Source organism: Oncorhynchus kisutch, linkage group LG5, assembly GCF_002021735.2.
Source record: "Oncorhynchus kisutch isolate 150728-3 linkage group LG5, Okis_V2, whole genome shotgun sequence".
NCBI lineage: Eukaryota > Metazoa > Chordata > Actinopteri > Salmoniformes > Salmonidae > Oncorhynchus > Oncorhynchus kisutch.
The window spans coordinates 5416100-5472944 of NC_034178.2; the positions used below are offsets into that span (position 1 = coordinate 5416100).

General features: G+C 43.7%; 5 protein-coding genes across 7 annotated transcripts in view; 3 read left to right on the top strand and 2 right to left on the bottom strand.

Moving 5' to 3' along the window:
* Window positions 1–1411, top strand: part of LOC109890084 (guanine nucleotide-binding protein G(I)/G(S)/G(O) subunit gamma-7) — a 7740-nt gene extending 6329 nt beyond the window's left edge. The window contains exon 4 of the mRNA XM_020482035.2: window positions 1–1411. This exon is cut by the window's left edge and continues 2689 nt beyond it. The gene's annotated coding sequence lies outside the window, so the exon portion shown is untranslated.
* A 353-nt stretch (window positions 1412–1764) lies between these two features.
* Window positions 1765–10105, top strand: LOC109890376 (interferon-induced protein 44-like). Its single transcript, XM_031824238.1, has 9 exons — window positions 1765–2024; window positions 2242–2347; window positions 2515–2904; window positions 3066–3120; window positions 3282–3477; window positions 5071–5223; window positions 5454–5625; window positions 8482–8582; window positions 9147–10105. Exons 1-9 carry the CDS (start codon window positions 1884–1886, stop codon window positions 9330–9332), a joined length of 1500 nt encoding a protein of 499 aa, XP_031680098.1. The 5' UTR covers window positions 1765–1883; the 3' UTR covers window positions 9333–10105.
* An 8137-nt stretch (window positions 10106–18242) lies between these two features.
* LOC109890085 (cocaine- and amphetamine-regulated transcript protein-like) lies at window positions 18243–19645 on the top strand. The gene is made up of 3 exons (XM_020482036.2): window positions 18243–18468; window positions 18628–18711; window positions 19046–19645. The coding sequence occupies exons 1-3, from the start codon at window positions 18337–18339 to the stop codon at window positions 19151–19153; spliced, it is 324 nt and encodes a 107-aa protein (XP_020337625.1). The 5' UTR covers window positions 18243–18336; the 3' UTR covers window positions 19154–19645.
* A 5826-nt stretch (window positions 19646–25471) lies between these two features.
* LOC109890377 (rab GTPase-activating protein 1-like) lies at window positions 25472–38383 on the bottom strand. The gene is made up of 8 exons (XM_031823872.1): window positions 37461–38383; window positions 33690–33761; window positions 33248–33358; window positions 27847–27951; window positions 27309–27392; window positions 27031–27102; window positions 26598–26864; window positions 25472–26384 (listed from the first exon to the last, which is right to left on the bottom strand). Exons 1-8 carry the CDS (start codon window positions 37569–37571, stop codon window positions 26160–26162), a joined length of 1047 nt encoding a protein of 348 aa, XP_031679732.1. The 5' UTR covers window positions 37572–38383; the 3' UTR covers window positions 25472–26159.
* Window positions 38384–42130: 3747 nt separating this feature from the next.
* Window positions 42131–51157, bottom strand: LOC109890553 (protein FAM163A-like). 3 transcript variants are annotated; one of them, XR_004209935.1, is made up of 8 exons: window positions 49833–51157; window positions 49310–49376; window positions 45151–45201; window positions 44725–44826; window positions 44479–44499; window positions 44255–44375; window positions 43937–44122; window positions 42131–43802 (listed from the first exon to the last, which is right to left on the bottom strand). XR_004209935.1 is itself a non-coding variant. In XM_020482477.2 (7 exons), exons 5-7 carry the CDS (start codon window positions 44345–44347, stop codon window positions 43527–43529), a joined length of 555 nt encoding a protein of 184 aa, XP_020338066.1. In that variant the 5' UTR covers window positions 44348–44375; window positions 44479–44499; window positions 44725–44826; window positions 49310–49376; window positions 50071–51145; the 3' UTR covers window positions 42131–43526. The 3 variants fall into 3 exon arrangements, 2 of the variants coding, with proteins under 2 accessions (XP_020338066.1, XP_020338065.1); XM_020482477.2 differs by lacking the exon at window positions 45151–45201 and having other exon boundaries at window positions 50071–51145; XM_020482476.2 differs by lacking the exon at window positions 45151–45201 and having other exon boundaries at window positions 49833–51145.
* Window positions 51158–56845: the final 5688 nt, after the last annotated feature.

Consider the following 56845-nt stretch of genomic DNA (forward strand, 5'->3'; position numbering starts at 1 on the left):
CTCTCTCTCTCTCTCTCTCTCTCTCTCTCTCTCTCTCTCTCTCTCTCTCTCTCTCTCTCTCTCTCTCTCTCTCTCTCTCTCACACACACACACACACACACACACACACAGTTTCCTAATGTCTTTTACAATTGATTATCTGAGGGACAATCTTACTATTTCTTAATTCATTCATTCCATGGACAGTTATTTTTGATTGATTGATTGTTTGATTGATGGTTTGCCTTGTTGTGGTGTATTGTGTTGTATGCTGGTTAGGACCAGGAGTTTTACCTGGTCAAGTCACATGGTCAGGAACAACATTCTAGCCCTAGACTTGAGAATAGTTGAGAGTATTTGAGTGAACAGTCTTAAAAGAGGACACAAAGCTCTAGAATGGAAGTCTTGTGGTGCTCCCATTCCCACATCATTCACTATAGCTGATCTAGGTCAGTTTCAAGTTTTCTCCCCCTAAAGATTGTCAGGATTTGGGGAATGGAATCTGATCCTAGATCTTACCCAGAAGAACGCTAGAACCCTAAAACTAATTTCTGTCCCTAGACACTGGTCTCGGGTCAGTTTTACCTGGACTCATCAATGTGTTTTTCTCTCCTGTGTATGCATATACAGTATGTATCTCTGGTAACACTTTGTTTTACAGTCTCCTTTAACTTGGTATTTGCTTATAAATAACATGGTAAAAACATGTGTTTCGTTGCAAGCGAAGACTATTTGGTCCCAGGTTGAAAGTCCCCATTGTTACCACAATGTGTTCCTTCCGGCTGGGACAGGACTGTAAAGTCAAGCGTTACCGTATCTTTTTGCCTTGATTAATTGTGAATGATCAGTTATAGATTATGAAGGAAATGTAATATCTATTTTTTTGTATCTGGTCGCTCTGATGTGCCATAACTCATGTTTTCTTGCACACTGTTCATATTTTACAGTTAAATACTTTACTGTTAAGACTTTACTGTTCATATTTTACAGTTAAATACTTTACTGTTAAGACTTTACTGTTCATATTTTACAGTTAAATACTTTACTGTTAAGACTTTACTGTTCATATTTTACAGTTAAATACTTTACTGTTAAGACTTTACTGTTCATATTTTACAGTTAAATACTTTACTGTTCATATTTTACAGTTAAATACTTTACTGTTAAGACTTTACTGTTCATATTTTACACTTAAATACTTTACTGTTCATATTTTACAGTTAAATATTTTACTGTTAAGACTTTACTGTTCATATTTTACAGTTAAATACTTTACTGTTAATATTTTACAGTTAAATACTTTACTGTTCATATTTTACAGTTAAATACTTTCCTGTTAAGAATTTACTGTTCATATTTTTGTGGATATTGCTGTTAAAAAAAGATGATATTGAAAAGTAGACAACAGTAATAAAAAATATGATAATAACGCCTGTGTTGTTCTGACCTGCTCCTTATCTTCTTACACACACACACACACACACACACACACACACACACACACACACACACACACACACACACACACACACACACACACACACACACACACACACACACACACACACACACACACACACACAAAATAAACCAGGTAATTTGAAAGTGACCATAGAAGCTTCTCTAGCCTCAGATAGAATTTCAACTCATTGTCAATGAAATAGCATTATGTTTTGTTTCTAAGCCATCTTATACCCTACTGTAGAAGCCCCCGATTTCCTGACATGACTTGTGGAGGGAAGACTACAGGCCGTGTAAGGTGCAGTCCCTCCCCCGGGGCTGTACGTTGTAGTATGCTGCTAAAATAACCGCACCCACCTGGCGTGCCAGCAGAGCTCTATTAATCTCACACTACCCGTCCTTTCCCGTATTTGAGTAAAAGCAGGTTGAGCGAGTCAAAGTACATGTCTATTTTAAGAAAAGATAAGCCACACCTACTGTACGCCTGTTTTATGGTGGCGCAGCAACGACCTGGATTTTGTGGTCGAGTATGTTGTGATTTGCATTATAAGGAGTTATATTTCCACGATCATCAGTTACAAACGGTAAGAACTTCATCACCATCATGACAAGTCTAAAGAAAGCGCATCAAATAAGCAATTCTAACATATCTGTGGGGCAGCGTCTGTGGAAGTATGACAGGTTGTTGTCTTCTCTTTATATGCCTTTCGCTCTTTCCTCGGTGCGTGTCTATACAGCGAGGTGAGGTTCATCAGTATGATGTGTTTCTGTTACTATTTATTGCTGGTCTTTCTACCTCAGTTCCTTGGTGATGTCATGAGTGTTGTGAAGTCCAGTCTGTCAGTTGGACAGGAGAAGAAGCTGCTGTCTCTGTTCGGTCATGTCAGACTCCACCTGCTCTACAAAGGTTTGTCGGAACAATGGACTTCATTTTAATGGAATCTTTATTTTTATGATATTTTATGGGATGAATTTTATTCTCGGGCCAGATACCTGCAATGCAGGCAGAACAAAGCGATTGGTTCAGTAAAAGGTAATAAAGTACTTTTCTGTTATATTTTGTTCTGCTCAAAGCCAGTGTCCATGGCTACATGAATATAGCCTTCCACAGCCGCTGTGATGGCCAGGGACCCACCGTACTTGTGGCCTACAACAAGGCTGGGTTTGTTTTCGGAGGTTACATCAGTAAGGACTACGCCCAGACTGGACAGGTGATCAACGATGATAAGGCCTTTCTCTACAGCATCACTGACCAGAGAGAAAAGCCACTGCGTGTGTCCAGTACCAATGGCCAGTATGGTTTCACAGATGGAGTCTATGGTCTTAATGTTGGTGCCATGTGGTTTCTTAATAATAGCACCGCTACAGTTCAAATTGTTGCAGGGAACTGCTACACCTTTGAAGCAGAAGAGATGCATGGCAATGACCTGCAGCTGACAGAGTGTGAGGTGTACAGAGTGGAAGGTGAGTGGTCCTTTATAGCCCCTACTCCCTAGGCATTACTGAAACGATTGGATACATGTTACCAATATGGCAAAATATTCTGACCAGTCAGAAGGCCAGGTTAAGCAATTAGTGTATTGATTAAATCCGATTGTTTTGTTGTTTGTCTCAATTTCTGGCAGAGTGTGTAGGCCTTCTGGAGACTCCTTGGAGGAAAATTGACTTGGAAGGATATGGGTATGTTAAATCTCAAAAGCGGTACAAAAATCATAATACTATGCAACTAGTGATGCATCTAGTACCACTTCTGCTGTTCCAGTGAACAGACTTAAATTAAATTAATTAAGTCTGTCACCCATCTCTCTCTTCCTTTCTCCATCCATCTCTATCATTAACAGCACCAAGGAACGCCTGATGGACTATATCAAGAACTATAAGCCTGAGGTAAAGTCTGTGGTCCAGGTCAGAGTTCTGCTGGTGGGTCCGGTCGGGGCCGGCAAGTCCAGCTTCTTCAACTCCATCAACTCTGTCTTCAAAGGACATGTTACCGGGCAGGCTAACACCGGCAGCGCTGGCACCAGCCTCACCACACAGGTACAGTACTGTGTTTGTGCACGCATGATTGTGTGTGGCTTAAAGATACAGGCCGGGATCTTAAAGGGCAATGCCGCCACTTTTCACACCATATTCATTATCTCCAGCACCATATCAGTGTCTACTTATGGGAAAACGGCGTGTTTCTATAATCTATGGTTAAAAAGATAAAAGAAATGTTCTAAAAAAAATACTTCTCTGTGATGAGTTTTGTGTTTGAGTTTCGTGTATGAGTTTTGTGTATGAGTTTTGTGTATGAGTTTTGTGTATGAGTTTTGTGTTTGAGTTTTGTGTATGAGTTTTGTGTATGAGTTTTGTGTTTGAGTTTTGTGTATGAGTTTTGTGTATGAGTTTTGTGTTTGAGTTTTGTGTATGAGTTTTGTGTATGAGTTTTGTGTTTGAGTTTTGTGTATGAGTTTTGTGTATGAGTTTTGTGTATGAGTTTTGTGTATGAGTTTTGTGTTTGAGTTTTGTGTATGAAAATCACTGTTTATTTTTTATATTTTTTACTTTTGATGATGTCATTGGGTAGAACTTTAATTTATAATTTTTTTGTTTTTTTTTATAGAATTTTAAAACATACACTCTATCTGCAGTGAAGCTGCTCGACATTTACATTACGTAAATGGAGCAACCAGGGTCAAGGACCCCGTCCAAGGGCACATCGACAGATCTCCCACCAAGTCGAATCAGAGACCCGAACCAATGACCTCTAGGTCATCGGCCCAAGATCCCAACTCCCAGGCCACAAACCATCCAAGATCCCCCCCATAGTTCTCCCGAGAGCTACCCCTCAAACATCCAAGACCCCCCCCCCCACCCCTACACTGTCCCCTCCCGAAACCCACCCCGACCAACGTCCCCCTCCAACCGAAAACCACCACCCAACCAACAAAAGAGAAAAAACTATTAAAACAGACAACAATTATATAGAACGAGTATACATTTTTAACTTTATATTTTTTTCTACAAAACAAAGAAATGTGTTGTTTTCACATTGCGCTGGAGATAATGAACATGAGGTTGAAAAGTCATGGAATTGCCCTTTAAGCACTTACAAAACATATTGTACAAAATGGAATCCATAACATATCATACGAAATGGAATCCATAACATATCCTACGAAATGGAATCCATAACATATCATACGAAATGGAATCCATAACATATCCTACGAAATGGAATCCATAACATATCATACGAAATGGAATCCATAACATATCATACGAAATGGAATCCATAACATATCCTACGAAATGGAATCCATAACATATCCTACGAAATGGAATCCATAACATATCCTACGAAATGGAATCCATAACATATCATACGAAATGGAATCCATAACATATCCTACGAAATGGAATCCATAACATATCCTACGAAATGGAATCCATAACATATCCTACGAAATGGAATCCATAACATATCTTACGAAATGGATGATGTAGTACACAATTGCACCTAATGTTCGGGGACCCGTTTTGGCTCGTGAGCACCACTTTCAAAACTACTGGCTGAAATTAGACAAAACCTCTGGAGCTCACTATTGTACAGGACTTGACATTCTAACTCTATCTCTCTCTCTGTAGTTCCGTACCTACAGCATCAAGGCAGAGCAGGGTGGGAAGGCTCTCCCTCTGGTCCTGTGTGACACCATGGGTCTGGAGGAAGGACCCAGCGCAGGGCTGGATATAGACGACATCAACAGTATCCTGAAGGGTCACGTACAGGACCGGTACCAGGTGAGTAAAACTGGCAAATGATAGCAGTGGGGGAAGATACATTTCTATTCATTCTATCACCAAGAGGATTTCATGTGTTTGATACCAATCATTCCAGTCATTACAATGAGCCTGTCCTCTGACTTAAAGTAGCACCAGCCTCACGGTAGGGAAAGCATGTGCTTGATAGTACAGTAGCAGAAGCAGTAGTATATATATCTTGGGGCCTGATGTCCTGTTTCTCTCCCCAGTTCAACCCGTCCATGTCTGTCCAGACGGATGGTGTTGGGTTCTGTAAGTCGCCCAGCCTGAAGGACACGATCCACTGTGTGGTCTACGTACTGGATGCCTGCAAGGTCACTCTGCTCTCTGCTAAAATGGTGGACAAGCTCGCCGCCATCCGCAAGGGGATCAACAAGCTGGGTAAGGAAGGAAATGAGTGTGCGTGTGTGTTTACGTGTCTGTGCGTGTCTGTGTGTGTGTGTTAACATGTGTGTGTTGTGCAAGGTTGGGGAGTAACAGATTACATGTATTCCGTTACATGTAAGGGATTACAAAAACAGCTAACTGTAATCTGTTACATTACCAGCAAAAATATTGTAATCAGATTACAGATACTTTTGAAAACTAGATGATTACTTCAATGATTACTTTTACATTCAGAAAGGATGTTTGCGAAAAAAATATATTATACTCCTCTCTGTTTTCTCAATGACATTCAAATCAGCATTGAAAAAAGGCGCAAGTTTAAGTCTGTTCCACCTGAGCAAGTCTGACCATAAATCAGAGACCACTATGATGACACACCAAATGGGTTTGATGGATCACGGGATAAGAGCAAGAATTGGCTTTTCTAGGCTACAGTCCAAGCTGTGTCTTCCAATGGTGAGGCTGCTGTCGGCATCCAAAGATTATCCAACTTGAATAAACACTTGGAGGTCAGGACGACAGCAGTGGTGTAGTCTACTGCATACGGATATAACTTATTATTGATATCTACATAGCACATTGGTGTGAATCACACTGCTGCTCTCTCATTTAGCTATTTGCGCCTGACGTGTTGTGGTTGTTGTGGATGGCTGTTCACAAATCTAAACGTATTTTTGAACCCAAAAATTGTTGAATTCAAGAAGTTTAAGCTGCCTACCCATTCATTGTTTTTGAAACCAGTGGACAGCCAGTGAAAAATGTGCTCTTGCAACAGCTGCATAGTGCGGATCCCAGCCTATGGAACAACAGCTGCATAGTGCGGATCCCAGCCTATGGAACAACAGCTGCATAGTGCGGATCCCAGCCTATGGAACAACAGCTGCATAGTGCGGATCCCAGCCTATGGAACAACAGCTGCATAGTGCGGATCCCAGCCTATGGAACAACAGCTGCATAGTGCGGATTCCAGCCTATGGAACAACAGCTGCATAGTGCGGATCCCAGTCTATGGAATAACAGCTGCATAGTGCGGATCCCAGCCTATGGAACAACAGCTGCATAGTGCGGATCCCAGCCTATGGAATAACAGCTGCATAGTGCGGATCCCAGCCTATGGAACAACAGCTGCATAGTGCGGATCCCAGCCTATGGAACAACAGCTGCATAGTGCGGATCCCAGCCTATGGAACAACAGCTGCATAGTGCGGATCCCAGCCTATGGAACAACAGCTGCATAGTGCGGATCCCAGCCTATGGAACAACAGCTGCATAGTGCGGATCCCAGCCTATGGAACAACAGCTGCATAGTGTGGATCCCAGCCTATGGAACAACAGCTGCATAGTGCGGATCCCAGCCTATGGAACAACAGCTGAATAGTGCGGATCCCAGCCTATGGAACAACAGCTGCATAGTGCGGATCCCAGCCTATGGAATAACAGCTGCATAGTGCGGATCCCAGCCTATGGAACAACAGCTGCATAGTGTGGATCCCAGCCTATGGAACAACAGCTGCATAGTGCGGATCCCAGCCTATGGAACAACAGCTGCATAGTGCGGATCCCAGCCTATGGAACAACAGCTGCATAGTGCGGATCCCAGCCTATGGAACAACAGCTGCATAGTGCGGATCCCAGCCTATGGAACAACAGCTGCATAGTGCGGATCCCAGCCTATGGAACAACAGCTGCATAGTGCGGATCCCAGCCTATGGAACAACAGCTGCATAGTGCGGATCCCAGCCTATGGAACAACAGCTGCATAGTGCGGATCCCAGCCTATGGAACAACAGCTGCATAGTGCGGATCCCAGCCTATGGAACAACAGCTGCATAGTGCGGATCCCAGCCTATGGAATAACAGCTGCATAGTGCGGATCCCAGCCTATGGAACAACAGCTGAATAGTGCGGATCCCAGCCTATGGAACAACAGCTGCATAGTGCGGATCCCAGCCTATGGAACAACAGCTGCATAGTGCGGATCCCAGCCTATGGAACAACAGCTGCATAGTGCGGATCCCAGCCTATGGAACAACAGCTGCATAGTGCGGATCCCAGCCTATGGAACAACAGCTGCATAGTGCGGATCCCAGCCTATGGAACAACAGCTGCATAGTGCGGATCCCAGCCTATGGAACAACAGCTGCATAGTGCGGATCCCAGCCTATGGAACAACAGCTGCATAGTGCGGATCCCAGCCTATGGAACAACAGCTGCATAGTGCGGATCCCAGCCTATGGAACAACAGCTGCATAGTGCGGATCCCAGCCTATGGAACAACAGCTGCATAGTGCGGATCCCAGCCTATGGAACAACAGCTGCATAGTGCGGATCCCAGCCTATGGAACAACAGCTGCATAGTGCGGATCCCAGCCTATGGAATAAAAGTGGAGCTTTTATTGCTTAATCTAATTCATGCTGATAAAAAATGAACACATGCTCAAACTCGTATGTATTTGATAGACTTAAAGGGGGAATCTGTAGTTGCTACATCCATTTTTGGACTTATAAATTATATACATATTAATGTAAAGATATCATTTAATCATATTATTATATGTAGTAGAAAGCGATTGGTTAGAAGAAGCCTACACAACCAACCCATAAAGTAAAATGTAACATCCATATATGGCCAGCAAACTTTAACATTGATTTATCCTGCAATTGTTGTCGTTCAATTGGTAACATACATTTTTGTCTTCTTCTAATGCCTCTTAAGGGAAAAGTCATTTAAAAGTAACGCAATGTAATTTGAGTAATCCAAAAGTTACATTACTGATTACAATTTTGGACAAGTAACTATCGGATTACATTTAGAAAGTAACCTACCCAACCCTGGTGTTGTGTCACTAGGTGTTGCCCAGCTGGTCCTGCTTACTAAGGTGGATGAGGCCTGTCCTCTAGTGAGAGAAGACCTGACCAACATCTACCTCAGCCACTACATAGAGAGGATGGTGAGTGCATGGCTGAGTCTGGAACCCTATTCTCACATAGTACACCATGTTTATTTAAATACAACCGTGTGTGTGTGTGTGTGTGTGTGTGTGTGTGTGTGTGTGTGTGTGTGTGTGTGTGTGTGTGTGTGTGTGTTTCAGACCCGCGGGGTGAGTGTGTGTCTGGATGTGTCTGGGTGTGTGTGTGTGTTTGTTTCAGACCCGTGAGGTGAGTGTGTGTCTGGGTGTGTGTGTGTGTGTGTGTGTGTGTGTGTGTGTGTGTGTGTGTGTGTGTGTGTGTGTGTGTGTGTGTGTGTGTGTGTGTTTCAGACCCGCGAGGTGAGTGTGTGTCTGGATGTGTCTGGGTGTGTGTGTGTGTGTGTTTGTTTCAGACCCGTGGGGTGAGTGTGTGTCTGGGTGTGTGTGTGTGTGTGTGTGTGTTTGTTTCAGACCCGTGAGGTGTGTGTGTGTGTGTTTCAGACACGTGAGGTGAGTGTGTGTCTGGGTGTGTCCCAGTCCTGTGTCCCAGTCCTGTGTCCTGCCAGTGAAGAACTACAGTCGTGTGTGTGTGTGTGTTTGTTTCAGACCCGTGAGGTGAGTGTGTGTCTGGGTGTGTCCCAGTCCTGTGTCCTGCCAGTGAAGAACTACAGTCGTGAGTTTGAGCTGGACGTCCACACAGACATCCTCCTGCTCACTGCCGTGGTCCAGATGCTTCGCTACTCTAACAACTACTTTGATGACATCTATCAGGATGGAGAACAGTCTGAGTGACTAGGTGTGTGTGTGTGATACTGATCTGAAGTCAGTTTTGGGTTTACCTTCTAGTGGGTACGCTTAGGATTAAGGGGAATACACTGATCCTGGATGTGTTAAAATAGCAACTTTTAGTTATGGCTTTATAAACATTTTTATCTTAATTCTCTGAGGCGATTCCATTCTGACTTTTCCCAGTTACGATTTACACTGAGTATAGCAAACATTAGGAACACCTTGCTAATATTGATGTCGTTTGCGTGGAGGACTTTTCTTGATACACACGGGAAACTGAGTGTGAAAAACGCAGCAGTGTTTCAGTTCTTGACACAAACCGGTGTACCTGCCACTTAGTACCATACCCTGTTCAAAGGCACTTCAGTCTTTTGTCTTGCCCCTTCACAATCTGAATGGCTCACATACACAATACATGTCTTAAGGTTTAACAATCTATCTTTAACCTGTGTCCTCCCCTTCATCGGCAAAGATTGAAGTGGATTTAACAAGTGACATCAATAAGGGATCATGGCTTTCACCCGGCTTCACCTGGTCAGTCTGTCATGGAAAGAGGTGTTCTTAATGTTTTGTCCACTTAGTGTACTGTATATTGTAATTAGATACAATATGTGTATGTCGTATTGTAAGATTGTCTACCAACACTTCTCTGTAGAGTCTGTACTGCTATTGGTCAGATAAGACATTCAACTGTATACTGCTCATTGTACTTTGTTCAATACAGTATTTTCATATAAAAGAACTAAATGCGGAATAAATATCTGTTGCATATCTAGGGCCTGACTCACTCACACTTGGTCTACAGTTGTCCAAACTTTCAGAAAGACAGAGAGAGACATCCAACATAAGAGACATGTGGAGATGCAGTCCGGTACAAACAGCAAACCATTTTACAACAATCATTGAGTAAAAGCAGAAGAGTAAATCATTTTAATTAAATATGTAAGGAGAATGGTAAGAACATGAATCAGTAACAACAATGTTGATCATGTGTTGAATCATGAAAGTAGCGTGACGGAAAATGTTATCTTGTGAAGAGATAGCCTTGAAAATGTTCATCTTGTCTTAGTGTCATAAGTAATCCTTGGTTCCTGCCTGTGATTGGTAAAGATATGAGGGGGGTGACATGAGCCCCTCCTTAGGACCATCTGGCAGAACACCCAGAATATATTCTAGAAGTTAAGATAGGAGACAGTGCCAGACACATGCCAGAACCAATCCTATGAACTATGCCTATTTTTTAAAATTTCACCTTTATTTAACCAGGTAGGCCGTTGAGAAATAAACACTGGAGTGATAGATGTGCAGAAGATGAATGTGCAAGTAGAGATACTGGGGTACAAAGGAGCAAAATTGTATATATATATATATATATATATATATAATTTTCTGCATTTATCAGTGTGCCATCAGGTAGCCTGATTTCAGATGTGTCCATGCAAACAGGATTATTAGGGAAATAGTCATTCTAAGCAAAGCAAGTAAACATTTTAAATCTAACTAATCTGGCTATCCACAATAATCACAATATTGTGTGCATGTACAATACCTGTTGGCTCAGGTTTGGGGCGGGGCCGGGGTTTAGATGGGTGCAGCTCTTCCTGCTTCTCTAGCTGGTTTTTGAAGAAGCTGTCAGCGTAGTTCAACATCTGGTTCAGCCTGAGCAGCAGGATATCTATGTCCTGATCCTGCTCACACTCCTGGCTGTAGTTGTTCACTGGCAGAATACAAGACACAGGAATATTCAGGGACGCACTTAACTCGTGGGTCTGTAAACACATTTAGCAATTTCTTAAAGGGATAGTTCGCCCAAATAAAATTCTACATTGGTTTCCTTAACCTGTTAGCAGTCTATGGACAAGGTATGACAGCAATCGATGTGTTGGTTGTATTTCCCTGGCACGATTTATAAATCCCATTCAAGTCATTCAAGTCATTGGACCGTTTCACTCCTGTCCAAATCATCCAAAAGTATCTCAAATTGATTGTGAAGCTCAAGAAAGTCACTTATAGATGATTTGAGCATGATGCGCGAAAAATGCTAATATAGGTCCCATGACTTGAATGGGATTTATGCCACAAATGCTAAATGGGTTCTGTGCCACAGATGCATTTGGAAACTGTGCCAGGGAAACTAAACCGAAGCATGGATTGAGGTCATACCTTGTCCATAGACTGCTTACAGGGTAAGAAAACCGATGTAATTTGAGGGAACTATTCCTTTAACTTAGCCAATTAGCGCTTTGTGTATCTTTAACAGCCATGCAGTTGCATGCAATGAGTAAACACCTCACCTTCCTCTTTATGTAGTGGCTGAGGTAAACATTCTGCAGGCCTTGTCCACTTTGGTCAACAGTACCAGCTGGGGAATGCCTGGGATCAACATGCAGTGGGAAATAATGACTCTCAGGAGGATATGGGGAACAATGCATTTCATGTAATGTTTCACGCTGACATAGGAGGGTCTGAAAAGGATATACAGTGCCTTCGGAAAAACTGTTCACACCCCTTGACCTTTTCCACAGTTTGTTACATTACAGCATTATTCTAAAATGGATTTGTAAAAAAGGTTTTTAAATCCTCAGCAATCTACACACAATACCCCATGATGACAAAGTGAAAACAGGCTTTTAGAAAATTTTGCATATGTATTACACATACCCAAGAAGACTCAAGGCTATATTCGCTGCCAACGGTGCTTTAACAAAGTACTGAGTAAAGGGTCTGAATGTGATTTTTCTGTTTTTTATTTTGTATAAATTAGCAAAAACCTGTTTCTGCCATGTCATTGTGGGGTATTTTGGGGTATTTTGTGTAGATTCATGAGGGGGAAAAACAATGTAATACATTTTAGAAGAAGGCTGTAAATGTTATCTAAAATTAAATCATCAATCTACACAAAATATACAATAATGACAAAGCAGAAAACAGGTTTTTAGAAATGTTGGCTAATTTATAAAATATCACATTTACCTAACAAAATGTGAAAAACATTCAAGGGGTCTGAATACTTTCCGAAGGCACTGTACACTACTTAAAATACCTACTTTTGAAGTGGTAGATTATCTTATAAAAAGGAGCACCTTGTGGTCATTATGAAACTATAATAAAAGCCAAAAGGTTCTAAGGGCTTTATTCACTCAGACATCTGAATGGTCTTCTTGCAGATAGCAGCCAACTTGTCCATCATCTTAGCAGACATCTGAGAAACTTTGCTGGCGTCCATGACGTACACCACACAGTGGATCTGGTCATTCAGAGTAGCATGCTTGCGATATCCAGGTACATCCGGCTGCAAGGGAGCCATGGGGTTAAACTGTAAGTGACAGAGACAGAATTATGAGTCAGCGATCTTCCAGAACTGGACCTACATTCTAGGGTGAACTTGTTAAATAGGAAAGCCTCACATCTTGCTACTTTGATATCAGAACATTCAAGTTTCTTGTATTGTGAAAGGTAAAATAATAGATTTGTTCAACCACAGGATATCAAAGTTAAAGTAGTGTGGGATTCTATCTAGTTAAGGTATATTGTCAACATTGGCTCGACTCTGTCGCCCTTTGACCATTGTGCGCACACACGCACGCACTCATACCCAGTGTGGTGAGGCTTCTGTCTGCACTGCCAGCGATGGCCTTGCATGTTGATGGTATTGAAGAAGCTGGACATGCCAGCCCAAACCTGACCCACCAACAGAACACTGGCCTGGGCCACTGACTTTACCTCAAGCCTATAGTTCTGGATGTTCTGCTTCAATTGTTCTTTATTCCTACATTTAAAAAAATTATAATTGAATTAATGTATTTTTGGTATGTGGTGTGCAGGCATGTGTGTGGTTAGGTTCAAAGACAGTAATATTTACTCAGATGTCCAAAGTGCGTTTCTCCAGGCCTTTGCCAGATGATCTATTAACTCTGTATGGACAGAAATGGGGTTAAAATGGGGCGGCAGGGTAGCCTAGCCACTCTGTGGACCTCACACTCTGTCAACACCAGGTCATTGCCATGCATCCCTGCAGCATTGACTTTGTAATGATTTCCTGTTATACAACTGACCTGTGCTTTATTTCCATTCAGAAACCACAAGACACCAACATTAAGACCATGTTTTCTATCTGTGAAACCATACTGGCCATCGGGGGTATTGTCGGACGCAGCCACAGTGTCGTCCGACCCCTCCTGTCTCAGCCTCCAGTATCTATGCTGTTTGTCAGGGGGCTAGAGAGAAGGCATAGTCCTGGGACCATGCCTCAGGACTATCTGGCCTGATGACTCCTTGCTATCCCCAGTCCACCCGGTCGTGCTGCTGCCCCAGTTTCAACTGTTCTGCCAGCGGCTATGGAACCCTGACCTGTTCACCGGACGTGCTACCTTGTCCCGGACCTGCTGTTTTTGACTCTCTCTCTACTGTACCTGCTGTCTCTAACTCTGAATGCTCGGCTTTGAAAAGTCAACTGACATTTACTCCTGAGGTGCTGAACTGTTACACCATCTACAACCACTGTGATTAGTATTATTTGACCCTGCTGGTCATCTATAAACGTTTATAACAGAACATGGCCAAGATGTTCAATCTCCGCCAGGCACAGCCAGAAGAAGACTGGTCACCCCTCAGAGCCTGGTTCCTCTCTAGGTTTCTTCCTAGGTTCCTGCCTTTCTAGGAAGTTTTTCCTAGCCACTGTGCTTCTACATCTGCATTTCTTGTTGTTTGGGGTTTTAGACCTGGGTTTCTGTACAGCACTGACATCGGCTGATGTAAAAAGGGCTTTGTAAATACATTTGATTGACATAGTGACTTTTCTCTCTGGTCAGTGATGCTGTAGAGAAAGGCCTTATCATCATTGATCACCTGTCCAGTCTGGGCGTAGTCCTTACTGATGTAACCTCTGTAAACAAACCCAGTCTTGGGTCCCTGGCAGTTGCAGAGGTTGCTGAAGTCGAGTATCCATGGACGCTGTCTTTGTCACGCCCTGACCATAGAGAGCCCTCAGGGTTCTCTGTGGTGCTTTAGGTCAGGGTGTGACTCGGTGGTGTTCTAGTCGTTATATTTCTATGTTGGTGTTTTAGTATGGTTCCCAATTAGAGGCAGCTGATTACCGTTGTCTTTAATTGGGGATCATACTTAAGTTGTACTTTGTTCCCACCTGTTTTGTGGGATATTGTTTGTGTTAGTGTTTTGTGCACTACGGCTTTCACATTCGTGTTATGTTTATTGTTTTTGGTAGTTTCACTGTGTAATAAAGTATGTGGAACTCAACTCACGCTGTGCCTTGGTCCATTTCTATCGACGATCGTTACAGAATATCCCAGCACACAAGGACCAAGCTGCGTGCTATGGAGGCAAAAGTGAGTTGGACATGGGAGGAGATTCTGGGAGGATGCGAGACCCTTCCTTGGAGGGAGTCGCCAAGGAATCTGGAAGGGGTGGTCGGCTGAGCAGAGGAGAGAGCCAGAGACCATCTGGCAGTCGATAGAGGAGTTTAATGAGGGATACCGGAGAGAGGTGTTGGCGAGGAGTATGCTGCAGCGCAGGCGTGCTGAAGAACCGTTCATCAGCCCGGGTAGTCCAGTGCCACTTGTGGGGGCTACACGCACTAAGTCTTCAGTGCGCATCCCCAGCCCGGTACATCCTGTGCCGGCTCCCCGCACTCGCCCTGGAGAGCTTGTCATCAGTCCGGTGCCAACTGTGCCGGCTCCATGCACCAGGCCTCCAGTGCGCCTTCTCAGCGCGTGTACGTCCTGTGCCGGCCCCGCGCACTCATCTACCAGTGCGTGTGTACAGTCCGGAGTCTCCAGCGACGGTCTACAGCCCGGAGCTTCCAGCGGCGGTTCAAGTTCCAATTCAGTGATAATTCTTCTTCTGGTGTTCTCTGCGGTGCGCATCGCATAAAGAGTTTTTTTTTAAAGAATAAGGTTATCCAAACAGTAATTATATCTCAAGAGCAGTAAAAAAATATATACATACAGTACCAGTCAAGAGTTTACTATTTTCTACATTGTAAAATAATAGTGAAGACATCAGAACTGTGAAATAACACATATGGAATCATGTAGTAACCCAAAAAGTGTTAAACAAATGAAAATATATTTTAGATTTTAAATTCTTCAAAGTAGCTATGGTTTGTCTTGATGACAGCTTTACACAATCTTTACATTCTCTCAACCATCTTCACTTTGAATGCTTTTCCAACAGTCTTGAAGGAGTTCCCACACATGCTGAGCACTTGTTGGCTGCTTTTCCTTCACTCTGCCGTCCAACTCATCCCAAACCATCTCAATTGGTGATTGTGGAGGCCAGGTCATCTGATGCAGCACTCCATCACTCTCCTTCTTGGTCAAATAGCCCTTACACAGCCTGGAGTTGTGTTGGGTCATTGTCCTGTTGAAAAACAAATTATAGTCCCGTTAAGCACAAACCAGATTAGATTGCGTATCGCTGCAGAATGCTGTGGTAGCCATGCTGGTTAACTGTGCCTTGAATTCTAAATACATGTAAATCACCGACAGTGTCACCAACAAAGCACCCCCACACCATCACACCTCCTCCTCCATGCTCCAAAGTGAGAACCGAAATGGCCCAATTCTAACCTTTATGCCCACTAGTTAAATAGGCTTCTAGATGTTAAATCCAGGCAAAATGTCTACCTGTAGAAAACACTAGCATACAGTAACAGGAATTGGAAACTGACTCCCCTGCAAGGCTGCAACTGATGTGCTGCAACTGATGTGCTGTACTCTGTCGAGGCAAACAGCAACAGTGTCAAGTAAATAATTCACTTCAGGTCATAAGCTAATATATTTCAACAAGAATTGTCTTCAAAGTATTCGGCATGAAGTCCACCAGCAACCAATGAATAGCAACCAATGAATAGCAACCAATGAATAGCAACCAATGCTAATTTGATATCAGAATTTTCTCAAGTGTCTTTTTTTTGTGAAAGGTAAAATCTTTGTTCAACCACAGGATTTTAAAGTTAAGGTAGGGTGGGATTACATGTAGTTATGGTATGTCAGCATTGGCATGGCTTGGTCACCCTTTGACCAATCAGAATGCTTTGTCTAAACGATAAGTTGCATTACATTCAATAAAAGATAACAACGAATGATCCTCCTTAACCGGTTGTCTGCATTGTGCCTCTACATACCTGGTATCTGTCCTGAACTACGGTATCAGACACCTCGTAGGAAAGATGAGCAATAGATAGCATACTAAGGTTACATTCTACTGGTGTACCACTACCTCAGAGAGAGAGACTCCTGCTTTGAAATAGACTAGAGGAAAAACTCTGGGCCCCAGTTCTGGGACAAAAAAGACTGAAAGCAAATGCTGGAACATACTATACCTCAACTTTGCCAAGAGGCCGAAATGACACAATTCTAACCTTTATGCCTACTACTGTAGTTAAATAGGCATCTAGATGTGCATTTCTAGACAAAGTGACTAAATGAGTAAAATACAATCCTACAGTAACAGGAATTGGAAACTGACTCCCCTGAAAGGTTGCAACTGATGCGCTGTGTCTTTATACTGTTGAAGCAAACAAGACTGTCAGGATAAATTAAGAGAGTGTCTGGAATGTAGTCTGTCAGACACATTTTGGCGATATGGATTTATGACATCAAGTAAATAAGTAATTTCAGGTCATAAGCTAATATAGTTCACCAATAATTGGGTATTCAAAGTATTAGGCATGAAATCCGCCAGCAACCAATAAACTTAGCTATTAGCTTAACTTAAATATTAGCTTTGTTCCAATGATATTAACAGGCGCTGATATCTGAAAAGAATCCTGTTCAGACAAATAGAACACACACACACAAGTAGCCATGCTCACACACAGCCGTCTTCATATCTGACTAATCTTTATTTTCTAGTGTTGACTACTTTGGTTCAGTAGGTTTGCACTGGATCAATAGGTTCACTTTAAAGGCCCAGTGCTGTCAACATTCTGTTTTTCCTGTGTTTTATATAATATTATACCAGGGGCTCAACTTTCACTGGGGATGGGGAAGACATGTCCTGCCCACATTCTGCCCCCCCCCCTTCAGTTTTATAATTGGAATATGATACAAAACGAGGCAACGGTGTGGTTTAAGACCGTGCGGATGGTCGGATAGGCTGTTTGGATGCGCTCCTGTATTCTACAACAACCGGGGATGAAACGAACACTCTAAAAGTGTGATTTTGTCAAATCAGTGTTATTTCCTGATAGTTCCTGATAATTTCCTGACAGCAGGTTTGCATGGGACGGGAGTTCCACCTTTCCATGGTGACATCACAATGCGGTAAATTGATTAACCTCTAGCGTCGAGCAATCCCGTATCCGGGAGCATAATCATAGCCTCAAGCTCATTACCATAACGCAACGTTTCCTATAAATAAATATATTGAAACACAAGCTTAGCCTTTTGTTAATAGACGAAGATAGTTCCAAACCTCTCAGCCAATAACAGATGGTTTTCAGTTTTACTCTCCCCACTTAAACCATTCTCAAGCAGAATTCTTGCTTGGAAATAGTATTGTGTGTGTGTGAGAGAAATAGGGAGAGAGGTGGGTTCTTTAAGTGGTCTGGTGAGATTAGCCTGTGATGTAGAGTCTCAGGCCTGCTCACTGTGTACACCAAATGAGAGGTTAGGCATACACACACACCCAAGAGGAAATTGGATGCTGATTAAAGATTGGTCTCAACAGCCAGGGGCTGTGACCTGGGATTATTGGAAAGAGGTGAACAGAGGTGTTCTATCAGACAACGCCTCTCCATCACAACATCCTCTGGTGCTTGCTGTATGACCCTCTCCGGTCAGTGGTTACCTCTGTCACTCCGCTCATGTCAGTGGTCATACATATTACAGTAGCTGTATGATGTCAGCAAACTCTATAAAATCAAGCCCCCGAATCTATCACCCTGAATCATAGCCCACCTGACCCGCCCAGTGTTCACCAAGCCCCTGCTAACCACCTGCAGAAGCCCTGCTGTATCTCCATCCCTTCTGGTTGTTTCAGCACCATGGCCAGCATTCTACTGCTTTTCCTCGCAGCCTCCTGCTGCGCATTTCTCTGTCTCGCTGACGACACCTCCTTGGAGTTTGAGACTCGCGCTCTAGAGTTCCCCCACAAATCACAAGAAGAGAAGGATCTGGTAAGTTAAAATAATTTTATGTTTGTGAAGTTGTTTGGTTTGTGCGCTTGTCAATGTGATAGTTTAGTCGATTCATCCCTCTCTTTGTACTTGTTTTCTAGCTATAATATATATATAGATAGCAGCCTATCATTTTGTTTGTTTTTCTCTGTCGTATAGATTGAAGCTTTACAAGAAGTTCTGGAGAAACTGAAGAACAAACAGATGCCGTTATCAGAAAAGAAGCTTGGCTGGCTGCCGTCGGTAAGAATAGACCTGAATAGACCTGATCAATCATTTTAAAGTGCTTAAAGTCCTATTATCAATCAATTATTTTTGAAGTAGTTAGCCTGTCTGTCATGCATTTTACTTCTTCATTGAGTCTAGCCTTATATTGCGTGTTTCAAATGGTCAAAACGGGACTTTCGATAAAGGTTCTCTATTGACAGTGTTTAAAAATATATATATAGTTCAGGAGTTGCTAGGATTAATCTGATTCTGGAAAACCGGTGTAGATGTTTCAGAATCACATAGTCTGGAGACAGATGCCACCACCACCATCATCATTCAATTAAATAACAAACTGTTTGTTTCCTAGTGTGATGCAGGCGAGCAGTGCGCTGTTCGCAAAGGTGCGCGTGTCGGAACGCTGTGCGGCTGTCCGCGTGGGACTACGTGCAACTTCTATGTCCTCAAGTGTTTGTAAGAAGAGAAGAGGAGAGAAAATGATAAACGGTGTAAGGAGGGGAGCAGAGAGAAATAGGAGAGAGAGAGAACAGAAGCTTTTGCCTCATTCAGTGGAGCACATTCAGATCGTGGAACGTTCAGACAGAAATATTGTATGTTGAACAGATGTGTCTCTGACATGTAAAGTAAATAGGAATCATATCAGCTTTACTTTCAATATGTTGCCCTCTCCTGTCCTGAACGGGACCCTGGTGTGTAATGGAGGGTTTGTTGTCTAACATAAAGGCTGTATCCCAAATAATATATTCCTTATAATGCTCTATTTTGGCCAGAGTCCTATTTGTCAGTCCTATGTTGCGTTGGTCAAAAGTATTGCACTTTATAGGGAATAGGGTGTCATTTAAGACACTACCCAACTTGTTCCTTTATCTGTGCTCTCTGCTGTCTCGTCTATTTTGACTAAGTACAAAGAAATTCAATGTGATCAATAAAGTCCTTGTTTATAAGATGATTTACAGTTCTTTGTATGCTTCAGTGCAATTTTAATAAGTAGGCCATGTGGTACATTTTCACTACTCTTAGTACAAAACTCAAAACCGATCACTTTCAAAACTTTAAGCTCATTTTCAATTGACTAAGTACAACACTTAAAATCACACATTTTCACCAAACTTAATCAGTGTTTCATCTAGAAATACATGTTTCACATTGCAGTGCATGTTCATATAACGTTGTAGCGGTATTTATTAGAGGGGTAAAGATAAAGATTTTGTTCGGGCGCCAGGCAGGTATTAACCATGCCAAAAGGAAAAGAGTAGAATAGAGAGAGTACCACTACCGTGCAGGATTTCGCCACAACGTAACTGCCGTGCACAATGCATACTCACTTTTGATATGTTTCTCTTTTCTGTTGTTAATAAAAGACAATTTACTATTACTTAATCGAACTGCTTTAAATTGATGATCACATATATGTTTGGTAAACCTATACATTACACAACTAGATCTCACAGTCTCACGTCAGAATTAGACGTTCATCCATTAGCACAGTCAGTGTAGTCAGCTCAGCTATCACCATTGAGACCGTGTCTGTGCCTCGACCTAGGTTGGGCAAAACTAAACATGGCGGTGTTCGCCTTAGCAATCTCACTAGGATAAAGACCACCTCCATTCCTGTCATTACTGAAAGAGATCATGATACCTCACATCTCAAAATAGGGCTACTTAATGTTAGGTCCCTTACTTCAAAGGCAATTATAGTCAATGAACTAATCACTGATCATAATCTTGATGTGATTGGCCTGACTGAAACATGGCTTAAGCCTGATGAATTTACTGTTTTAAATGAGGCCTCACCTCCTGGCTACACTAGTGACCATATCCCCCGTGCATCCCGCAAAGGCGGAGGTGTTGCTAACATTTACGATAGCAAATTTCAATTTACACAAAAAAAAATGACATTTTCGTCTTTTGAGCTTCAAGTCATGAAATCTATGCAGCCTACTCAATCACTTTTTATAGCTACTGTTTACAGGCCTCCTGGGCCATATACAGCGTTTCTCACTGAGTTCCCTGAATTCCTATCGGACCTTGTAGTCATAGCAGATAATATTCTAATCTTTGGTGACTTTAATATTCACATGGAAAAGTCCACAGACCCACTCCAAAAGGCTTTCAGAGCCATCATCGACTCAGTGGGTTTTGTCCAACATGTCTCTGGACCCACTCACTGTCACAGTCATACGCTGGACCTAGTTTTGTCCCATGGAATAAATGTGGTGGATCTTAATGTTTTTCCTCATAATCCTGGACTATCGGACCACCATTTTATTACGTTTGCAATTGCAACAAATAATCTGCTTAGACCCCAACCAAGGAACATCAAAAGTCGTGCTATAAATTCACAGACAACACAAAGATTCCTTGATGCCCTTCCAGACTCCCTCTGCCTACCCAAGGACGCCAGAGGACAAAAATCAGTTAACCACCTAACTGAGGATCTCAATCTAACCTTGCGCAATACCCTAGATGCAGTTGCACCCCTAAAAACAAAAAAAATGTCTCATAAGAAACTAGCTCCCTGGTACACAGAAAATACCCGAGCTCTGAAGCAAGCTTCCAGAAAATTGGAACGGAAATGGCGCCACACCAAACTGGAAGTCTTCCGACTAGCTTGGAAGGACGGTACCGTGCAGTACCGTAGAGCCCTTACTGCTGCTCGATCATCCTATTTTTCTAACTTAATTGAGGAAAATAAGAACAATCCGAAATTCCTTTTTAATACTGTCGCAAAGCTAACTAAAAAGCAGCATTCCCCAAGAGAGGATGACTTTCACTTTAGCAGTGATAAATTCATGAACTTCTTTGAGGAAAAGATTATGATTATTAGAAAGCAAATTACGGACTCCTCTTTAAACCTGCGTATTCCTCCAAACCTCAGTTGTCCTGAGTCTGCACAACTCTGCCAGGACCTAGGATCAAGAGAGACGCTCAAGTGTTTTAGTACTATATCTCTTGACACAATGATGAAAATAATCATGGCCTCTAAACCTTCAAGCTGCATACTGGACCCTATTCCAACTAAACTACTGAAAGAGCTGCTTCCTGTGCTTGGCCCTCCTATGTTGAACATAATAAACGGCTCTCTATCCACTGGATGTGTACCAAACTCACTAAAAGTGGCAGTAATAAAGCCTCTCTTGAAAAAGCCAAACCTTGACCCAGAAAATATAAAAAACTATCGGCCTATATCGAATCTTCCATTCCTCTCAAAAATTTTAGAGAAGGCTGTTGCGCAGCAACTCACTGCCTTCCTGAAGACAAACAATGTATACGAAATGCTTCAGTCTGGTTTTAGACCCCATCATAGCACTGAGACGGCACTTGTGAAGGTGGTAAATGACATTTTAATGGCATCGGACCGAGGCTCTGCATCTGTCCTCGTGCTCCTAGACCTTAGTGCTGCTTTTGATACCATCGATCACCACATTCTTTTGGAGAGATTGGAAACCCAAATTGGTCTACACGGACATGTTCTGGCCTGGTTTAGATCTTATCTGTCGGAAAGATATCAGTTTGTCTCTGTGAATGGTTTGTCCTCTGACAAATCAACTGTAAATTTCGGTGTTCCTCAAGGTTCCGTTTTAGGACCACTATTGTTTTCACTATATATTTTACCTCTTGGGGATGTTATTCGAAAACATAATGTAAACTTTCACTGCTATGCGGATGACACACAGCTGTACATTTCAATGAAACATGGTGAAGCCCCAAAATTGCCCTCGCTAGAAGCATGTGTTTCAGACATAAGGAAGTGGATGGCTGCAAACTTTCTACTATTAAACTCGGACAAAACAGAGATGCTTGTTCTAGGTCCCAAGAAACAAAGAGATCTTCTGTTGAATCTGACAATTAATCTTAATGGTTGTACAGTCGTCTCAAATAAAACTGTGAAGGACCTCGGCGTTACTCTGGACCCTGATCTCTCTTTTGAAGAACATATCAAGACCATTTCGAGGACAGCTTTTTTCCATCTACGTAACATTGCAAAAATCAGAAACTTTCTGTCCAAAAATGATGCAGAAAAATTAATCCATGCTTTTGTCACTTCTAGGTTAGACTACTGCAATGCTCTATTTTCCGGCTACCCGGATAAAGCACTAAATAAACTTCAGTTAGTGCTAAATACGGCTGCTAGAATCCTGACTAGAACCAAAAAATTTGATCATATTACTCCAGTGCTAGCCTCTCTACACTGGCTTCCTGTCAAAGCAAGGGCTGATTTCAAGGTTTTACTGCTAACCTACAAAGCATTACATGGGCTTGCTCCTACCTATCTCTCTGATTTGGTCCTGCCGTACATACCTATACGTACGCTACGGTCACAAGACGCAGGCCTCCTAATTGTCCCTAGAATTTCGAAGCAAACAGCTGGAGGCAGGGCTTTCTCCTATAGAGCTCCATTTTTATGGAACGGTCTGCCTACCCATGTCAGAGACGCAAACTCGGTCTCAACCTTTAAGTCTTTACTGAAGACTCATCTCTTCAGTGGGTCATATGATTGAGTGTAGTCTGGCCCAGGAGTGGGAAGGTGAACGGAAAGGCTCTGGAGCAACGAACCGCCCTTGCTGTCTCTGCCTGGCCGGTTCCCCTCTTTCCACTGGGATTCTCTGCCTCTAACCCTATTACAGGGGCTGAGTCACTGGCTTGCTGGGGCTCTCTCATGCTGTCCCTGGAGGGGGTGCGTCACCTGAGTGGGTTGATTCACTGTTGTGGTCATCCTGTCTGGGTTGGCGCCCCCCCCCCCCTTGGGTTGTGCCGTGGCGGAGATCTTTGTGGGCTATACTCAGCCTTGTCTCAGGATGGTAAGTTGGTGGTTGAAGATATCCCTCTAGTGGTGTGGGGGCTGTGCTTTGGCAAAGTGGGTGGGGTTATATCCTTCCTGTTTGGCCCTGTCCGGGGGTGTCCTCGGATGGGGCCACAGTGTCTCCTGACCCCTCCTGTCTCAGCCTCCAGTATTTATGCTGCAGTAGTTTATGTGTCGGGGGGCTGGGGTCAGTTTGTTATATCTGGAGTACTTCTCCTGTCCTATTCGGTGTCCTGTGTGAATCTAAGTGTGCGTTCTCTAATTCTCTCCTTCTCTCTTTCTTTCTCTCTCTCGGAGGACCTGAGCCCTAGGACCATGCCCCAGGACTACCTGACATGATGACTCCTTGCTGTCCCCAGTCCACCTGGCCATGCTGCTGTTCCAGTTTCAACTGACCTGAGCCCTAGGACCATGCCCCAGGACTACCTGACATGATGACTCCTTGCTGTCCCCAGTCTACCTGGCCATGCTGCTGCTCCAGTTTCAACTTCCACCTGACTGTGCTGCTGCTCTAGTTTCAACTGTTCTGCCTTATTATTATTCGACCATGCTGGTCATTTATGAACATTGAACATCTTGACCATGTTCTGTTATAATCTCCACCCGGCACAGCCAGAAGAGGACTGGCCACCCCACATAGCCTGGTTCCTCTCTAGGTTTCTTCCTAGGTATTGGCCTTTCTAGGGAGTTTTTCCTAGCCACCGTGCTTCTCCACCTGCATTGCTTGCTGTTTGGGGTTTTAGGCTGGGTTTCTGTACAGCACTTTGAGATATCAGCTGATGTACGAAGGGCTATATAAATAAATTTGATTTGATTTGATTTGATTTGGAGCAACGAACCGCCCTTGCTGTCTCTGCCTGGCCGGTTCCCCTCTTTCCACTGGGATTCTCTGCCTCTAACCCTATTACAGGGGCTGAGTCACTGGCTTGCTGGGGCTCTCTCATGCTGTCCCTGGAGGGGGTGCGTCACCTGAGTGGGTTGATTCACTGTTGTGGTCATCCTGTCTGGGTTGGCGCCCCCCCCCCCCCCCCCTTGGGTTGTGCCGTGGCGGAGATCTTTGTGGGCTATACTCAGCCTTGTCTCAGGATGGTAAGTTGGTGGTTGAAGATATCCCTCTAGTGGTGTGGGGGCTGTGCTTTGGCAAAGTGGGTGGGGTTATATCCTTCCTGTTTGGCCCTGTCTGGGGGTGTCCTCGGATGGGGCCACAGTGTCTCCTGACCCCTCCTGTCTCAGCCTCCAGTATTTATGCTGCAGTAGTTTATGTGTCGGGGGGCTGGGGTCAGTTTGTTATATCTGGAGTACTTCTCCTGTCCTATTCGGTGTCCTGTGTGAATCTAAGTGTGCGTTCTCTAATTCTCTCCTTCTCTCTTTCTTTCTCTCTCTCGGAGGACCTGAGCCCTAGGACCATGCCCCAGGACTACCTGACATGATGACTCCTTGCTGTCCCCAGTCCACCTGGCCATGCTGCTGCTCCAGTTTCAACTGACCTGAGCCCTAGGACCATGCCCCAGGACTACCTGACATGATGACTCCTTGCTGTCCCCAGTCTACCTGGCCATGCTGCTGCTCCAGTTTCAACTTCCACCTGACTGTGCTGCTGCTCTAGTTTCAACTGTTCTGCCTTATTATTATTCGACCATGCTGGTCATTTATGAACATTGAACATCTTGACCATGTTCTGTTATAATCTCCACCCGGCACAGCCAGAAGAGGACTGGCCACCCCACATAGCCTGGTTCCTCTCTAGGTTTCTTCCTAGGTATTGGCCTTTCTAGGGAGTTTTTCCTAGCCACCGTGCTTCTCCACCTGCATTGCTTGCTGTTTGGGGTTTTAGGCTGGGTTTCTGTACAGCACTTTGAGATATCAGCTGATGTACGAAGGGCTATATAAATAAATTTGATTTGATTTGATTTGATCCATGTTTCTCAAATTTCTAATTTCTAAGTGTTTAAGGTTAGGTTTAGGCATTAATTCCGAAATCTTAAAGTTAGGCATTAACTCTGAATGGTTCATGTAAGGGTTAAGGTTTGGGATAGGCTGAAAACAATTATCTCAAAAACTAGGTAACAGCGCTCACCGTTCCTCCTAGTGGCCGATTTCCACATCACCTCTGGACGTCCTCAGATATGAATGGACGTCGAATACTGACTTGTATCCTAGGTGACCTGGCTGACTTTACATGTCAACTGGTTTGTCTGTTACAGATTCTGAGAACGACTTAATGAAAATGTCTGTAAAGTAGAAACAGAAAAAGTATGGATATATACTTGAATGTACTACAATGATGGTGATTATTGATTTACTTCACTGTAAAAAAATATGTAAATCTCGATATTGACAAGATCAGAGATGTGCTGTATGTAACAAATCAAATAAAAAAATGAATGCACAATGAAACGTTTTGAATGAAGGACTGGGCGCCATACAAGTGTTACCAGTTTGGAGTTTTGTTTTAAGAGTTTAAGAGCCAAAGTAATACATAAAACATACATAAAACTCCTGTATCCAAATCTGTTTTTGACAATAACAAATAAAACCAAAATAGGCACTAGAATGCAGAAACAAACAATCACCAAGACACATGTATAATCATTCCAATACATATTATCTATACTCTCAGTATGTCCTCGTCTTGCTGTCTCTCCCCCTCCCTTCCATGTCAGACATCTCCCCCCCGGTCCTTCCTGGGGGCCCATGACAGTCTCCTGGAGCTCCAGGCTGAGAGGGGGAGGCCATGTAGAGAACGCCCCATTGCAGAGGCTCTCCCCCTGGGTAGGCTGCTGCTCTGCAGACCCCCTCCGGCTGACCGTATATTCTTAGTGAGCCAGCTGTTCCTAGCTGTCTGGAGATCACGTTGCAGCACCCCCTTCTGGTGTTCCAGCTCCTACACAGGGGACAACACAACACATCATATATCACTATGGAGTGTGTACTGTCCACAAAAAAGTGTGTACCGTGCATTAAGGAGTGTGTACTATGAACTATGTACTGTGAACATGTGCAATATGAAGTGTGTAGTGTGCCCTATGAAGTGTGTAGTGTGCACTATGAAGTGTGTAGTGTGCACTATGAAGTGTGTAGTGTGCTCTGAGCTGACCTGGATCTTGCACTTGGCCTCCACCATCTGTAGTTTAGTCTGGGCCAGCTCCTTCTCCAGCTCTGTGACCTGGCCACTCAGACACACCTTCTCCTGGTCTTGTTCCCTGGTACCAGTCGTCTGCTGGTCTAGTTCTGTTTCCTGGTCCCTCTGCTGGCCTGGTTCTCTGGTGCTGATTCTTCTCTGGTACGGGGCTGTGGAACCGGAGCCTTCCATGATTGGAGAATCTAGAGCCTGTCGGCAGCGAGAACACGCCATCACAGCATTCTGAGAGAGGGAGGAGAGGGTGGGAGGGTTTTGACCAGACACTTCAAAAGTGTTTTATTACAAACATGCAGAGTGAGAGGTGATATCCATACAGATCAAATTACATCATCAAACTGTGTGATTGCCAAACTGTGACATCATCAGATGGTGTCATATTCATCCTCACCCTGAGTTTGTCCAGGTTCTCTCTGTGGGCCGCCTGCTGCCTCTCCACCCGACTGGTCAGCTGGGAACAGATCTGACAGACAGAGGAAACAATATAGCATTATGTGTGTGTGTGTGTGTGTGTGTGTGTGTGTGTGTGTGTGTGTGTGTGTGTGTGTGTGTGTGTGTGTGTGTGTGTGTGTGTGTGTGTGTGTGTGTGTGTGTGTGTGTGTGTGTGTGTGTGTGTGTGCGTGCGTGCGTGCGTGCGTGCGTGCGTGCGTGCGTGCTCGTGCGCTGTACCTGTTTGTAGTCTGAGATGATGCCTGAGCTCCTCTTCACCTCTGGATCAGCCTTGTCCAGCTTTGTCCTTAACACCTCCTTCAACTGTGAAATGGTAAATACATGTCCATACACAGAATGAAATGTTTCATTATTACTCATAAATATAATCTAATAATACAGTATTACCATAAATATAATATAATATTATTACCGTAAATAGAATACAATATTACCATAAATATAATATAACATTATTACCATACAATATTACATTATTACCATAAATAGAATACAGTATTACATTATTACCATAAAGAGAGTACAATATTACCATAAATAGAATACAGTATTACATTATTACCATAAAGAGAGTACAATATTACATTATTACCATAAATAGAATATAATATTACATTATTACCATAAATAGAATTTTACATTATTACCATAAATAGAATATAATATTACATTATTACCATAAATAGAATATTACATTTTTACCTTACATCAAAGTATGGAAACATAAAGGACAGATGGATAGAATAGAAGAGATTACCTGAGCAGCCTCCTCCTCCTTCCCTCTCTTCTCTTCCTCTGCATTCTTCAATTTCTTTCTGGTCTTCAGCAGCTCTTTGGTCAGCTCATCCACTCTGTCCTCCGCCTGTGGGCCCAACAACACGCTCAGAAGTCTGTCTGTCTGTACGTATAAGTGCCTATGGAGATAGGGGCTAGGGTAGTATTTAGGAGGTAGGGGCTAGGGTAGTATCTAGGAGGTAGTATCTAGGCGGTAGGGGCTAGTATAGTATCTAGGGTAGTATCTAGGCAGTAGGGGCTAGGGTAGTATCTAGGGTAGTATCTAGGAGGTAGGGGATAGGGTAGTATCTAGGGTAGTATCTAGGAGGTAGGGGCTAGGGTAGTATCTAGGAGGTAGTATCTAGGGTAGTATCTAGGAGGTAGGGCTAGGGTAGTATCTAGGGTAGTATCTAAGAGGTAGGGTCTAGGGTAGTATCTAGGGTAGTATCTAGGAGGTAGGGGATAGGGTAGTATCTAGGGTAGTATCTAGGAGGTAGGGGCTAGGGTAGTATCTAGGAGGTAGGGCTAGGGTAGTATCTAGGGTAGTATCTAGGAGGTAGGGGCTAGGGTAGTATATAGGAGTTAGTATCTAGGGTAGTATCTAGGAGGTAGGGCTAGGGTAGTATCTAGGGTAGTATCTAGGAGGTAGGGGCTAGGGTAGTATCTAGGGTAGTATCTAGGAGGTAGGGGATAGGGTAGTATCTAGGGTAGTATCTAGGAGTTAGGGGCTAGGGTAGTATCTAGGGTAGTATCTAGGGTAGTATCTAGGAGGTAGTGGCAAGGGTAGTATCTAGGAGGTAGGGTAGTATCTAAGAGGTAGGGGCTAGGGTAGTATCTAGGAGGTAGTATCTAGGAGGTAGTATCTAGGAGGTAGTATCTAGGGTAGTATCTAGGGTAGTATCTAGTGTAGTATCTAGGAGGTAGTATCTAGGAGGTAGGGGCTAGGGTAGTATCTAGGAGGTAGGGGCTAGGGTAGTATCTAGTGTAGTATCTAGGAGGTAGTATCTAGGAGGTATGGGCTAGGGTAGTATCTAGTGTAGTATCTAGGAGGTAGTATCTAGGAGGTAGGGGCTAGGGTAGTATCTAGTGTAGTATCTAGGAGGTAGTATCTAGGAGGTAAGGGCTAGGGTAATATCTAGGAGGTAGGGGCTAGGGTAGTATCTAGGGTAGTATCTAGGAGGTAGTATCTAGGGTAGTATCTAGGGTAGTATCTAGGAGGTAGGGGCTAGGGTAGTATCTAGGGTAGTATCTAGGAGGTAGGGGCTAGGGTAGTATCTAGGGTAGTATCTAGGAGGTAGTATCTAGGAGGTAGTATCTAGGAGGTAGGGGCTAGTGTAGTATCTAGGGTAGTATCTAGGAGGTAGTATCTAGGAGGTAGTATCTAGGGTAGTATCTAGAGTAATATCTAGGGTAGTATCTAGGAGGTAGTATCTAGGAGGTAGTATCTAGGAGGTAGTATCTAGGAGGTAGTATCTAGGGTAGTATCTAGGAGGCAGTATCTAGGAGGTAGGGGCTAGGAGGTAGTATCTAGGAGGTAGTATCTAGGGTAGTATCTAGGAGGCAGTATCTAGGAGGTAGGGGCTAGGGTAGTATCTAGGGTAGTATCTAGGAGGTAGTATCTAGGAGGTAGGGGCTAGTGTAGTATCTAGGGTAGTATCTAGGAGGTAGTATCTAGGAGGTAGTATCTAGGAGGTAGTATCTAGGGTAGTATCTAGGGTAGTATCTAGGAGGTAGTATCTAGGAGGTAGTATCTAGGGTAGTATCTAGAGTAATCTCTAGGGTAGTATCTAGGAGGTAGTATCTAGGAGGTAGTATCTAGGGTAGTATCTAGAGTAATCTCTAGGGTAGTATCTAGGAGGTAGTATCTAGAGTAATCTCTAGGGTAGTATCTAGGAGGTAGTATCTAGGGTAGTATCTAGGAGGTAGTATCTAGGGTAGTATCTAGGAGGTAGTATCTAGGGTAGTATCTAGGAGGTAGTATCTAGGGTAGTATCTAGGAGGTAGTATCTAGGGTAGTATCTAGGAGGTAGTATCTAGGAGGTAGTATCTAGGAGGTAGTATCTAGGTGGTAGTATCTAGGAGGTAGTATCTAGGAGGTAGTATCTAGGGTAGTATCTAGGAGGTAGTATCTAGGGTAGTATCTAGGAGGTAGTATCTAGGAGGTAGTATCTAGGGTAGTATCTAGGAGGTAGTATCTAGGAGGTAGTATCTGGGGTAGTATCTAGGTGGTAGTATCTAGGTGGTAGTATCTGGGGTAGTATCTAGGGGGTAGTATCTAGGGGGTAGTATCTAGGAGGTAGTATCTAGGGTAGTATCTAGGGTAGTATCTAGGAGGTAGTATCTAGGAGGTAGTATCTAGGAGGTAGTATCTAGGGTAGTATCTAGGGTAGTATCTAGGAGGTAGTATCTAGGAGGTAGTATCTAGGGTAGTATCTAGGAGGTAGTATCTAGGGTAGTATCTAGGAGGTAGTATCTAGGAGGTAGTATCTAGGGTAGTATCTAGGAGGTAGTATCTAGGAGGTAGTATCTGGGGTAGTATCTAGGTGGTAGTATCTAGGTGGTAGTATCTGGGGTAGTATCTAGGTGGTAGTATCTAGGAGGTAGTATCTAGGAGGTAGTATCTAGGAGGTAGTATCTAGGAGGTAGTATCTAGGAGGTAGTATCTAGGAGGTAGTATCTAGGTGGTAGTATCTAGGTGGTAGTATCTAGGGTAGTATCTAGGAGGTAGTATCTAGGAGGTAGTATCTAGGAGGTAGTATCTAGGAGGTAGTATCTAGGAGGTAGTATCTAGGGTAGTATCTAGGAGGTAGTATCTAGGAGGTAGTATCTAGGGTAGTATCTAGGAGGTAGTATCTAGGAGGTAGTATCTGGGGTAGTATCTAGGTGGTAGTATCTAGGTGGTAGTATCTGGGGTAGTATCTAGGTGGTAGTATCTAGGAGGTAGTATCTAGGAGGTAGTATCTAGGAGGTAGTATCTAGGAGGTAGTATCTAGGTGGTAGTATCTAGGTGGTAGTATCTAGGGTAGTATCTAGGAGGTAGTATCTAGGAGGTAGTATCTAGGAGGTAGTATCTAGGTGGTAGTATCTAGGTGGTAGTATCTAGGTGGTAGTATCTAGGAGGTAGTATCTAGGAGGTAGTATCTAGGAGGTAGTATCTAGGAGGTAGTATCTAGGAGGTAGTATCTAGGTGGTAGTATCTAGGAGGTAGTATCTAGGAGGTAGTATCTAGGAGGTAGTATCTAGGAGGTAGTATCTAGGGTAGTATCTAGGGTAGTATCTAGGAGGTAGTATCTAGGAGGTAGTATCTAGGGTAGTATCTAGGGTAGTATCTAGGGGGTAGTATCTAGGAGGTAGTATCTAGGAGGTAGTATCTAGGAGGTAGTATCTAGGAGGTAGTATCTAGGAGGTAGTATCTAGGTGGTAGTATCTAGGTGGTAGTATCTAGGTGGTAGTATCTAGGTGGTAGTATCTGGAGGTAGTATCTGGGAGGTAGTATCTAGGAGGTAGTATCTAGGAGGTAGTATCTAGGAGGTAGTATCTAGGAGGTAGTATCTAGGAGGTAGTATCTAGGGTAGTATCTAGGAGGTAGTATCTAGGTGGTAGTATCTAGGTGGTAGTATCTAGGGTAGTATCTAGGAGGTAGTATCTAGGGTAGTATTTAGGAGGTAGTATCTAGGAGGTAGTATCTAGGAGGTAGTATCTAGGAGGTAGTATCTAGGAGGTAGTATCTAGGAGGTAGTATCTAGGGTAGTATCTAGGAGGTAGTATCTAGGTGGTAGTATCTAGGGTAGTATCTAGGAGGTAGTATCTAGGAGGTAGTATCTAGGAGGTAGGGGCTAGGGTAGTATCTAGGAGGTAGTATCTAGGAGGTAGTATCTAGGAGGTAGTATCTAGGGTAGTATCTAGGGTAGTATCTAGGAGGTAGTATCTCGGTGGTAGTATCTAGGTGGTAGTATCTAGGGTAGTATCTAGGAGGTAGTATCTAGGGTAGTAGGGTAGTATCTAGGGTAGTATCTAGGAGGTAGTATCTAGGAGGTAGTATCTAGGAGGTAGTATCTAGGGGGTAGTATCTAGGAGGTAGTATCTAGGGTAGTATCTAGGGGGTAGTATCTAGGAGGTAGTATCTAGGGTAGTATCTAGGAGGTAGTATCTAGGGTAGTATCTAGGAGGTAGTATCTAGGGTAGTATCTAGGGTAGTATCTAGGAGGTAGTATCTAGGAGGTAGTATCTAGGTGGTAGTATCTAGGGTAGTATCTAGGGGGTAGTATCTAGGAGGTAGTATCTAGGAGGTAGTATCTAGGGTAGTATCTAGGAGGTAGTATCTAGGAGGTAGTATCTAGGAGGTAGTATCTAGGGGGTAGTATCTAGGAGGTAGTATCTAGGGTAGTATCTAGGAGGTAGTATCTAGGGTAGTATCTAGGAGGTAGTATCTAGGGTAGTATCTAGGTGGTAGTATCTAGGGTAGTATCTAGGAGGTAGGGTCTAGGTGGTAGTATCTAGGAGGTAGGGTCTAGGTGGTAGTATCTAGGAGGTAGGGTCTAGGAGGTAGTATCTAGGAGGTAGGGTCTAGGTGGTAGTATCTAGGAGGTAGTGTCTAGGTGGTAGTATCTAGGAGGTAGTATCTAGGTGGTAGTATCTAGGGTAGTATCTAGGTGGTAGTATCTAGGAGGTAGTATCTAGGGTAGTATCTAGGTGGTAGTATCTAGGGTAGTATCTAGGAGGTAGGGTCTAGGTGGTAGTATCTAGGAGGTAGGGTCTAGGTGGTAGTATCTAGGAGGTAGGGTCTAGGAGGTAGTATCTAGGAGGTAGGGTCTAGGTGGTAGTATCTAGGAGGTAGTGTCTAGGTGGTAGTATCTAGGAGGTAGTATCTAGGTGGTAGTATCTAGGGTAGTATCTAGGAGGTAGTATCTAGGTGGTAGTATCTAGGGTAGTATCTAGGAGGTAGGGTCTAGATTACATTACATTCTAAGAAAAAACAGTGCTGTATAGAACATGAAACAGTTCTTCAGCTGTCCCAATAGGAGAAGCCTTTGAAAAACACTTTTTGGTCCAGGTAGAACCCTTTTGGGTTCCATGTGAAACCCTTTTCATCAATGGTTCTACATGGAACCCAAAATAATTCTTACTGGAACCAAATAGGGTTCTACCTGGATACCAAAAAGGGTTGTCCTATGGGGACAGCCGAACAACCCTTTTAGATGAGGTAAATGAGCTAGGGGAGGTGCCTACAGTTAGAGGGCTGGAGGAGTGCTTAGGAGTTAGGGGGCTAGGGGGAGTGACTAGGAGCTAGGGGAATAGGGGGAGTGACTAGGAGCTAGGGGAATAGGGGGAGTGACTAGGAAGTAGGGGGCTAGGGGGTGATGTGGGGTTGATGTGGGGTGTACCTGGTCCAGGTCGGTCCTCAGGGAGATCTTGCTGGTGATCAGTCTGTGGGCCAGAACATCATTCTCCTGCTCCAGACGCAGACTGGCCTGCTGCAGCTGACGGTTCTCCCTCTGCAGGAACACACAGAACAGAGAACACAAAGTCAGGTTCTACCTCCTTAGAATGCACAGGACATGGAACACAGTCAGGTTCTCCCTATAGATTGCTATAGAATGTGGAACACACATTCTGGTGGGTTTGGGGGGTAGAGAGAGAGAGAGAGTGCTGGTTTTGGGTGTAAGGGGGAGGGGTGCATGGCGATACTGACTGTTTAGGTGGAGGAGGGGAGTAGCAATAGTGGGTGGGGTTTTGCTGTATTGTTGGGTGGTTGGGTGGAGGTGGGAGGGAGAGAGGGAGCGGTTAGGTTTAATACGCATCAAAGTGCTAACGGTTTGGTCCTACCTGGTATCTGTCTACGTGGTCATCCTGTTGTTGTGGCTGGTTCTCTCTCAGCGTGGCCTTCTTACTGGGAACCTGTAGAACCACAACAGTCAAGGTTGAGTGAGAGAGCGGTCCACAGGCTCAGCATACATAAACAACAGTCAGTTTGATTGAGAGAAAGTTATATTACACAAACAGAGATGGAGTGATTGGAAATAATTTACAACAACAAAACAGAGCAAACTAGAATGCTATTTGACCCTAACCAGAGAGTACACAGTTGCAGAATACCTGACCACTGTGACTGACCCAACCTTAAAGAAAGCATAGCCTTGCTATTGAGAAAGGCCACCGAAGGCAGACCTGGATCTCAAGAGAAGACAGGCTATGTGCACACTGCCCACAAAATGAGGTGATGACTGAGCTGCACTTTGTTTATTGTTTATTGTTTATTTCACTTTTGTTAATTATCTATTTCACTTTCTTTGGCAATGTTAACATACAGTTGAAGTAGGAAGTTTACATACACTTAGGTTGGAGTCATTGTTTTTCCACCACTCTACAAATTTCTTGTTAACAAACTATAGTTTTGGCAAGTCGGTTAGGACATCTACTTTGTGCATGACACAAGTAATTTATCCAACAATTGTTTACAGACAGATTATTTCACATATAATTCACTATTACAATTCCAGTGGGTCAGAAGTTTACATACACTAAGTTGACTGTGCCTTTAAACAGCTTGGAAAATTCCAGAAAAGGATGACATGGCGGTAGAAGCTTCTGATAGGCTAATTGACATGATTTGAGTCAATTGGAGGTGTACCTGTGGATGTATTTCAAGGCCTACCTTTAAACTCAGTGCCTCTTTGCTTGACATCATGGGAAAATCAAAAGAAATTGTAGACCTCTACAAGTCTGGTTCATCCTTGGGAGCAATTTCCAAATGCCTGAAGGTACCACGTTCATCTGTACAAACAATAGTACACAATTATAATCACCATGGACCATGCAGCCATCATACCGCTCAGGAAGGAGACACGTTCTGTCTCCTAGAGATGAACGTACTTTGGTGCGAAAAGTGCAAATCAATCCCAGAACAACAGCAAAGGACCTTGTAAAGATGCTGGAGGAAACAGGTACAAAGTATCTATATCCACAGTAAAACGAGTACTATAATCGACATAACCTGAAAGGCCGCTCAGCAAGGAAGAAGCCACTGCTCCAAAACCGCCATAAAAATGCCAGACTATGGTTTGCAACTGCACATGGGGACAAAGTTCGTACTTTTTGGAGAATTATCCTCTGGTCTGATGAAACAAAAATAGAACTGTTTGGCCATAATGACCATCGCTATGTTTGAAGGGAAAAGCAAGCCGAAGAACATCATCCCAACTGTGAAGCACGGGGGTGGCAGAATCATGTTGTGGAGGGGCTTTGCTGCAGGAGGGACTGGTGCACTTCATAAAATAGATGGCATCATGAGGTCGAAAATTATGTGGATACATTGAAGCAACATCAAGACATCAGACAGGAAGTTAAAGCTTGGTCGCAATTGGGTCTTCCAAACGGACAATGACACCAAGCATACTTCCAAAGTTGTGGCAAAATGGCTTAAGGACAACAAAGTCAAGGTATTAGAGTGGCCATCACAAAGCCCTGTCCTCAATCCTGTAGAAAATGTGTGGGCGGAACTGAAAAAGCATGTGGAGCAAGGAGACCTACAAACCTGACTCAGTTACACCAGCTCTGTCAGGAGGAATGGGCTAACATTCACCCAAGTTATTGTGGGAAGCTTGTGGGAGGCTACCAGAAACATTTGACCCAAGTTAAACAATGCTACCCAACTACTAATTGAGTGTATGTAAACTTCTGACCCACTGGGAATGTAATGAAAGAAATCAAAGTTGAACTAAATCATTATCTCTATTATTATTCTGATATTTCACATTCTTAAAATAAAGTGGCGATCCTAACTGGCACGTTCGTCGTATGAAGGAGACCAAGGCACAGCGTGGTCTGCGTACATTTTTCCTTTATTAAAGAAAGACCACTGAACAAACTAACAAAACATGCCGCTAATGAGTAGTGCAGACAGACAACTAAACATAGAACAAGAACCCACAAATACCCAAGGGAAATGGCTACCTAAATATGGTCCCCAATCATAGACAACGATAAACAGCTGCCTCTGATTGGGAACTATATCAGGCCACCATAGACATACATATACCTAGACCTACAAAACCCCTAGATATACAAAAACCCTAGACAATACAAAACTAGCATACCCACCCTCGTCACACCCTGACCTAACCAAAACATAAAGAAAACAGATATATTACAGTTTTTCTCAATTGCTAAAACACTAAAACCCATTGGCTGAACAAAGTTCTCAGTTGCCTGGACTCATTTAGCTAATTATGCAGTCTGTTGTCAATACCTTAAACCATTTCAGATGGTAAAACACAATTTGCAGATCTCACTTAGACTTTTCAGCAAAACTCTAAACACATTCTCATTCTCAAAACACATTCTGCACTCTAATGCACATGTCATCCATACTGGTAAACACAAGTGGCAACAATCAAATACAAATACAACCACTCAAAATTGATTTAACCTGTTTCAAATGATGCGACACAACCAATATAAGCCAGTTCAGAGAGCAAACAGGTTGTTGAAGGTGGGAAGGAGAAAGTCTGAGAATGGATACTGTAGTACAGTGCATTGTAGGCTGTACAATGGACAAATTGTCTGGCCCTGAACATTGTGCTTTCCATTTATTAACAGTACTGACTGCTCAATATATTTTGACTGGTTGCAGGTTCATATCAACAAAGAACAAGAATTACAGTATCACAGAGACAAAGGACAAGTTTGTGAGATGCAGGGTACAATACTGTAAAAATAGGGGTACAAAGAGGAGGAAGAACAAAAAACAAAATTGCAAAGAGCAAAGCAGAGGAGTAATTTCAGATCAATTTTGAGCTACTATGATAGAACATGTTTTCGTTCATCAAAAGACAATGATGACGGAAAAATATGAATATTTTTTTAGATTAAAAATGTACTTCTCCCTGAGAATTGTATGTTTTGAACAATGTGTTTTCCATTTTTCGGTGTATTGTTTACTGACTGCTTGAGAGTGTAAATCATTTTGATCACTTTGTTTATGATTTGAGAGCAGTGTTTGATTTTGAACACAGGTAAAACTGTTTTTACATCTGGTGTAAATGCTTAGTAACCCTGGTCCTTGTTGTGAATGTCATGCCTTAGAGCAGGGGAGATGGTACAGGAGTTTAGTCTGCACGGCCACCAGAGGGCTGTCCTAATAATACTGTAGTCGGGGGTTGTTGCTGTTGTTGTTGTATGACCACATGCTCTATGACACAGCAGCAATTATGTTATGGTTGCATAATGGTTGTGGTCTTACCGTGTGTTTGGGTATGGTTGTGTCATGGTTGTGTAGTGGTTGTGTAGTGGTTGTGGTCTCACCATGTGTTTGGGTATGGTTGTGTCATGGTTGTATAATGGTTGTGGGTTACCGTGTGTTTGGGTATGGTTGTGTCATGGTTGTATAATGGTTGTGGTCTCACCGTGTGTTTCGGTATGGTTGTGTCATGGTTGTGTAGTGGTTGTGGTCTTACTGTGTGTTTGGGTATGGTTGTGTCATGGTTGTATATTGGTTGTGATCTCACCGTGTGTTTGGGTATGGTTGTGTCATGGTTGTATAATGGTTGTGGTCTCACTGTGGGTTTGGGTATGGTTGTGTCATGGTTGTGGTCTCACCGTGTGTTTGGGTATAGACTCGGCCATCAGGCAGGCCAGTATCTCCTCCTCCGCCATCTGGTCTATGATGTGGGAGTCATATGCCACCCTGATAGACACTTCTTCCATCATCCTGACACACACACACACAGCTGGAGGATGCAGGCCTCTACTCTCAGGTATGTGAACCCCAGCAGGAGAGAGAAGCTCCAAATAATTAGTTGGTCAGAATTCCAACAGGTGTTCCAGTCAGACAGGTAAACCTCCTTCACACAGGAAATAAACTCCTTCACACAGGTAAACCTCCTTCACACAGGTAAACTCCTTCACACAGGTAAACCTCCTTCACACAGGTAAACCTCCTTCACACAGGTAAACCTCCTTTACACAGGTAAACTCCTTCACACAGATAAACTCCTTCACACAGGTAAACTCCTTCACACAGGTAAACTCCTTCACACAGGTAAACCTCCTTCACACAGGTAAACTCCTTCACACAGGTAAACTCCTTCACACAGGTAAACCTCCTTCACACAAATAAACTCCAGTAGCAGAGAGGCACATGTTGGTACCAGCTGAGCTCCCTCTAACAGGTGAATTCCAACAGAGGTAGTAACTCCCAGTCAGTCAGATATACACAGGTCAACACCCAGAGACAGGTGAACTCCAGCAGGTCAGAGGCGGTACTTGTGAAAAACCTGGCAACAGCTGAAAGCCAGGTAAACTAACTCAGGTAGTCCAAAGGTAAAGTCCAAGGGCATAGTCCAACATGTGTATGAAACACACAGACACACTCCAGCTAGCAGGCAGATACAGCAGTGGACTACACACACAGACACACTCCAGCTAGCAGGCAGATACAGCAGTGGACTACACACACAGACACACTCCAGCTAGAAGGCAGGTACAGCAGTGGACGAAACACACACAGAAACACATACAAATGAAGAGGTACAGGTTTGACGGGGTTTATATATACGAGGTGTGTGACACAGACACACCTACTGCTGTCCTCCTTTTTCTTATTCTCTTCACCCTCCTCTCATTCCTTCTCTATTGCTCCCCTGTAAAGACATTCACAATCCTCCACCCTGAAACCCCCCAACCCAGTCAACACACACACACACACACTGACACACACGTAGAACACACATATTAATGATGCCCTCTCAACTGAGAGGTAAGAAGATTCATGCTGTTCTATGCCTGGTATTTAGGATATTTACCCTGGAGTGTTTAGTGTTTAGTGTGTGTGTGTGTGTGTGTGTGTGTGTGTGTGTGTGTGTGTGTGTGTGTGTGTGTGTGTGTGTGTGTGTGTGTGTGTGTGTGTGTGTGTGTGTGTGTGTGGTATGAGTGTGTGTGTATGCGCATGTGTGTGTGTGTGTGTGTGCATGTGTGTGGTGTGTGGGTGCCTCTCCTCACAGTGCTATTGTCTCCAGAAGGCCAGGGCTGAAAGAGGTTTGTCAGGAGTTTAAACTGGTCCTGCCACTACAGTAATACTTACAATACATCTGAACACAACACAGAAGATGCAACCCAAAAGCTGTCTCTCTCTCTCTCTCTCTCTCTCTCTCTCTCTCTCTCTCTCTCTCTCTCTCTCTCTCTCTCTCTCTCTCTCTCTCTCTCTCTCTCTCTCTCTCTCTCTCTCTCTCTCTCTCTCTCTCTCTCTCTCTCTCTCTCTCTCTCTCAATTCTACCCACGTTGTCTCTTATTCATGATATCTCAGCGACAGTAAACGACTTGTGGTCCCACAGAGCTTTGTATAGATTGATCACATCTCTGAACTACAACACAGGGACGGCTCTCCAGATGAACCAGGAGCCTCTAATTAACAGAGGGGAAACAAACACATGAAACTGTCTTTACTTATATGTGACCATTTATGATCCTTTACTCTTACTATTTGTTCTAATATTACTGTTTTAAAACGGCCTCATCTGACTCCAGGTTGCAGTGATGTCTATGTTATTCATAAGCATGCCCCATTCAAGAAATTTAGAACCAGGAACAGATATAGCCCTTGGTTCTCTCCAGACCTGCCTGCCCTTAACCAACACAACAACATCCTATGGTGTTCTGCATTAGCATCGAACAGCCCCCGTGATATGCAACTTTTCAGGGAAGCTAGAAACCAATATACACAGGCAGTTAGAAAAGCCAAGGCTAGCTTTTTCAAGCAGAAATTTGCTTCCTGCAACACAAACTCAAAAAGGTTCTGGGACACTGTAAAGTCCATGGAGAATAAGAACACCTCCTCCCAGGTGCCCACTGTACTGAAGATAGGAAACACTGTCACCACAGATAAATCCACTATAATTGAGAATTTCAATAAGCATTTTTATACGGCTGGCCATGCTTTCCACCTGGCTACCCCTACCCCGGTCAACAGCACTGCACCCCCCACAGCAACTCGCCCAAGCCTTCCCCATTTCTCCTTCTCCCAAATTCAGTCAGCTGATGTTCTGAAAGAGCTGCAAAATCTAGACCCCTACAAATCAGCCGGGCTAGATAATCTGGACCCTTTCTATCTAAAATTATCTGCTGAAATTGTTGCCTGTTCAACCTCTCTTTCGTGTCGTCTGAGATTCGGTCATCCCCCTCTTCAAAGGGGGGTACACTATTGACCCAAACTGCTACAGACCTATATCTATCCTACCCTGCCTTTCTAAGGTCTTCGAAAGCCAAGTCAACAAACAGATTACTGACCATTTTGAATCCCACCATACCATATCCACTATGCAATCTGGTTTCAGAGCTGGTCATGGGTGCACCTCAGCCACGCTCAAGGTCCTAAACAATATCTTAGCCGCCATCGATAAGAAACAATACTGTGCAACATTATTCATTGACCTGGCCAAGGCTTTCGACTCTGTCAATCACCACATCCTCATCGGCAGACTCAACAGCCTTGGTTTCTCAAATGATTGCCTCGCCTGGTTCACCAACTACTTCTCCAATAGAGTTCAGTGTGTCAAATCGGAGGGCCTGTTGTCCGGACCTCTGGCAGTCTCTATGGGGGTGCCACAGGGTTCAATTATTGGCTCTTTTCTCTGTATATGATGTCGCTCTTGCTGCTGGTGAGTCTCTGATCCACCTCTACGTAGACGACACCATTCTGTATACTTCTGGCCCTTCTTTGGACACTGTGTTAACAACCCTCCAGACAAGCTTCAATGCCATACAACTCTCCTTCTGTGGCCTCCAATTGCTCTTAAATACAAGTAAAACTAAATGCATGCTCTTCAACCGATCGCTGCCTGCACCTGCCCGCCCGTCCAGCATCACTACTCTGGACGGCTCTGACGTAGAATATGTGGACAACTACAAATACCAAGGTGTCTGGTTAGATATATAACTCACCTTCCAGACTCACATCAAACATCTCCAATCCAAAGTTAAATCTAGAATTGGCTTCCTATTCTGCAACAGAGCATCCTTCACTCATGCTGCCAAACATACCCTTGTAAAACTGACCATCCTACCAATCCTCGACTTCGGCGATGTCATTCACAAAATAGGCTCCAATACCCTACTCAATAAATTGGATGCAGTCTATCACAGTGCCATCCGTTTTGTCACCAAAGCCCCATATACTACCCACCACTGCAACCTGTACGCTCTCGTTGGCTGGACCTCGCTTCATACTCGTCGCCAAACCCACTGGCTCCAGGTCATCTACAAGACCCTGCTAGGTAAAGTCGCTGGTCACCATAGCAGCACCCACCTGTAGCACGCGCTCCAGCAGGTATATCTCACTGGTCACCCCCAAAACCAATTCTTCCTTTGGCCACCTCTCCTTCCAGTTTTCCGCTGCCAATGACTGGAACGAACTACAAACATCTCTGAAACTGGAAACACTTAACTCCCTCACGAGCTTTAAGCACCAGCTGTCAGAACAGCTCACAGATTACTGCACCTGTACATAGCCCATCTATAATTTAGCCCAAACAACTACCTCTTCCCCTACTGTATTTATTTTGCTCCTTTGCACCCCATTATTTCTATCTCTACTTTGCACATTATTCCACTGCAAATAAACCATTCCAGTGTTTTACTTGCTATATTGTATTTACTTTGCCACCATGGGCTTTTTTTGCCTTATCTCACCTCACTTGCTCACATTGTATATAGACTTATTTTTCTACTGTATTATTGACTGTATGTTTGTTTTACTCCATGTGTAACTCTGTGTTGTGTCGAACTGCTTTGCTTTATCTTGGCCAGGTGGCAATTGTAAATCAGAACTTGTTTTCAACTTGCCTAACTGGTTAAATAACAGCAGAGTGAGACAGGTGATCCTGAACAAGTCTTGTTCACACAACTCACAGACACGACGCCATACAACTAATTTTAGAGAAGGCCCACAGGACAACCAGGTTGTGTCAAAGCATCATAACGCGTCTAGATTGACATTGTGCTATTGCTTATTTATATGTATTTGTCAAATTTCTGAGTCTGCTTTTAATTTGCGGTGCTCAGTTGGTAGAGCATGGTCCTTGCAACGGCAGAGGAGATGGTTTAATTCCTGGGACCACCCATACTTTATAAAGCCATAAATGAATGCACCCAAGTCACTTTGGATAAAAGTGTCTGCTAAATGGTATATATTATTTGATTCATTGTTAGTGAAGAAACACAGACGAGTTCAGGCAGATACACATATTCATTTATCTTCCAAAAGGAACATTGTGTGTTAAACATGGAATTCATCTTCAGAGAGTTCATTTTAAAGGGAGACTCAGCTACATGACATCATCGTACACCGCGGGTCAACTTCCTGTTTAGAGACATCATCAACAACAAAATTCAAATCTGTCACTGGCTCTTCCCAATATGGGCATGTGTCAATGAACAGTGCAAATTGTCTGTAGGCAGGAAGTTGCCCTGCTGTCTATGATGATGTCATTTTTCAGAGTCCACCTTTAATAGAAAAAATAAATATATTATATAATTAGTGAATTCAATATTAGAGTTACCTTCATTGGCAGACTACAGGCAGCAAGCAGTGTCTTTGTGTGAGTGTGTGACTACATAGCAGTGAACACAAACTTTGAGTGTTATTGTCAGTAAATCAACACATGAACAGACAGATATCCATTTCCCCATCAACTCTCTAACAAAGAATCACAAAAGGACGAGAAGTGAGGAAGACTAAGATGTGAAGACTATGGCTTTGTCGAAAATGGCATCCTGTTCCCTAGATAGTGCACTACTTTTGACCAGACCCATATGGGTCCTGGTCAAAAGTAGTGTACTATCTATATAGGGAATACAATGCAATTTGGGACGCACCCTGTGAGAAAAGTGCATTGTGTGAAAACAGTCAAATCTCTTTTATCAATACTAGTCTATATTATCAACAGTGTCATGATGAACATATTTTAGTAAGTGTACAGAATCTCTGTTTTGAAGGACTGAAGGGTAAGGGCTAAGTGAAACATCATAGAATTGGACAAACAGATGCCCTCATTGGCTAAAATGTTTGTGTGTTTGTATTGTTTTAGCCAGGATTATATTTAATGCATCCGGATATCCCCTTACAATATATATATTTTTTAAATCACATGTAAAACTGCAAATGTTTTTTTTTTCTAAGGGTCAACCAGGGACATACTGCTCCTTTAAACTCTGGAAGAAAAAAAAATCGTACAAACTTGAAAACACATATAGCCCTCATAACAGTCACCTCGTTCACATTATCAGGTTTCAGGCAGAGGAGAGAGATGATGGAAAATGATGGAAAAGGAGGGAGAGAAAGACAGATGGAGAGAAAGAGAGAGAAACAACAGTGTGTGGCTGCTCTCGTCTATCTTCTCCCATCATCTGTAGTCTCCCATAGTCAAACCCAACATCTCCTCCACTGTATGGGTTACCAGATGACCAGACCTCCACACCGCTGCACCAGACAAGGGTCCGTATGTAGTTCTGTCCCGATCAGGAGGCTCCGTCTGTGGGTTCAGTGTGTGTCTCTCTCCCCTGGATGGGTGATACTCTAGATGTCTCTGGGTCTCTTTCCCCTGGGAGAAGGAGTGTTTGTATGAGTGCGTGTGTGACGTCAGTGTGTGTGTGTGTGTGTGTCCATGTGTGTTAAACCGGTGTGCTGTAGGGGCGTCTGTTACTGCAGGGTGTGTTAGGGTAGGTGTCAACAGGGCTATAGTAGCTCAAAGGGGATTGGCCGGGCTGGGTCAAAAAGAAGGGCTCCTGCGGCGTGTCTGACAGGGGCAGTGATTGACACAGTCCGGGGTTGTCATAGTGATACGTATGGAATCCCAGCCGCTCGGTTCCGTTGTGCAGCTCGTCACTAAGTCCCGGGCGTAGCCAGAAGGGGGAGCAGGTGGGGCAGTAGTTGGGGGGAGGGCCCACCTGGAACACACACAATCACCATAGAAATAGAATGATTGAAATAGAATGAGTCATTCAAATTCTATGTATGGATCAACTGCCTACTGTAGCTCTAGGTTTAGGTATAGGGTTTTGTGTTAGTCCTGTACTCTAACCTCCAGGGGCTCCAGGCAGAGAGGGGTGACAGCCAGGCTGTCCATCCCAGGGGCGCTGCAGGCATTGCAGGCAAAGTGAGCCTGAACCTCCACTTGAGCATCCCCTTCTCCTCCTCCCGTTCTGTCACCTCCTCCAGCCATGGAAGCAAAGTCCACCTCCGACTCATTTTTCTTACAGCAGTAGTACTGGAATTAGTGAAGGAGGGGAGGTTTTGTTGCAATTATTGTTCATGAAAGACTGTGCAGATAAAACACACACACGGGCACGCACACACACAAACATACACACAGTCACATGGACACACACACCCAGGTTACCTGGAGCCTGCAGTAGCACAGCACTGCTACAATGCAGAGCAGGATGACTGTGGCGAGAAGTCCTCCACTTATTACTACTGTTCCTGCTGACATTAAACTGGTTACAACTCTCCATCAAACCCTGGAGTAAGAGAGAGAGGGAGGGGAGAGAGAGAGAAGTAGTTAGTTATACTCTATGTTCTTAACTATAACTTGACAGCACATTAAAGGAGTGTAATACTTACGTTCAGCAATGGGTTCTATACCTGCAAGGACAAAGACAATAAAAGGACCTAAATTAGTTTGGTTGGGATAGAACTATGATCTAAATGAACTAAGGCCAGGGCCCGTGTCTACCATGTGCCTCAGGATATGATAGCTGATCTAGGATCTGTCCATACAATCTTATTCCCCATGAAATAAAATGCTAAACTGGTGCTAGATCAGCACTCCTCCAATACGCTTTTTGTGGATACAGGCCCAGAACTCACATCAGGAGACAGGTAGTGGAGAGGGGGAGGAGGCAGAGATCGGGGCGGGTTCCTGTGAGGTCTTGGGGGTGGCGGCCTCAAAACCTCATCTGGTTGGATCTCCTGCAGAAAGATGAGTTAGAAGATAAAACATGGATCTCTTCATCCATTATATCTACATCAGTCTCCTATCAGCAGGAGAGACAGAGAGAGAGAGAGAGAGAGAGAGAGAATGAGAGAGAGAATGAGAGCGAGAGAGAGAGAGAGAGAGAGAGAGAGAGAGAGAGAGAGAGAGAGAAGGAGAGCGAGAGCGAGAGAGAGAGAGAGAGAGTAAATCTCAGTAAGATCAATATAATGGTGTTCCAAAAAAGGTACAGTCGCCAGGATCACAAATACAAATTCCATCTAGACACCGTTGCCCAAGAGAACACAAAAAACTATACATACCTTGGCCTAAACATCAGCGCCACAGGTAACTTCCACAAAGCTGTGAACGATCTGAGAGACAAGGCAAGATGGGTATTCTATGCCATCAAAAGGAACATCAAATTCAACATACCAATTAGGATCTGGCTAAAAATACTTGAATCAGTTATAGAACCCATTGCCCTTTATGGCTGTGAGGTCTGGGGTCCGCTCACAAATACCAAATTGAGACTCTGCATGCAGAATTCTGCAAAAATATCCTCCGTGTACAAAGTAGAACACCAAATAATGCACGCAGAGCAGAATTAGGCCGATACCCACTAATGATCAAAATCTAGAAAAGAGACGTTAAATTCTACAACCACCTAAAAGTAAGTGACTCCCAAACCTTCCATAACAAAGTCATCACATACAGAGAGATGAACCTGGAGAAGAGTCCCCTAAGCACGCTGGTCCTGGGGCTCTGTTCACAAACACAAACACACTCCACAGAGCCCCAGGACAGCAACACAATTAGTCCCAACCAAATCATAAGAAAAGAAAAAGATAATTACTTGGCACATTGGAAAGAATTTACAAAAAAACAGAGCAAACTAGAATGCTACTTGGCCCTAAACAGAGAGTACACAGTGGCAGAATACCTGACCACTGTGACTGACCCAAACTTAAGGAAAGCTTTGACTATGTACAGACTCAGTGATGTCACGCCCTGTCCTTAGTATTTTGTGTTTTCTTTATTATTTTGGTCAGGCCAGGGTGTGACATGGGTGATTTATGTGTCTTGTCTTGTCTAGGGGTTTATTAGATTTATGGGGTTGTGTTTAGTAGAGTTGTCTAGGAAAGTCTATGGTTGCCTGGAGTGGTTCTCAATCAGAAGCAGGTGTTTATCGTTGTCTCTGATTGGGAACCATATTTAGGCAGCCATATTCTTTGGGTATTTCGTGGGTGATTGTTCCTGTCTCTGTGTTTGTTGCACCAGATAGGGCTGTTTCGGTTTTTCATGGTTCTTGTTTTGTATGTTGTTCATTTTTCATATTTTATTAAAGATGTATAAAGATAACCACGCTGCATTTTGGTCCTCCTTTCCTTTGACGGAAGAAAACCGTAACAAATGAGCATAGCCTTGCTATTGAGAAAGGCCGCCGTAGGCAGACCTGGCTCTCAAGTGAAGACAGGCTATGTGCTCACTGCCTACAACATGAGGTGATGACTGAGCTGCTCTTCCTAATGCACTGCCCAATGTTTGAAAACAAATCTGATTTTGATAAACTCCCATATCTACTGGGTGAAATACCACAGTGTGCCATCACAGCAGCAAGATGTGTGACCTGTTGCCACAAGAAAAGGTCAACCAGTGAAGAACACCATTGTAAATACAACCAATATTTATGCTTATTTATTTTCCCTTTTGTACATTAACCATTTGTACATCATTACAAGACTGTATATATACATAATATGACATTTGTAATGTCTTTATTCTTTTGAAACTTCTGTATATTAAATGTTTACTGTTAATTTTAATTGTTTATTTCACTTTTGTATATTATCTACCTCACTTGCTTTGGCAATGTTAACATATGTTTCCCATGCCAATAAAGCCCCTTGAATTGAATTTAATTGAGAGAGAGAGAGAGAGAGAGAGAAGGGGCATTCCACAAATCTGTGTGCGTGCGTCTGTGTCCATCAGACAGCTCCTCTATGTCACCACTGCTCTAAATTATATACAGCTTGGGCAGGTTGATGCCGTTAAAAGCAATGTGAAATCTCCATCTCTCTTTCTCTCTCTGCCTTTCTCTCTTCCCCCTCTCTCTCTCTCCTTCTCCCAACCTTCTACCCCTCTCTACCCCTCCTCTTCTCCTCACCTCCTTCTCTCTCTATGGACCATGTCCAAGCACTTCATCACACAACAGGGGCTGATTACAATGGCGAGAGAGACAGAGGGAGGAAAGGAAGAGGCAGAGAGTTAAAGCCTGGAATAAAATATAGGGTTGAAGACTCACCCCTCTACCTTTGACCATCACAGCACACACTGTGTCAGAAAATGCTGTGGGATTTGACTGTGGGCACACACACACACTCCTGTACTGTATGACCTAAAAGGAACCTGTGGTCCCAGGAGGGATCTGCAAAAAACTCCATTAATTATTAACCAGGAGGAAAGAGAGAGACAATGGAGGAGAAAAACAGGATCACTATATTACCTACGTAAAATAGTCTACAGGGAATTCATGAGAGAAGAGAAGAGAAGAGGAGAGAAGAGAAGAGAGGAGAAAAGAAAAGAGGAGAGAAGAGAAGAGAAGAGAAGAGAAGAGAAGAGAAGAGAAGAGAAGAGAAGAGAAGAGAAGAGAAAAGAAAAGAGGAGAGAAGAGAAGAGGAGAAGAGAGAAGAGAAGAGAAGAGGAGAGGAGAGGAGAGGACAAAAGAAGAGAGGAGAGGAGAAAAGGAGAGGAGAAGAGAGGAGAAAAGAAGAGAGGAGGAGAGGAGAGGAGAAGAGAAGAGAGGAGAGGAGAAAAGAAGAGAGGAGAGGAGAGGAGAGGAGAAAAGAAGAGAGGAGAGGAGAGGAGAAAAGAGGAGAAGAGACTTGCAATATCATCGTAGATCCTCAATATATCTTCTGTTAAATATAATGATGTTAATATTTCGTTGTGGTGTGTGTGGCTTCTAACTTTTCACAGGAATAAATCTCGGTGAGCCTGCAATTTTAAAGCCCTGGACGTTCAATTATTCAAAAATCATTCCTGCAACAATATTTTTCCATCAGGGGACAATTTAGCCAGGTAGTCAAGGCGAGACTCTCCCTTTCCTCTCTGCTCTCTCCCTCTCTTCTCCCCTCTTCTGAAAGCACTCTTCTCCGTGTAAATAGAGATACACACTCATTCCTAATCTCTCTGTGTGCGTGTGTGTGTGTGTGTGTGTGTGTGTGTGTCTAGGACAGACGCACCACTTGCAGAAATGAACAATGGCAGAAGAGGAGGTGTGGAGAGAGAAAAGTCTACAGGGAATTCAATCATACTTGGTCTTCTGTGGCTGCCAATAGACTGTAACTACATGTCCCAGTGTTTGGTGTTTATATTTTATTGCATTAAAGGTGCTATATGCAACAATTTAGTGACATGAATACAACTGAGAAATACCTGAACTAGCTCAGTACATCTTCCTTACTTTGTCATACTCCAAAATCATCCGTTGCAGAGTCATGGTGTTCTACTCTTTATGTTGTCTACCTGACGGAGATCTTTGGGTTGAAAAGTTGTACTAAACAGAAGTCGATCCATTCAACACTGGGTATCCATTCAACACTGGGTATCCATTCAACACTGGGTATCCATTCAACACTGGGTATCCATTCAACCCTGGGTATCTATTCAACACTGGGTATCCATTCAACACTGGGTATCTATTCAACACTGGGTATCCATTCAACACTGGGTATCCATTCAACACTGGGTATCCATTCAACACTGGGTATCTATTCAACACTGGGTATCCATTCAACACTGGGTATCCATTCAACACTGGGTATCCATTCAACACTGGGTATCCATTCAACACTGGGTATCTATTCAACACTGGGTATCCATTCAACACTGGGTATCTATTCAACACTGGGTATCCATTCAACACTGGGTATCCATTCAACACTGGGTATCCATTCAACACTGGGTATCTATTCAACACTGGGTATCCATTCAACACTGGGTATCCATTCAACACTGGGTATCTATTCAACACTGGGTATCTATTCAACACTGGGTATCTATTCAACACTGGGTATCCATTCAACACTGGGTATCCATTCAACACTGGGTATCTATTCAACACTGGGTATCCATTCAACACTGGGTATCTATTCAACACTGGGTATCCATTCAACACTGGGTATCCATTCAACACTGGGTATCCATTCAACACTGGGTATCCATTCAACCCTGGGTATCCATTCAACCCTGGGTATCCATTCAACACTGGGTATCCATTCAACACTGGGTATCTATTCAACACTGGGTATCTATTCAACACTGGGTATCTATTCAACACTGGGTATCCATTCAACACTGGGTATCTATTCATGACTTTTGATTTTGCAACCTGCACCTGAAAGTCACTGGAAGTGTATACACTGCTTTTGAACTGTTTTCAACATCACACACACACATACACACACACAGAGATCTCACCTGTGTAAATCAGCACCAGGAGGATGGCATCCTGTAGGTCAGGAGTGGACGGCACCTTTACAGTCCCCTGGGAAGAGAGACATGACATCATCAGCACAGCACAGGTCAATGTAAACATTGTCAGAACGGTTGAGACATGAGCACAGACATACTGGAACACTACTGGTCTTCAACAGTCTTGCAACTTTGCCTTTGAATTAAGGACGCATTCAAAACAGTGTTTCTGTGCAGTTCTTCTCTTCCTATAACATGAATTGTACCCCACACACAATGCCATTATGTAGATGTAATAGTTTCCTGGAAATGGATCTACACTACCTTTAAACTGATAGCCCTTCTGGCACTCATCTAAGGACATAACTGAGAGAGTGGGGTCAGCAATGCCAGGGTATTCTTAAACATAACATCGGCTACAGTGACATTATAGGAAAGGCGTTAATAGCAACTCCTAATAGTGCTATTAATAGTGTAATCACACACCGCGGGAAACACAGGACCAATTGTTGTATTTTTAAAAACGTACCTGTCAGATAAGCCCGTATCCTGGTATTTCACAAACATGTGATTGGGATATTCACTAAAACACTTTCGGTGTGATGGTGCACTAACTAGAATAATGTATTACACCGTCGCCCGATGCTTTACTTCGACAGCACAAATCCTTTGCCCTGTTCGCTCCAGCAGCTTGTAATCAATTCGCGCTATAACTGAACTCTCATGTTATCCTTCTTTTCCGTTGTCCCTTGTTTCCACATTCTCACCTGTACTGAGACGGCGTGAGAAATAACCCAGCTGACATCTCATGGCATCTCCCAGATGGTGTCGGTAGGGACACAGAGGCATTGATACGGGCAGAGATTGTCTGTGGTCGGAGAGGCTTTATCCATCACACTGCTGAGATGGGGGAGAATGGATACTGTTACGCGTAGAGCTACTCCCTCCGAGAAAACGCAACAGCCTGCGATATGCGATATGTTACTTGTATGGGTATCCAACGGCGCCCTGGGTGGATTCTGCTGATGCAGGATCAGATGACCAAACCTCTCATTTGAACTTTAAACCCCTCGTTCTAACTTCAAACTGGCCTCAGATCAGCTTCCAGGGACAACCACATCTATCCTACACCAGAGGATGGGGGTTAAAGCCCGCTATGGAAAACGTTAAATCATAAACTAGACTTACGTCACTGACCTGCAGGGCTCAATTGTATTGCCAAAAAAAGACAATATGAAGAAAACGTCTGTTGGACCACCATCCCTTGGCACCCATGACCCAAACATATTAGGTTAGTAAGGTATGTTGTTACAGTGTTAGAAAGACAGTCAACGATAACTTTCAGTTCGAAATATCTAACTGCACGCACTAGTTCTCTAGTCCTAGGCCTTATCCACAGAAATGTGGGCAATGTCCCTCAGAACGTTGGGGAGACAAAAAATCCCAAATGCTTGCCTGGGCTGGGTTGGTAGACCAACAGTAGTAGGTCTATATATGCTTTTTGTTTTACGTGATTTTAGACATTCAATGCAACGGGTAAAATAGCAGCTTCAACTTGCATTTGTTTAGACTTGATTAGGCAGTAAGGAAAGTAGCTATTAGCTGTCCCAAAAGTCGCTAGAAGTCGCTAAAGGACGTCATAGGAGAGCGGAATTGTGATGGACGCTGTAGGAGAGAGGAATTGTGATGGACGCTGTAGGAGAGAGGAATAACGTCGTGGGAGAGACAAAAGTGAGTAAAAACACCCGAAATATGTTTAGAACTACAAATGAACTTTCTTCTGTCGATTCTTGTTTTTTTTAATGTCACAATTCCAACCCTCCTCTCTTATCCGGGCTTGGGACCCTCTGGCGGAGTTACTTATTATTATTATTTTTTAAATTGAATCACATTTTTTTGTTATTTAGTTTAGTTTTCTTGATTTGGTTTGGTTTTTAACCTTATGGTCGACTTAGGAGCCTACAGACGTGGCCAAAAGTTTTGAGAATGACACAAATATTAATTTTCACAAAGTCTGCTGCCTCAGTTTGTATGATGGCAATTTGCATATACTCCATAATGTTATGAAGAGTGATCAGATGAATTGCAATTAATTGCAAAGTCCCTCTTTGCCATGCAAATGACCTGAATCCCCAAAAAACATTTCCACTGCATTTCAGCCCTGCCACACACAGGTGTGAGTGTTGATGAGGACAAGGCTGGAGAACACTCTGTCATGCTGATTGAGTTTGAATAACAGACTGGAAGCTTCAAAAGGAGGGTGGTGCTTGGAATCATTGTTCTTCCTGTCAACCATGGTTACCTGGAAGGAAACACGTGCCGTCATCATTGCTTTGCACAAAAAGGGCTTCACAGGCAAGGATATTGCTGCCAGTAAGATTGCACCTAAATCAACCATTTATCGGATCATCAAGAACTTCAAGGAGAGTGGTTCAATTGTTGTGAAGAAGGCTTCAGGGCACCCAAGAAAGTCCATCAGTCAGGATGTGGCCCAGAAGTTATTTGACAGCTTGCCAGGGCAGATTGCAGAGGTCTTGAAAAAGAAGGGTAAACAGTGCAAATATTGACTATTTGCATCAACTTCATGTAATTTTCAATGAAGGCCTATGACACTTATGAAATGCTTGTATTTATAGTAACATCTGACAAAAATATTTAAAGACAGTGAAGCAGCAAACTTTGTGAAAATTAATATTTGTGTTGCTCTCAACTTTTGGCCACGACTGTACAAGTCAAATCAAATTTATTTATATAGCCCTTCGTACGTCAGCTGATATCTCAAAGTGCTGTACAGAAACCCAGCCTAAAACGCCAAACAGCAAGCAATGCAGGTGTAGAAGCACGGTGGCTAGGAAAAACTCCCTAGAAAGGCCAAAACCTAGGAAGACACCTAGAGATGAACCAGGCTATGTGGGGTGGCCAGTCCTCTTCTGGCTGTGCCGGGTGGAGATTATAACAGAACATGGCCAAGATGTTCAAATGTTCATAAATGACCAACATGGTCAAATAATAATAAGGCAGAACAGTTGAAACTGGAGCAGCAGCACGGCCAGGTGGACTGGGGACAGCAAGGAGTCATCATGTCAGGTAGTCCTGAGGCATGATCCTAGGGCTCAGGTCCTCCGAGAGAGAGAAAGAGAGAGAAAGAGAGAATTAGAGAGAGGACACTTAAATTCACACAGGACACCGAATAGGACAGGAGAAGTACTCCAGATATAACAAACTGACCCTAGCCCCCGACACATAAACTACTGCAGCATAAATACTGGAGGCTGAGACAGGAGGGGTCAGGAGACACTGTGGCCCCATCCGAGGACGAATGTTTGACATCCACAGGGCCAAACAGGATGGATATAACCCCACCCACGTTGCCAAAGCACAGCCCCCACACCACTAGAGGGATATCTTCAACCACCAACTTACCATCCTGAGACAAGGCCGATTATAGCCCACAAAGATCTCCGCCACGGCAAAACCCAAGGGGGGGGTGCCAACCCAGACAGGAAGATCACATCAGTGACTCAACCCACTCAAGTGACGCACCCCTCCTAGGGACGGTATGAAAGAGCCCCAGTAAGCCAGTGACTCAGCCCCTGTAATAGGGTTAGAGGCAGAGAATCCCAGTGGAAAGAGGGGAACCGGCCAGGCAGAGACAACAAGGGCGGTTCGTTGCTCCAGAGCCTTTCAGTCCACCTTCCCACTCCTGGGCCAGACTACACTCAATCATATGACCCACTGAAGAGATGAGTCTTCAGTAAAGACTTAAAGGTTGAGACCGAGTTTGCATCTCTTACATGGGTAGGCATGTCACACACTCAGTCAACACACAAGTCACAGTAAAATATGAACAGTTTTAGCCATTTGTATACAATCTACATTAACAATCTAAATGGACCAAAAAGAGACAATAGAAAAAACTGTCAATGGCAATGTGAGAAAATTATGGTAACTAGTCTGGCCCTAATTCAAGTTAATAAGTGTTTTAAAACAAATGTAAGCCAGCGGCGGCTGCCCGCATGCGCGATTCATTTGCAGTCTGGATGCGGGAGGGGTGAACATCTCCTGCTCTGACTGCAGCTGGGCTGGACTGCTGCGCGAGGACTGGGCCACTTGTGAGTGCTTTGGGACGGGGTGGGACCAGTGATACCAATTTAGCAATTTTGTTGCTAGATTTAGCAACTTTTCAGACTACCCTGTGTTGAATCCTGTGTTTTACATTATAGCCATTACCATATATATGATTGAATATTATCTGCTGTTGACTTGTGTGGATGTATGTATGTGTTACGCAACATAGCTGACTTGAAACATTGTTAAAAGTATCAGGGCCATGGGACTTTCTCATGATGGAAAAATACAGAGAAGCATGAAGACAGGAACTGTTCAAATTAGTTGGGAGGGGGGCACATTCAGAGCGGGGTGTTGCGAGAACAAGCGGTCTTTTGTTAGATAACAGGAGCCAGGTGCGAGATAACGGTATGGAGCATGAGAGCCTGGATGTTCTTCACAAGCAACATTTACATCTATCAACAGAAGCGCCAAGAGGCGGGGACCCGCCTGAGCGCCTGCAATAGGCTGAGCAAGTTTAAACCACGCCCAGTCTCTACTGTGAAAGGCCAACAGACGGGTTGGAACTGTCACGGACCAGGATGTCTTGCTCCCAGGCAGACTAAATAACTTTTTTGCCCGCTTTGAGGACAATACAGTGCCACTGACACTGCCCGCAACTAAAACATGCGGACTCTCCTTCACTGCAGCCGAAGTGACGAAAACATTTAAACGTGTCAACCCTCGCAAAGGCTGCAGGCCCAGACGGCATCCCCAGCCGCGCCCTCAGAGCATGCGCAGACCAGCTGGCTGGTGTGTTTACAGACATATTCAATCAATCCCTATCCCAGTCTGTTGTTCCCACATGCTTCAAGAGGGCCACCATTGTTCCTGTTCCCAAGAAAGCTAAGGTAACTGAGCTAAACGACTACCGCCCCGTAGCACTCACTTCCGTCATCATGAAGTGCTTTGAGAGAGTAGTCAAGGACCATATCACCTCCACCCTACCTGACACCCTAGACCCACTCCAATTTGCTTACCGCCCAAATAGGTCCACAGACGATGCAATCTCAACCACACTGCACACTGCCCTAACCCATCTGGACAAGAGGAATACCTATGTGAGAATGCTGTTCATCGACTACAGCTCGGCATTTAACACCATAGTGCCCTCCAAGCTCGTCATCAAGCTCGAGACCCTGGGTCTCGACCCCGCCCTGTGCAACTGGGTACTGGACTTTCTGACGGGCCGCCCCCAGGTGGTGAGGGTAGGCAACAACATCTCCACCCCGCTGATCCTCAACACTGGGGCCCCACAAGGGTGCGTTCTGAGCCCTCTCCTGTACTTCCTGTTCACCCACGACTGCGTGGCCACGCACGCCTCCAACTCAATCATCAAGTTTGCGGACGAAACAACAGTGGTAGGCTTGATTACCAACAACGACGAGACGGCCTACAGGGAGGAGGTGAGGGCCCTCGGAGTGTGGTGTCAGGAAAATAACCTCACACTCAACGTCAACAAAACTAAGGAGATGATTGTGGACTTCAGGAAACAGCAGAGGGAACACCCCCCTATCCACATCGATGGAACAGTAGTGGAGAGGGTAGTAAGTTTTAAGTTCCTCGGCGTACACATCACAGACAAACTGAATTGGTCCACCCACACAGACACCATCGTGAAGAAGGCGCAGCAGCGCCTCTTCAACCTCAGGAGGCTGAAGAAATTCGGCTTGTCACCAAAAGCACTCACAAACTTCTACAGATGCACAATCGAGAGCATCCTGTCAGGCTGTATCACCGCCTGGTACGGCAACTGCTCCGCCCACAACCGTAAGGCTCTCCAGAGGGTAGTGAGGTCTGCACAACGCATCACCGGGGGCAAACTACCTGCCCTCCAGGACACCTACACCACCCGATGTCACAGGAAGGCCATAAAGATCATCAAGGACAACAACCACCCGAGCCACTGCCTGTTCACCCCGCTATCATCCAGAAGGCGAGGTCAGTACAGGTGCATCAAAGCTGGGACCGAGAGACTGAAAAACAGCTTCTATCTCAAGGCCATCAGACTGTTAAACAGCCACCACTAACATTGAGTGGCTGCTGCCAACACACTGACTCAACTCCAGCCACTTTAATAATGGGAATTTATGTAAAATATATCACTAGCCACTTTAAACAATGCTACCTAATATAATGTTTACATACCCTACATTATTCATCTCATATGTATACGTATATACTGTACTCTATATCATCTACTGCATCCTTATGTAATACATGTATCACTAGCCACTTTAACTATGCTACTTTGTTTACATACTCATCTCATATGTATATACTGCACTCAATACCATCTACTGCCTATGCCGCTCTGTACCGTCACTCATTCATATATCTTTATGTACATATTCTTTATCCCCTTACACTTGTGTCTATAAGGTAGTCATTTTGGAATTGTTAGCTAGATTACTTGTTGGTTATTACTGCATTGTCGGAACTAGAAGCACAAGCATTTCGCTACACTCGCACTAACATCTGCTAACCATGTGTATGTGACAAATAACATTTGATTTGTCTATCACAGTATAAAGAATTCTGTTTTACATACATCTTGTCAGTTCTCTGTTCTGCCCTGTGTGGTTACAGTGAGCCCGTATATACGAAAGTTGCATTTGCCATTTATTACTTAGCTAATAAAAAATACATAGTATAAAATCGGTGACTCATTGTTATATTTATCCTGATACCAGATGTGAATTTACGCAACTCTAAAACATGGCAACTTTTTTTTCAAACAGCAACAAAAAATAATAATAATAATTTGGAACTTTTAGCAACTTTTGAAAAGTGACTCAAACGCTAAAATGCATTTTCCGTCTAAATGAAACAAAAACGATTTTCTCTGTCACACACTCAATCACAACACACGTGCCTGGCTGCAAAAGTGCATTGTGAGGGACGTCGGCAGCAGGCGCTCGGCTCGTGCACATCCAACAGCAATTTCAGCAAATGACAAATTGTTGGCTGACTGCAGCAGCAGTAGTACGGGTTCGACGAGCCAAACCCAATGAATATAGTTGGTCACGAATGTTTGATCTTGAACAGAACTTACAACATCGATCAACATGTGTTAGAAATTAGATATGTAGACGGGCGAGTCGGTCAAGGATCGATTCAGACAAGGTGGTAAATTGTATGACAAGCGACAGTTTATTCAGAGTGAAGATATCTAGAACAGCGTAATTACGGCTCCCGTTGGTTCGTACGGAACAGCAGGAAAAGAGAGCGATACAATCAGTACACCACTTATATATAGAACAGAAAGTAGGTTGATTCTGGAAGATCGGATCTTTGGATTGGTTCAGCTGGGGTGTAGTCTGTAGTCTTCCGCCATTGGCTCAGTTGTCTGTCCGTCATCGTAGAATCCTCTTCGGGCACACAATGTTCAGCTACAACGGAGATTATGTGTGTGTGCGCTGGTTTTGGCAATTA

What these genes read in the sequence shown, in the direction of transcription:
- LOC109890085 (XM_020482036.2), top strand. Translation starts at nt 18,337, where the DNA reads ATGGCCAGCATTCTACTGCTTTTCCTCGCAGCCTCCTGCTGCGCATTT. An exon ending in CACAAGAAGAGAAGGATCTG is followed by an intron (nt 18,469 to 18,627) that starts GTAAGTTAAAAT and finishes TCTGTCGTATAG; the next exon opens with ATTGAAGCTTTACAAGAAGT. An exon ending in AGCTTGGCTGGCTGCCGTCG is followed by an intron (nt 18,712 to 19,045) that starts GTAAGAATAGAC and finishes TTTGTTTCCTAG; the next exon opens with TGTGATGCAGGCGAGCAGTG.
- LOC109890376 (XM_031824238.1), top strand. Translation starts at nt 1,884, where the DNA reads ATGTCTATTTTAAGAAAAGATAAGCCACACCTACTGTACGCCTGTTTT. An exon ending in ATTGACTTGGAAGGATATGG is followed by an intron (nt 3,121 to 3,281) that starts GTATGTTAAATC and finishes TATCATTAACAG; the next exon opens with CACCAAGGAACGCCTGATGG. An exon ending in CAAGGGGATCAACAAGCTGG is followed by an intron (nt 5,626 to 8,481) that starts GTAAGGAAGGAA and finishes TTGTGTCACTAG; the next exon opens with GTGTTGCCCAGCTGGTCCTG.
- LOC109890553 (XM_020482477.2), bottom strand. Translation starts at nt 44,347, where the DNA reads ATGTCAGCAGGAACAGTAGTAATAAGTGGAGGACTTCTCGCCACAGTC. An exon ending in TGTGCTACTGCAGGCTCCAG is followed by an intron (nt 44,123 to 44,254) that starts GTAACCTGGGTG and finishes CACTAATTCCAG; the next exon opens with TACTACTGCTGTAAGAAAAA. An exon ending in TCTGCCTGGAGCCCCTGGAG is followed by an intron (nt 43,803 to 43,936) that starts GTTAGAGTACAG and finishes TGTGTGTTCCAG; the next exon opens with GTGGGCCCTCCCCCCAACTA.
- LOC109890377 (XM_031823872.1), bottom strand. Translation starts at nt 37,571, where the DNA reads ATGATGGAAGAAGTGTCTATCAGGGTGGCATATGACTCCCACATCATA. An exon ending in AGGAGGAGGAGGCTGCTCAG is followed by an intron (nt 27,393 to 27,846) that starts GTAATCTCTTCT and finishes ACCATTTCACAG; the next exon opens with TTGAAGGAGGTGTTAAGGAC. An exon ending in AGGCCAAGTGCAAGATCCAG is followed by an intron (nt 26,385 to 26,597) that starts GTCAGCTCAGAG and finishes TCCCCTGTGTAG; the next exon opens with GAGCTGGAACACCAGAAGGG.